Source organism: Nerophis ophidion, linkage group LG19, assembly GCF_033978795.1.
Source record: "Nerophis ophidion isolate RoL-2023_Sa linkage group LG19, RoL_Noph_v1.0, whole genome shotgun sequence".
Classification (NCBI taxonomy): domain Eukaryota; kingdom Metazoa; phylum Chordata; class Actinopteri; order Syngnathiformes; family Syngnathidae; genus Nerophis; species Nerophis ophidion.
Window position 1 is genome coordinate 19,105,613 of NC_084629.1, and position 72,089 is coordinate 19,177,701.

Below are 72,089 nucleotides of genomic sequence, written 5' to 3' on the forward strand. Positions count from 1 at the left end.
AGGCCCGCCATCTGTGCCCTGGACCTCTGGCCGGGGGTTGCCGTACTTTGAAGATGGTGCCTAGTGTCCGAATCCGTGTGTTTTAGGTATAACTGGACAAACTGAGCGACAGAGTTAGCCTAAAATGTTAGCATGCACACATTAAAATGCTAACACATAGCATGTGTGCTCACATTTCAAGTAACACGTCTGTAAGGTGAATGGCTGTGGAAATAGATGAAAAAGTTATTATGCTTAGGTTAGCTTGCTAGCATGGTATCGTTTGCATGACTCGAGTAAAAGGTTGCAAAACTAGCTCAAAAAGTTAGCAAGCAAATGTTAGCATGCTATCAGTTAGCATCTGTCACATACCAAGTTATATGACTGTAAGGTGTATGGCTGTCTAATTAGAGAGAAAAAAATTAAAGTTAGTAAAAACGTTAGCATGTTAATAATAAAAGTTAGCATGCTTACGTTAGCTTGCTGGCATGCTATCGTTTGCATGCTAACAATTAACAAGTGTCACATACCAAATTATATGAGTCTGGATTAAAAGGTAGCAAAACTAGCTCAAAAAGTTAGCATGCTAACGTTAGCATGCTATCAGTTAGCATATGTCACATACCAAGTTATATGACTGTAAGGTGTATGGCTGTCTAATTAGACAGAAAAACCAGAGTTAGAAAAAAATTTAGCATGTTAATAATAAAAGTTAGCTTGATATCATGCTATCGTTTGCATGCTAACAGTTAACAAGTGTCACGTACCAAGTTATACGACTCTGGAATAAACTGTAGCAAAACTAGCTCAAAAAGTTAGCGTGCTATCAGTCAGCATGTGTCACATACCAAGTTATGACTGTATGGTGTATGGCTGTCTAATTAAACAGAAAAAAAACTAAAGTTAGCATGTTAATAATAAAAGTTAGCATGCTTGATTTAGGTTGCTAACGTTTGCATGCTAACAGTTAACAAGTGTCACGTACCAAGTTATATGACTCTAGGGTAAACTGTAGCAAAACGAACTGAAATGGAAATACATAAAAATTGTATCATGCTTAAGTTAGCTACCAAGTTATATGACTGTAAGGTGTATGGCTGTCTAATTAGAGAGAAAAAAACTAAAGTTCGCATTTTAATAATAAAAGTTATCACGCTTTAAGGCCTACTGAAATGAGATTTTATTTAAACGGGGATAGCAGGTCCATTCTATGTCATACTTGATCATTTCGCGATATTGCCATATTTTTGCTGAAAGGATTTAGTAGAGAACATCCACGATAAAGTTCGCAACTTTTGGCCGCTAACAGAAAAGCCCTGTCTTTAACGGAAGTCGCAGACGATGACGTCACATGTTGATGGCTCCTCACATATTCACATTGTTTTTAATGGGAGCCTCCAACAAAAACAGCTATTTGGACCGAGAAAACGACAATTTCCCCATTAATTTGAGCGAGGATGAAAGATTCGTGTTTGAGGATATTGATAACGACGAACTAGAAAAAAAAAAGTTTAAAAAAAAAAACGCGATTGCATTGGGACGGATTCCGATGTTTTTAAACACATTTACTAGGATAATTCTGGGAAATCCCTTATCTTTCTATTGTGTTGCTAGTGTTTTAGTGAGTTTAACAGTACCTGATAGTCGGAGGTGTGTGTCTCCACGGGTGACTTGACGCGCAGTGTCTCAGGGGAGTCGACGGCAGCTTTATGGATGGCACAAGCTCAGCTGATCTCCGGTAAGTGGCGACTTTTTACCACAATTTTCTCACCGAAACTTGCTGGTTGACATTCGGACAGGATTCATGTTCGCTTGACCACTCTGATCCATAGTAAAGTTTCACCTCCAGGAATTTTAAACAAGGAATCACCGTGTGTTTGTGTGGCTAAAGGCTAAAGCTTCCCAACTCCATCTCTCTACTGTGACTTCTCCATTATTAATTGAACAAATTGCAAAAGATTCAGCAACACAGATGTCCAAAATACTGTGTAATTATGCGGTTAAAGCAGACGACTTTTAGCTGTGTGTGTGTGCAGCGCTCATATTTCCTAAAAACCCGTGACGTCTTGCGTACACGTCATCATTACGCGATGTTTTCAAGACGAAACTCCCGGGAAATTTAAAATTGTAATTTAGTAAACTAAAAAGTCCGTATTGGCATGTGTTGCAATGTTAATATTTCATCATTGATATATAAACTATAAGACTGCATGGTCGGTAGTAGTGGGTTTCAGTAGGCCTTTAAGTTAGCTTGCTGGGCAGCACGGTGAAAGAGGGGTTAGTGTGTCTGCCTCACAATACGAAGGGCCCGACTTGTCCTGGGTTCAATCCCGGGCTCAGAATCTTTCTGTGTGGAGTTTGCAAGTCCTCCCCGTGAATGTGTGGGTTCCCTCCGGGTATGAGGTAACGACTTGTCCAGGGTGTACCCTGCCTTCCGCCCGATTGTAGCTGAGATAGGCAACAGCGCCGCCTGCGATCCCAAAAGGGAATAAGCGGTAGAAAATAGATGGAAGTTAGCTTGCTAGCACTGCTATTGTTTGCATGCTAACAGTTAACAAGTGTCACATACCAAGTTATATGACTGTAAGGTGTAAGGCTGTCTAATCTAGCATGCTAACATTAGCATGTTAGCAGTTAACACAGCAAGTTATTATTTTTAATGGGGTATTTCAATAATATTAATTATTATTAAGGTGCTACAATAACATTATCATTATTATTATTATGGAAGTATAGAACTTTTACCAACAAGGTGGTGGTATTAATAAGAATATTTAATGAAAAAAAAGGATGTTTTGGTGTGGATGCTGACTTGGACACATTTCATGGTGACCCTTGTGTCGCCTTAACGCTCCTTTAGCAACGCAGTAGTGTACACAACAACACACTTGGTATTGTACACACTGTAACACACTTAGTAGTGTACATAACAACACACTTGGTACTGTACATACTGTAACACACTTAGTAGTGTACATAACAACACACTTGGTAATGTACATACTGTAACACACTTAGTAGTGTACATAACAACACACTTAGTACTGTACATACTGTAACACACTTAGAACTGTACATAACACACTTGGTCCTGTACACACTGTAACACACTTAGTAGTGTACATAACAACACACTTGGTACTGTACACACTGTAACACACTTAGTAGTGTACAAAACAACACTTGGTACTGTACACACTGTAACACACTTAGTAGTGTACATAACAACACACGTGGTACTGTACATACTGTAACACACTTAGTAGTGTACATAACAACACACTTGGTACTGTACATACTGTAACACACTTAGTAGTGTACATAACAACACACTTGGTACTGTACATACTGTAACACACTTAGTAGTGTACATAACAACACACTTGGTACTGGTACTGTACACACTGTAACACACATAGTAGTGTACATAACAACACACTCAGTACTTCACACACTGTAACACACTTAGTAGTGTACATAACAACACACTCGGTACTGTACACACTGTAACACACATAGTAGTGTACATAACAACACACTCGGTACTGTACACACTGTAACACACTTAGTCGTGTACATAACAACACACTCGGTACTGTACACACTGTAACACACATAGTAGTGTACATAACAACACACTTGGTATTGTACACACTGTAACACACTTAGTAGTGTACATAACGACACACTTGGTATTGTACACACTGTAACACACTTAGTAGTGTACATAACAACACACTTGGTACTGTACATACTGTAACACACTTAGTAGTGTACATAACAACACACTTGGTAATGTACATACTGTAACACACTTAGTAGTGTACATAACAACACACTTAGTACTGTACATACTGTAACACACTTAGTACTGTACATAACAACACACTTGGTCCTGTACACACTGTAACACACTTAGTAGTGTACATAACAACACACTTGGTACTGTACACACTGTAACACACTTAGTAGTGTACAAAACAACACTTGGTACTGTACACACTGTAACACACTTAGTAGTGTACATAACAACACACGTGGTACTGTACATACTGTAACACACTTAGTAGTGTACATAACAACACACTTGGTACTGTACATACTGTAACACACTTAGTAGTGTACATAACAACACACTTGGTACTGTACACACTGTAACACACTTAGTAGTGTACATAACAACACACTTGGTACTGTACATGCTGTAACACACTTAGTAGTGTACATAACAACACACTTGGAACTGTACATACTGTAACACACTTAGTAGTGTACATAACAACACACTTGGTAATGGTACTGTACACACTGTAACACACATAGTAGTGTACATAACAACACACTCAGTACTTCACACACTGTAACACACTTAGTAGTGTACATAACAACACACTCGGTACTGTACACACTGTAACACACATAGTAGTGTACATAACAACACACTCGGTACTGTACACACTGTAACACACTTAGTCGTGTACATAACAACACACTCGGTACTGTACACACTGTAACACACATAGTAGTGTACATAACAACACACTTGGTATTGTACACACTGTAACACACTTAGTAGTGTACATAACAACACACTCAGTACTGTACACACTGTAACACACTTAGTAGTGTACATAACAACACACTCGGTACTGTACACACTGTAACACACATAGTAGTGTACATAACAACACACTTGGTAGTGTACATACTGTAACACACTTAGTAGTGTACATAATAACACAATTGGTACTGTACACACTGTAACACACTTATTAGTGTACATAACAACACACTTGGTACTGTACACACTGTAACACACTTAGTAGTGTACATAACAACACACTCAGTACTGTACACACTGTAACACACATAGTAGTGTACATAACAACACACTTGGTAGTGTACATACTGTAACACACTTAGTAGTGTACATAATAACACAATTGGTACTGTACACACTGTAACACACTTATTAGTGTACATAACAACACACTTGGTACTGTACACACTGTAACACACTTAGTAGTGTACATAACAACACACTCAGTACTGTACACACTGTAACACACATAGTAGTGTACATAACAACACACTTGGTATTGTACATACTGTAACACACTTAGTAGTGTACATAACAACACCCTTGGTACTGTACACACTGTAACACACTTAGTAGTGTACATAACAACACACTCAGTACTGTACACACTGTAACACACTTAGTAGTGTACATAACAACACACTCGGTACTGTACACACTGTAACACACATAGTAGTGTACATAACAACACACTTGGTATTGTACACACTGTAACACACTTAGTAGTGTACATAACAACACACTCAGTACTGTACACACTGTAACACACTTAGTCGTGTACATAACAACACACTCGGTACTGTACACACTGTAACACACATAGTAGTGTACATAACAACACACTTGGTATTGTACACACTGTAACACACTTAGTAGTGTACATAACGACACACTTGGTATTGTACACACTGTAACACACTTAGTAGTGTACATAACAACACACTTGGTACTGTACATACTGTAACACACTTAGTAGTGTACATAACAACACACTTGGTAATGTACATACTGTAACACACTTAGTAGTGTACATAACAACACACTTAGTACTGTACATACTGTAACACACTTAGTACTGTACATAACAACACACTTGGTCCTGTACACACTGTAACACACTTAGTAGTGTACATAACAACACACTTGGTACTGTACACACTGTAACACACTTAGTAGTGTACATAACAACACACTTGGTAGTGTACATACTGTAACACACTTAGTAGTGTACATAATAACACAATTGGTACTGTACACACTGTAACACACTTATTAGTGTACATAACAACACACTTGGTACTGTACACACTGTAACACACTTAGTAGTGTACATAACAACACACTCAGTACTGTACACACTGTAACACACATAGTAGTGTACATAACAACACACTTGGTATTGTACATACTGTAACACACTTAGTAGTGTACATAACAACACCCTTGGTACTGTACACACTGTAACACACTTAGTAGTGTACATAACAACACACTCAGTACTGTACACACTGTAACACACATAGTAGTGTACATAACAACACACTTGGTATTGTACATACTGTAACACACTTAGTAGTGTACATAACAACACCCTTGGTACTGTACACACTGTAACACACTTAGTAGTGTACATAACAACACACTCAGTACTGTACACACTGTAACACACTTAGTCGTGTACATAACAACACACTCGGTACTGTACACACTGTAACACACATAGTAGTGTACATAACAACACACTTGGTATTGTACACACTGTAACACACTTAGTAGTGTACATAACGACACACTTGGTATTGTACACACTGTAACACACTTAGTAGTGTACATAACAACACACTTGGTACTGTACATACTGTAACACACTTAGTAGTGTACATAACAACACACTTGGTAATGTACATACTGTAACACACTTAGTAGTGTACATAACAACACACTTAGTACTGTACATACTGTAACACACTTAGTACTGTACATAACAACACACTTGGTCCTGTACACACTGTAACACACTTAGTAGTGTACATAACAACACACTTGGTACTGTACACACTGTAACACACTTAGTAGTGTACAAAACAACACTTGGTACTGTACACACTGTAACACACTTAGTAGTGTACATAACAACACACGTGGTACTGTACATACTGTAACACACTTAGTAGTGTACATAACAACACACTTGGTACTGTACATACTGTAACACACTTAGTAGTGTACATAACAACACACTTGGTACTGTACACACTGTAACACACTTAGTAGTGTACATAACAACACACTTGGTACTGTACATGCTGTAACACACTTAGTAGTGTACATAACAACACACTTGGAACTGTACATACTGTAACACACTTAGTAGTGTACATAACAACACACTTGGTACTGGTACTGTACACACTGTAACACACATAGTAGTGTACATAACAACACACTCAGTACTTCACACACTGTAACACACTTAGTAGTGTACATAACAACACAACACACTCGGTACTGTACACACTGTAACACACATAGTAGTGTACATAACAACACACTCGGTACTGTACACACTGTAACACACTTAGTCGTGTACATAACAACACACTCGGTACTGTACACACTGTAACACACATAGTAGTGTACATAACAACACACTTGGTATTGTACACACTGTAACACACTTAGTAGTGTACATAACAACACACTCAGTACTGTACACACTGTAACACACTTAGTAGTGTACATAACAACACACTCGGTACTGTACACACTGTAACACACATAGTAGTGTACATAACAACACACTTGGTAGTGTACATACTGTAACACACTTAGTAGTGTACATAATAACACAATTGGTACTGTACACACTGTAACACACTTATTAGTGTACATAACAACACACTTGGTACTGTACACACTGTAACACACTTAGTAGTGTACATAACAACACACTCAGTACTGTACACACTGTAACACACATAGTAGTGTACATAACAACACACTTGGTAGTGTACATACTGTAACACACTTAGTAATGTACATAATAACACAATTGGTACTGTACACACTGTAACACACTTATTAGTGTACATAACAACACACTTGGTACTGTACACACTGTAACACACTTAGTAGTGTACATAACAACACACTCAGTACTGTACACACTGTAACACACATAGTAGTGTACATAACAACACACTTGGTATTGTACATACTGTAACACACTTAGTAGTGTACATAACAACACCCTTGGTACTGTACACACTGTAACACACTTAGTAGTGTACATAACAACACACTCAGTACTGTACACACTGTAACACACTTAGTAGTGTACATAACAACACACTCGGTACTGTACACACTGTAACACACATAGTAGTGTACATAACAACACACTTTGTAGTGTACATACTGTAACACACTTAGTAGTGTACATAATAACACAATTGGTACTGTACACACTGTAACACACTTAGTAGTGTACATAACAACACACTTGGTACTGTACACACTGTAACACACTTAGTAGTGTACATAACAACACACTCAGTATTGTACACACTGTAACACACTTAGTAGTGTACATAACAACACACTCGGTACTGTACACACTGTAACACACATAGTAGTGTACATAACAACACACTTGGTAGTGTACATACTGTAACACACTTAGTAGTGTACATACTGTAACACACATAGTAGTGTACATAACAACACACTTGGTAGTGTACATACTGTAACACACTTAGTACTGTACACACTGTAACACACTTAGTAGTGTACATAACAACACACTCAGTACTGTACACACTGTAACACACTTAGTAGTGTACATAACAACACACTCGGTACTGTACACACTGTAACACACATAGTAGTGTACATAACAACACACTTGGTAGTGTACATACTGTAACACACTTAGTAGTGTACATAATAACACAATTGGTACTGTACACACTGTAACACACATAGTAGTGTACATAACAACACACTTGGTATTGTACATACTGTAACACACTTAGTAGTGTACATAACATCACACTTGGTACTGTACACACTGTAACACACTTAGTAGTGTACATAACAACACACTCAGTACTGTACACACTGTAACACACTTAGTAGTGTACATAACAACACACTCGGTACTGTACACACTGTAACACACTTAGTAGTGTACATAACAACACTTTTGGTACTGTACACACTGTAACACACTTAGTAGTGTACATAACAACACACTCAGTATTGTACACACTGTAACACACTTAGTAGTGTACATAACAACACACTCGGTACTGTACACACTGTAACACACATAGTAGTGTACATAACAACACACTTGGTAGTGTACATACTGTAACACACTTAGTAGTGTACATAATAACACAATTGTTACTGTACATACCGAATTTCCTTGAATTGCTGCCGGGGCGCTAATTAATTTAAAACCTCTTCTCACTCATTATTTTAAAACCTCTTCTCACTGCGGAACTTACCAAAGGTATGCAGTAAAAAATTGAGTTTGATGTAAACTTGGACCTTAAATCCTACTGAATAGCTTTTAATCTTCTTCCCTTTATGCGATTTCAAATTACCGGAATTAGAATCAGCCTCCTCCATTTTGAAAATGATGACAGGGGAAGTGTCACTCGTGACGTCACGAGTTTGACCAGGCGGTAATACTAAGCATGTGCTAATTATTTTGGGAAGCGAGTTTGACCCGGCAGTAATTCAAGGCAGGCGTATACTATATGCCCTGCGGCAATTCAAGGAAACACGGTAACACACTTGGGACTGTACACAACAACACACTTGGTACTGTACGCAACAACACACTTGGTAGTGTAGACATTACTAATCCAACAAGAATGTTATAATTAGCACAAAGGTAGACTTGAATGTAACACGCATGCTTGCTCAGCAACAGAAGATTCAAACAGTGTCTTTATTTATTAAACATAAACAAAAACAAATACTGTTTTATTGTGAGTTACAAAAACTGTTTTCTACTTTTACACTGACACTTATGTTAGGCCCATTTAAAAGAAGTGTCAGTGGTACACGACATTGTTGTACTGTGTACATCACGCTAGGTTAGCAACGCGCGCATAGCTATGCGAGCTACATGCTAACATTGCATTTTATTATTAAGCTAAGTTAGCAACATGAGCATAGCTATGTGAGCTACATGCTAACATTGCATTTTATTATCAAGCTAGGTTAACAACACGAGCGTAGCTATGTGACCTATATGCTAACATTGCATTTTATTATTAAGCTAGGTTAACAGCACGAGCGTAGCTATGTGAGCTATATGCTAACATTGCAATATGATATCAAGCTAGGTTAGCAACACATGTGAGCTACAAGCTAACTTTGCATTTTAATACCAAGGTAGGTTAGCAACACTAGCATAGCTATGTAACCTGCATGCTAAAATAGCTTTTTAATATCAAGCTAGGTTAGCAACTCAAGCATACTTAAGTGAGCTACATGCTAAAATTGCATTTTATTATCAAGCTAGATTAGCAACACGGGCATAGCTATGTGAGATACATGCTAACATTGCAATATAATATCAAGCTAGTTTAGCAACACATGTGAGCTACATGCTAAAATTGCATTTTAATGTCAAGCTAGGTTAGCAACACTAGCATAGCTAAGTGAGCTAAATGCTAATATTGCATTTTATTATCAAGCTATGTAAGCAACACAAGCATAGCTATGTGAGATACATGCTAACATTGCAATTTAATATCAAGCTAAGTTAACAACACTAGCATATATAGTAGCTATGTGAGCTACATGCTAACATTTCAGTCAACATCATGCTAGGTTAGCAACACTAGCATAGCTATGTGCGATACATGCTAACATTGCATTTTGACATCAAGCTAGGTTAGCAACACTAGCATATGCAGTAGCTATATGAGCTATGAGCTAACATCACATTCTAGTATCGTGCTAGGTTAACAACACTAGCATAGCTATGTGAGCTACATGCTAACATTAAAGCTTTTCTAAGATAGTTTTTTTTACAAATGCATGAAAGTTTTGAGTATTGGGGAGAATCATGTGTTAGCTTTAGCGCTAACATAGGTTGTCATTTAGAGAGATGCTGGACAAAACATGTTGGCTTTTCAAAGAACACAATTGGAAAAATAAACGACCTTTCTGTTTACCCCTCAGGGTCGCTTGGTCAGGATATCAAGGTCGAGCCCTCCCTCCCCCCCCCCCCCCCCCCCCCCATCCCCCACTGGAATCAATCCCACAGCTTCATGCTATCATGCACACACACACACACATATCACTACTACTTCCACTTCTATTATTTCCTCTGCCACTACTTCCACGACGACTACTACACTTCTTCTGCTTCCACTCCTACTACTTCCACTTTCACTAATTCCACTACTAACTACTACTTCCACTTTCACTAATTCCACTCCTAACTACTACTTCCACTTTCACCAATTCCACTACTAAGTACTACTTCCACTTCTTCTGCTTCCACTCTTTCTACTTCTACTTCCACTTGTACTACTTCCACTTTCACTAATTCCACTACTACTACTTCCACTTCTTCTACTAGTTCCGCTACTATTACTTCCATGACTACTACTTTCACTCCTACAACTTCCACTTCTTCTGCTTCCACTCTTTCTACTTCTACTTCCATTTGTACTACTTCCACTCCTTCTACTTCTACTAATTCCACTACTCCTACTTACACTTCTTTCACTTATACTACTTCCACGACTACTACTTCCACTCCTTCAACTTCTACTTCCACTACTTCGACTTCTACTACTTCCGCTCCTTCGGCTTACACTTGTACTTCGTTCACTTCCACACCTTCTGCTTCCATGTGTACTACGTCCACTTCCACTAATCCCACTCCTACTACTTACACTACTTCTCCTACTTACACTCTTTCTGCTTCCACTTGTACTGTGTTCACTTCCACTACTACCATTTATACTACTTCCACACCTTCTGCCTCTGTGTACTACGTTCACTTCCACTAATCCCACTTCTACTACTTACACTACTACTATTTACTGTTCTTCTACTACTTACACTTCCACTAATTCCTCTTCACCTACTTCCACTTCCACTAATTCCACTACTACTACTTCCACTTTTTCTACTTTCACGACTGCTACTACCACTCATTGTGCTTCCACTTGAGCTACTTCCACTTCCACTAATTCCACTACTACCACTTCCACTTCTTCTACTACTTTCACTTTTCTACTACTTAGACTTCTCCGACTTCCACTAATTCTACTTCTACTATACACTTACACTAATTCCACTTCTTCTACTACTTAAACTTCTTCTGCTTCCACTTGTTCTGTGTTCACTTCCACTAATTCCCCTTCTTAACCTTTACTACTTCCACTAATTCCACTTCTACCACTTCCACTTCAACTACTTCCACTTTTTCTACTACTTCCATTTCTTCTGCTTCCACTTATACTAAATCCACTTCCATTCATTTCACTTCTACTACTTACACTTCTACTACTTACACTTCCACTAATTCCACTACTACTACTTCCACTTATTCTACTCTCACGACTACAACTACCACTCCTTCTGCTTCCACTAATTCCACTACTACTACTTCCACTTCTTCTACTACTTTCATTTCTTCTACAATTTCCACTTCTCCTAATTCCACTTCCACTAATTCCACTTCTACTACTACTTAAACTCCTTATGCTTCCTCTTGTACTGTGTTCACTTCCACTAATTCCACTTGTTAGACTTCTAATACTTCCACTAATTCCCCTTCTACCACTGACACTTCAACTAATTCCACTTTTTCTACTACTTCCACTTCTTCTGCTCCCACTTATACTACATCCACTTCCATTTATTCCACTTCTACTACTTCCACTTCCACTAATTACACTTCTACTACTTACACTAATCCCACTTCTACTACTTACACTACTACTATTTACACTTCTTCTACTACTTCCACTTCTACTACTTCCACTTCCACTAATTCCACTTCACCTACTTCCACTTCCACTAACTCCACTACTACTACTTCCTCTTCTACTTTCACGACTACTACTACCACTCCTTCTGCTTCCACTTGAACTCCTTCCACTTCCACAAATTCCACTACTACTACTTCCACTTCTTCTACTACTTTCACTTCTTCTACTACTTAGACTTCTCTGACTTCCACTAATTCCACTCCTACTATACACTTCCACTAATTCCACTTCTTCTACTACTTAAACTCCTTCTGCTTCCACTTGTACTGTGTTCACTTCCACTAATTCCCCTTCTTAAACTTCTACTACTTCCACTAATTCCACTTCTACCACTTACCCTTCAACTACTTCCACTTTTTCTACTACTTCCACTTCTTCTGCTTCCACTTATACTACATCCACTTCCATTAATTTCACTTCTACTACTTCCACCTCTACTACTTCCATTTCCACTAATTCCACTACTACTACTTCCACTTATTCTACTCTCACGACTACTACTACTACCACTCCTTCAGCTTCCACTGATTCCACTACTACTACTTCCACTTATTCTACTACTTTCATTTCTTCTACTATTTCCACTCCTCCTAATTCCACTTCCACTAATTCCACTTCTACTACTACTACTTAAACTCCTTCTGCTACCTCTTGTACTGTTTTCATTTCCACTAATTCCACTTGTTGGACTTCTACTACTTCCACTAATTCCCCTTCTACCACTGACACTTCAACTAATTCCACTTTTTCTACTACTTCCACTTCTTCTGCTCCCACTTATACTACATCCACTTCCATTTATTCCACTTCTACTACTTACACCGCTTCTTCTACTACTTAGACTTCTACTACTTCCACTTCCATTAATTACACTTCTACTACTTACACTAATCCCACTTCTACTACTTACACTACAACTATTTACACTTCTTCTACTACTTCCACTTCTACTACTTCCACTTCCACTAATTTCACTTCACCTACTTCCACTTCCACTAATTCCACTACTACTACTTCCACTTCTTCTACTTTCACAACTACTACTACCACTCCTTCTGCTTCCACTTGAACTCCTTCCACTTGCACAAATTCCACTACTACTACTTCCACTTCTTCTACTACTTAGACTTCTCTGACTTCCACTAATTCCACTTCTACTATACACTTACACTAATTCCACTTCTTCTACTACTTAAACTCCTTCTGCTTCCACTTGTAGTGTGTTCACTTCCACTAATTCCTTCTTAAACTTCTACTACTTCCACTAATTCCACTTTTACCACTTACACTTCAACTACTTCCACTTTTTCTACTACTTCCACGTCTTCTGTTTCCACTTATACTACATCCACTTCCATTAATTTCACTTCTACTACTTACACTTCTACTACGTCCACTTACACTAATTCCACTACTACTACTTCCACTTATTATATTCTCATGACTACTACTACCACTTCTTCTGCCTCCACTAATTCCACTACTACTACTTCCACTTCTTCTACTACTTTCATTTCTTCTACCATTTCCACTTCTCCTAATTCCACTTCCACTAATTTCACTTCTACTACTACTTAAACTCCTTATGCTTCCTCTTGTACTGTGTTCACTTCCACTAATTCCACTTGTTAGACTTCTACTACTTCCACTAATTCCACTTCTACTATTTCCACTTCTTCTTCTCCCACTTGTACTACATCCACTTCCATTTATTCCACTTCTACTACTTACACTACTTATTCTACTACTTAGACTTCTACTACTTCCACTTCCACTAATTCCACTTCTACTACTTACACTAATCCCACTTCTACTACTTACACAACTACTATTTACACTTCTTCTACTACTTCCACTTCTACTACTTCCACTTCCACTAATTCCACTTCACCTACTTCCACTTCCACTAATTCCACTACTACTACTTCCACTTCTTCTACTTTCACAACAGCTACTACCACTCCTTCTGCTTTCACTTGAACTACTTCCACTTCCACTAATTCCAATACTACTACTTCCACTTCTTCTACTACTTTCACTTCTTCTACTACTTGGACTTCTCCGACTTCCACAAATTCCACTCCTACTATACACTTACACTAATTCCACTTCTTCTACTACTTAAACTCCTTCTGCATCCACTTGTACTGTGTTCACTTCCACTAATTCCACTTCTTAGACTTCTACTACTTCCACTTCTACCACTTACACTTTCACTAATTCCACTTTTTCTGCTACTTCCACCTCTTCTGCTTCCACTTATACTACATCCACTTCCATTAATTCCACTTCTGCTACTTACACTACTTCTTCTACTACTTAGACTCCTACTACTGTACTTTCACTTCCACTAATTCCACTTCTACTACTTACACTAATTCCACTTCTTCTACTACTTCCACTCCTTCTGCTTCCACTTGTACTGTGTTCACTTCCACCACTACCATTTATACTACTTCCAATCCTTCTGCTTCCACTTGTACTTCTTCCATTTTCACTAATTCCACTTATTCTACTACTTCCACTCTTAGTGGGACAAAACAAAAAGATTACATCAACATTAGCATGTATGATGTATTTACTGTACAGGTTGAAGATAGTATTTACCTTTTTACAAAACCTGACCCTCTATAAACTTTTCATCTGAGAAACGTAAACAACTTTCCATGAAAAAGCCCTGCTTAGTGTTGCAGCTGCTCACTGCCATCATGATGTCACCTTCTATGGACGCATGAAGAGCAGCGAGGGGATGTGAGTGAAGGCGAGGATTAGCCTAGATTGTGGCGCTGCTCGCTCCTCACACTGAGCCACACGTTGGCGCACTCAGCAGCACCAGGACGCCTCATTGGTCGTCCCCACTTGTCAGCCAGAGAGCAAAATGCACACTTGGCATATTTGTTGTGTTTATTTTTAGAGCAACACAATGCACTCACATTCAGCACATTTAAGGGAGCTCTCCTACACTATTTGACGCTGGACAATTAAAAGTGAAAGCTGCTGCTCTCAGACCGTCTTCATCTCGCTGGAAGACCACCCTTTGACCTTTGACCCCCCAGGGCCTGAGCGAGTGCCTCTGACTACTTGTGTAGACTTACTATGATTGTATGCATCATCTGCAAAGATGTGTCCTTTCGTGGCAGCTGCTCTGAAAGTTTGCTTTGTGACCTCTGACCTCCTGTACACCTGCAAAAAGAGCAGCAAAAAGGTAAGCATACTAACAGTTAGCATTTGTGAAGTGACAAAATATATGACTCTTGGGTGTAATCCTGCAATATAAACAAACCAGCAAGCATATTAAAATGCAACATTAGAGGCCGACTGAAACCCACTACTACCCACCACGCAGTCTGATAGTTTATATATCAACGATGAAATATTAACATTGCAACACATGCCAATACGGCCTTTTTAGTTTACTAAATTGCAAATTTAAATTCCCCACGAAGTGTCATGTTGAAAACGTCGCGGTATGATGACGCGTATGATGACGCGTGCGTTTGACGTCACCGGTTGTAGCGGACATTATTTTCCAGCCCGATCCAAGCTATAAGTAGTCTGCTTTAATGGCATAATTACACAGTATTCTGGACATCTGTGTTGCTGAATCTTTTGCAATTTGTTCAATTATAATGGAGAAGTCAAAGTAGAGAAGTTGGAGGTGGGAAGCTTTTAGCCTTTAGCCACAAAAACACAACCGGTGTTTCCTTGTTTAAAATTCCCGAAGATGAAGCTTTACTACTGATCAGAGCGGTCAAGTGAACATGGATACCGACTACATATCAAGCGGCAGGTTTCGGTGAGAAAATAGTGGTAATAAGTCGCCTCTTACCGGAGACATCAGCGGAGTTTCCGTCCTGCTGCAGCTGCCGTGACTTCCCTCAGAGACTCTGGCGTCAACACACCCGTGGCCACACCCCTCTGACTTTCAGGTACTATTCAATCTCACTAAAACACTAGTAACACAATAGGCAGATAAGGGATTTTCCAGAATTATCCTAGTAAATGTGTCTAATAACATCTGATTCGCTCCCACTGCAATCACCTTTTTTTCCTTTTCCTAGTCCTTCACTCTTAATTTCCTCATCCAAGAATCTTTCACCCTCGCTCAAATTAATGGGAAAATTGTCGCTTTCTCTGTCCGAATAGCTCTAGCTGCTGCTGGCTATGATTGTAAATAATGTGAGGATGTGAGGAGCCCTACAACCCGTGACGTCACTCCGGTAAAGGCAAGGCTTTTTTATTAGCGACCAAAAGTTGCGACCTTTATCGTCGATGTTCTCTACTAAATCCTTTCAGCAAAAATACGGCAATATCGCGAAATGATCAAGTATGACCCATAGGATGGACCTGCTATCCCTGTTTAAATAAGAAAATCTAATTTCAGTAGGCCTTTAGAATGCTAACAGTGAGCATTTGTTAAGTGACAAAATGTAGGACTCTCGGGTGTAGTTCTGCAAAATGAGGAAAAATGCTAGCATATTGACATGCTAAAAGTTAACATTTTTTAAGTGACAATATATAGGACTCTTGGATGTAATCCTGCAAAATGAGGAAAAATATAAGCATAGCAACATGCTAACAGTTAGCATTTGTGAGGTGACAAAATATATGACTCTTAGGTGTAATCCTGCAAAATGAGGAAACAAGTGAGCATATTAACATGCTAATATTAGCATGCTAACAGTTAGCATTTGGTAAGTGACAAAATATATGACTCTTAGATGTATTCCTGCTAAATTAGCAAAAACGCTATCATGTAACATACTAACTCCTAGGTTTATACTTACGGAATGAGCAAAAAGGTTTGCATACTAACATGCTATCAGTTTAATATTTGACTCATGGGTGTATACCTCCAAAATTTGCACACATGAAAACATTGCATATTAATACTTCAACGTTAGCATTTAACACCATGCGTTACGCGTCAATAATTTTAACCTTTGGGTGCATACCTGTAAAACTAGTGAAAGGAGGAAGCATTATAACATGCTAACTTTAGCATGCTAATAGTAAAGATGCATCAAGTAACAAGCTATATGACTTTGCATACCTGCAAAATTAACAAAAAAAAGCCTTGCATACTAGCATGTCAACGCTCGTCTGCTAATAGTTAGCCTGCGTAAAAATGCCAAATATATAACACTTGGGTGTGTACCTGTAAAATGAGTGAAAAAAGAGGGCCTCCAAGTTCGAACTGCTCCCACAGTGGAGTGTTTTAAGTCTCGTCTTAAGACCCACTTTGATTCTCTGGCTTTTAACACTGCGTGAGTTCTGTGGTCCTCTGTGTTTTTTAATTTTTATTTTTATTCTTTGTTTTGATTGGTTTTACCTTTTAACATTGTTTTTAATCTTTTTTTTTCTTCTTTTTTTTTATTCAGTCATTGGTGGCGCTAGGGATAGTATTTAAATATTTTTTTGAATATTTTTGTGTAGCACTTTGGAAACATTCTTGTTGTTATAAATGTTCTATATACAGAAAGTGGATTGAATTGGCATACTAACAGAGGTGGGTAGTAACGTGCGACATTTACTCCGTTACATTTACTTGAGTAACTTTTGGGATAAATTGTACTTCTACAAGTAGTTTTTATGCAACATACTTTTACTTTTACTTGAATATATTTATAGAGAAGAAACGCTACTTTTACTCCATTCCATTTATCTACATTCAGCCCGCTACTCGCTACTTTTTTTTATCGATCTATTATATTAATGTTTGTTTTGGTTTATGACAGAGCTTCAAAGTAGAATCTACGCATACCTGCGTTTCACCAATCACATGCAGTCACTGGTGACGTTGGACCAATCAAACAGAGCCAGGCGGTCACATGACCCGACCTAAACAAGTTGAAAAACGTATTGGGGTGTTACCATTTAGTGGTCAATTGTACGGAATATGTACTGTACTGTGCAATCTACTAATAAAAGTTTCAATCAATCAAAAGTGTAAAGGAAAAAAGACACTTTTTATTTCAACCGTACTTCCCGTCAAAACCCTAAAGACGGATCGCACAGTTCCTGTCTTCACAATAAAAGTGCCGCTCCATCGCGCCTACGCTAACAAAATAAGAGTCTCCGAAAGCCAGCGCAAACAAGCTAGCAAACTACGGAGTTTTCCCCTGTTGAGACGCATTTTTAGTGCCGTCTCACCCGGGCCGGGAGCAGGAAAACAATTCGAGGAGGCAGGATTTGAGTCAAGTAGAAGTATTTTATTTAACGCAGTCTGCAGAGAGCGGAGATCGTATAGTACACTTGAACAGTAGTACCAGGAAAACCCAAAGCGATCTGTCTGAGAGTTTGTTTTTCAGCAGCTTATATACACTGTGCTAGTAGTTATCTGATTGGTCAGTCTACTGACTGACGTCAGTTGCTATGTGTCTCGTGTCTAGGAAGTACTCTTGGTTTCCTGTTAAGTTGGTTGTTGCTCAAGCATCTGTTTCCTGTATGTGCAGTGTTTGCATGGTTTCCTGTTATGTTCGTTATCGTTCAAACATCTGTTTCCTGTAGATGCAGTGTTTGGCACACTGAGCCAAATTGAGGTCAGGACGTTTGCTTTGTACACTCATTAATCCCCCTTTTGATCTCTATTAAAGAGATCACAAATCAAAACATCGTATAATATGTGAAAATTCGACTAAGTACTAATACTTAGTGGCACCTTAAACTTGAGTTGTACCCGTGATGGACAGATGTATTAGGGCTCAAAGAAAGACCATGAGTACCCCAAACCAACAGAGAATAAGGAGGTCGATGGTTGTCACGATCTTCTTGGTCCCTCGACGAATCTGGTTGGTGGTTTGGCACACCACGTGTAGGAGAGGAGCGCTATTTCACCTCCTCCCACAGGGATTTTGGGTAGACTACCTCACCCTGATGCCACCAGGGGATTATTCTGCCCCTTGTTGATTGGTGGTCTTCTCCCGTTGTTGTTGTTCACGTAACTCGGTATGTGTCTCTCCCAACGTGCGTGCAGGGGCATCCGCCGCTGCACACTGGCTCCAGTGGAACCACGTGTCTCCCTTGCCGTTCAGCCGAACAGCATGCGAGGTGCGTTCAGTCACTCGATATGGACCCGTCCACCTGGGTTCGGTCCACTTTCGCTTGAGCACCTTCAGTAGGACCCACTCTGTGCTTGGTGGGGTCGCTGCGTCTTCCTTGTTTCTCTCCCCCACCTGCTTGGCATACTCTGCAACAAGGGCTTGTAAAGCATGGAAATACTGCGTGTGGGTTAATGACTGATCATCACCTTTGATTCCAATAAGCTTGGACTGGGGCCCTGGAAACCTCCTGCCTGTGGTCAGCTCAAAGGGAGTAAAGGCCGTGCTTTGGTTTATTGAGCTTCGAACAGACATGAGGGCAAGGGGTAGCGCATCTAGCCAATTCATTTTGGTCTGTGCACAGATTTTTGCCAATTTAGATTTGAGTGTTTGGTTCATTCTTTCAACCTTTCCTTGGGATTGTGGGTGGTAGACCGAACCAAACTTGTGTTTCAACCCCAGCATTTCTTCAACCTTTTGCAGATCATGGTTTTTGAAATGTGTACCATTATCTGATCGGATTTTCTCAGGAAAACCATGTCTGGGGATATACTGGTTTACCAAAAACTTCACCACTGTCTTACTGTCTTCCCTTTTTGTAGGGAGTACCTCTGGCCAACCTGAATACGCATCCACACATACCAACATATACCTGTACCCTTTTACTGAGTTCACCATATCTGTGTAATCTATGAGGATTTCTTTCCCTGTTTTCGTCTTGAGAGGGAAACGTCCAGGATGCGGTCTGACTGTTGGTCGTGCATTATACATGCTGCATTCAGGGCAAGTATGTACATGATATTTACACATATCTTTCAAAAATGGGTGCCACCAATTTTCGAGGTTTCTCTGCATCTGTGCAGCCCCGACATGTCCCACTCCGTGCGCCTCAGTTAGTGCTATGTTTTTTATTCCAGGTGGTAGCACAATCCGTCAAAACATCCTTTAATACCTGATTAAATAGGCCAGGGGATAGAGCAAATCCCTGAGGAAGACGAGAATAGGTCAGTTGGACCCCTCGGTAGGTGAAGGCAAAAATGTTTCTACATTCTTCGGCTAGTGGTAGGCAGAAAAATGCATTAGCGAGGTCGATACAGGTGAACCATTGGTGGCTAGGATCAAGATTAGTCAACGCAACGTAAGGGTTGGGAACTGGGATGGTTTGCGTGCATAACGCAGAGTTAATGGCCCTAAGATCATGAACCATGCGATATTTACCAGTGCCCTTCTTTTCAATGGGCCATATGGGAGTGTTCCATTCCGAGGATGTTTCTACCAACACCCCCTTTTCAAATAGACCTTCAATGGTATCTGCAATGCCGATTTCGGCGTCTTTTTTACTTGGGTATTGGGGAACCCATACTGGGTTGTTATTTTTCAGCTTGAAAGTAACTGGGGGGCAGTCGACTAGGCCAACATCCGTGGGCCCAGTGGACCATAGTGAGTCAGGCAGTGAATCTAACAACAATGCTGCTCCGGGGTGATCTGTTTTCTCTCGGCCATGGTGGCAGGAGATTTGACCGTGTTCAAGGAGAGCGTGGTCAGTGCAAGAAACCTGTATTTTGTAGATTTGAGTTGCGGGTGAATACCACAACGAAGAGCCAACCCTCTGCCAATCAGTTTGCAGTTGTGCTGTTTTAACTATAGAACCCAGCTCTTTGGCTTGGTGCTCTGGATGTAAGGCTAAAGACACATGGGGGGAAGCCTCGTCACTCATCATGTACCACTGTAGTTGCTCTGGGGTGAGAGAAACTTCTGCCGCTACACCTATGGGAGCCACATAAATGTTATTAGTGGAAAGAGCCCAATTAGTTCCCTCTATGTCCCTGCTAAACTGTTCCTCATACCACTGTGTATCCTCTCTATCATAAAACAATGTCATATGAGGAAGGTCAGGAGGGGCCACATAGGGGTGTATTTGGGAGATCCAGGGTTTCCAAGTAAGGTAAGCCGACAGGATTCCACCTTTATCACTAGTTTCACTGCGTAGGAGACCCCAGTAGATGTCAGCCGATCTGTCTGCAACTGGCTGAATCATGTATTGGCTTGAATGTGAAGACTCAATACTGGCGCAGGGTAGAGATATTCCATCAGGGAATGAGACTGTTAGTCCGTCAGGCGAGCAGAGAATAGTAGCCCCAATCGAGTCAGGAGGTCTCTCCCCAACAGGTTGGAAGGTACCTCAGGGGAGTAGATGAAAGGATGTAACACAGTCTGATTGCCAAGCCTTGTTGTGAGAGGCTTGGTGTAAGGCAGCGTAGTAGGAACCCCAGAGAAACCCATGACTGTTATGACGTCTGATGTAAGCAGCTTCTTTTCCACAGTCTTGATAGTGGAGACGGTAGCACCGATATCCACTAAGAAAGGCAGCAAGTCCTGATTTACTGTCACTGACAGCACCGGTTCTGCCGTAAGGTGCTGTCCAGGGCTTCTCTGTGGGGCGTGTCACTCAGTGTCTTGCCACAAGGGGAACTGTGGTGCGGGTCCTCTCCCTTGAGACTGAGGAGGGTGTGTTCCTCCCCGGTTCTGAACTCCTCCTCTCTGTCGAAACCCTCTTTGTGACTGAGCAGGGTTATATGGGCACTCCCTCACCCAATGGGAGGAGTCCCCACACAGGAAACAGCCTTGGTTTCCTCCTTGAGGCCTTCCCCCAGAAAACCCTCTCCTTCCTCCAACCCATGGGCCTCCCCTTCCCCTATTTTGTCCTCCCCCTCTTCTGAAATGTGGCGTCCCAGACTCCTGAACGTTATCGCCGTCCCACTGCTGTACAGTTTGAGACATAACCTTGACCTGATCTTTCTTGCCCTTCTTTTTGTCGTTTAAGTCATCTTTAGCTTTGGCTAGTTGTAACTTCAGTAATTGTGCCTGCAAATCTGCTTTGTCTTTCTCATCTTGTTGTGTTTTGTCTCGAGCCGTGTTAAGGTGATGAACGAGATGCTTCTCCCATGTACAAAGTTGACATCCTAACATGTCAGGGTTACTTTTCATGGCTGTTTGCACTGACTCAGGCACTCCACTCAGAACTGCTTGTCGGAACCACTCGGCCTGTGACCCAGTGTTACCGGGGTACTGGCCGGTTTGATTGGTCCAGGCCTCTTTGGCTTCACATAAAAACTGCCTGGGGTTTTGTTTGGGGTCCCATCTAATTTTAGGCATAACGACTGAATTAGGCAGTGGGAAATGACTACGCATTGCAGCACCAAGAGCAGTGCATAGTTGGGTGAATCTGACCTCATCGGACAGTGTTAGAGTTTTTGCGTCCGTCTCTACATCTCTAAGATTAGTCTGGGTCATGCACCGAGCAGCAACAGCGAGGAAATCTCCTAATGCCAGAATGTCCCTCTTTCAATGTAAAATGTGGGATACATGCCGTGGGTTGGAGGCGCATAGGGTGGAGGACATGTGGGGACATGAGGTGCAGTTACCGATTTGGAGTGAAGCTCCTTTTGGTGCAGATGTTTGGTGCTTTGCCAGCAGATCAATAGTTCAGCCCACTCCCGTCGCTCCTTCTCCCAGTCGCGCTCCTTTTTCCTCCAACTGGAATTCTGCAACAAACCTGCAATCTTTCCCTGCTCTTCCGCTTCATCTCTCTTTACAGCAGCTGTGTTCATCTTATCAAGTATCAATTGTCCTAAGGGCCCTATATGTTCCAATGTTTTCCCCATGTCCTGAATAAGTTGTTCTAATTTTTGTTTTGCTTTTGTTACTTTCTTCTCTTTATCTGTTGGCTTTGATGTGGCAGCTAGGGCATTAGCTGTGGATCCAATTTGGGTCAATAGGGTGACATATGGGCTGACCGGGCCCCATCCATCATCATCTATTTCTCTATCAAACTCTCCTTCCATTTTTTAACTAGACTCTGAGCTCCACAGTTTTATTGCGACAAGAATCTTCCCGGAGATAGCTGCATTAGCCCACTGCGGTTCTCTGAGAGACAAGCTTCTATGCCGGCCCTAAAGGTCGGTCCGGTCTCCCACTGGGTGTCCTATCACAAGAACCACAGCGTTTACTCCAAAGATAAGATGTCTCGCTTATCAACTGGGTGATTTAGCCCTCGCTGCGTGTCTGTTGGTCAGATATGGACGGTTTTCACCGCCCACCCCGCCCTAAACTGTAGCGAATGAACGACGTTCGTTGGCACCGTTAGGTATCCCGTCAGTTCATCAGCCGCAGACACAGCACACAACGAGTATTCACACAACGATTTACTCAGAGTCTTATTCTCCCCACTTCCCTTCTTACCTCAACACACAAGTTGTGTTATCGAAAGACTACTCACTCTCTGTTTTCAACTGCAGTTTCCTTCGACTGTATTTTTCTTCTCCCCTCATTTTTCCCACGTAAAACAACCTATTTTGTTGTTTTGAGGAGTTTTATCCAGCGATATTTCAATCTCTCCAAGGTTTATAAACCTATTTTCCCAAACGTTTTTGGAGTTTTCATATCGGAACAACAACTAGAATTTAGGGACCTCAACCCCCGGGACTCTAACCCAGCCGCGGTACTAACCGCTCCTGGACCCCGTCGGATCTCAGGTGGAGTTACGCCACTCTCTAGGTTACTGTGTATTCCTCCTGTATCGAAGTTATTTACACTTCTACTGACTCTTTTAGTTTTTATGTTTTATTACAAGTACATAGGACAGGATACTATTTTAGTAGTTTCCAATATGCAGAATTTGTTTTAACAGGTTTCTGCTTACCTAATTTGTAAGTGCCGGCTAGTGTATTTGTCCTTTGTCCATGAAGAAAATTTTTAGGTCCGAATGGTCCTCTCGATGTTCTCCTCACAACTCCCTCAATCCCCGACAAGCCCCCAAATTGTTGAGACGCATTTTTAGTGCCGTCTCACCCGGGCCGGGAGCAGGAAAACAATTCGAGGAGGCAGGATTTGAGTCAAGTAGAAGTATTTTATTTAACGCAGTCTGCAGAGAGCGGAGATCGTATAGTACACTTTAACAGTAGTACCAGGAAAACCCAAAGCGATCTGTCTGAGAGTTTGTTGTACAGCAGCCTATATACACTGTGCTAGTAGTTATCTGATTGGTCAGTCTACTGACTGACGTCAGTTGCTATGTGTCTCGTGTCTAGGAAGTACTCTTGGTTTCCTGTTAAGTTGGTTGTTGCTCAAGCATCTGTTTCCTGTATGTGCAGTCTTTGCATGGTTTCCTGTTATGTTCGTTATTGTTCAAACATCTGTTTCCTGTAGGTGCAGTGTTTGGCACACCGAGCCAAATTGAGGTCAGGACGTTTGCTTTGTACACTCGTTACCGCCAATGTATTTCTTGTAAAGTGTATAAAAACGAATATGGAAGCTGGACAGATAAGATGCCAAAAACCAACGACTTTCATGTGGTATTAGACAGAAAAGAGGAACTTTTTTTCTCCTCCATTTGAAAACGTGGACGTCTGATTCCAATCAATGCAAGTCATCAGAATCAGGTAATACACCAACTTATATTCTTGTCTTCATGAAAGATAGGAATCTATATGTTAAACATGCATGTATATTCATTAAAACACCTTCAATATGTGAATAAAAACGGCAAAATAAATACATATAAATGATATACTGTATATATAAATGTATGTATATATATATATATATATATATATATATATATATGATTTGTGTGTGTATGTATGATATGTGTGTGTGTATAAATGATATGTGTGTGTATGTATATATGAGGTAGATCACCTCGACTTGGCCATTTACTAAGTAATTGATAAACGTTGAAAAACTTGTTGGGGTGTTACCATTTAGTGGTCAATTGTACGGAATATGTACTGTACTTTACAATCTACTAATACAAGTTTTAATCAATCAATCAATCAATCAATCAAATCAATGAATGCCTACTGAGGCTATGGTGCTGTTAAGTTATTGTGGCCCAATGTGCCATTTTTTTTATTTTATTTTAATGTACTATTATTTAATATATATAATTGTTTTAGTTGCTTAAGAGATATTCCTGGCTCTGAATTTGCTCATTGCTATTTTTATGTTTTTGTGCATTATTTGTTGCCGTAATCAGGTTACTCATCAGTTACTCAGTACTTGAGTAGTTTTTTCACAACATACTTTTTACTTTTACTCAAGTAAATATTTGGGTGACTACTCCTTACTTTTACTTGAGTAATAAATCTGTAAAGTAACAGTACTCTTTCTTGAGTACACTTTCTGGCTACTCTACCCACCTCTGCACACTAACAAGCTAACTGTTAACATAGTAACAGTTAACATGCACCAAGTAACAAGATATAGGACTCTTCAGTAAATAACTGCAAAATGAACAAAAAAAAACTTGCATACTAATATGTTGACAATTAGCATGTGTCACATGACAAAATATATGACTCTGGTATATACCTGCAAAATGAGCATAAATTTTAGCATGCCAAAAGTTAGCATCTGCAGAGTAACAAAATATTTGACTGTTGAGTGTATTCCTGCAAAATGACCAAAAAAAGATGGCATACTCACATGCTACTGCTAGCATGCTAACAGCATGCATGAAGTAACCAAGTATTGGACGCTGGGGTGTATATCTGCAAAATAAATAATGTGTCATTCAGAAGGGGGGAAACCTGGAATGTATCATATATACAAATAGATAGCCTGAATGTCTACAATAAATTGAATATTTTAACTTTAGGATGGTTGAAATCAATTGAAAAAAATGTGTTACAAAAAGATGACACAGCATTCGCACACAATTAAAGGCCTACTGAAATTAGATTTTCTTATTTAAACGGGGATAGCAGGTCCATTTGTATGTGTCATACTTGATCATTTTGCAATATTGCCATATGTTTGCGGAAAGGATTTAGTAGAGAACATCCATGATAAAGTTCACAACTTTTGCTTGCTAACAGAAAAGCCCTGCCTCTACCGGAAGTCGCAGACGATGACGTCACATGTTTGATGTCTCCTCACATCTTTACATTGTTTCTAATGGGAGCCTCCAAAAAAAAGTGCTATTCGGACCGAGAAAACGACAATTTCCCCATTAATTTGAGCGAGGATGAAAGATTTGTGTTTGAGGATATTGATAGCGACGGACTAGAAAAAAAAAAAAAAAAAAAAAACGCGATTGCATTGGGACGTAAATGTAAATGTAGTAAATGTAATGTAGTAAATGTTTTTAGACACATTTACTAGGATAATTCTGGGAAATCCCTTATCTTTCTATTGTGTTGCTAGTGTTTTAGTAAGTTTAACAGTACCTGATAGTCGGAGGTGTGTGTCCAAGGGTGTGTTGACGCGCAGTGTCTCAGGGAAGTCGACGGCAGCTTTATGGGCGTCAAAAACTCAGCTGATCTCCGGTGAGAAGCGACTTTTTACCACAATTTTCTCACCGAAACCTGCTGGATGACATTCGGTCGGAATCCATGTTCGCTGTAATCCATAGTAAAGATTCACCCCCGTGAATTTTAAACAAGGAGTCTCTGTGTGTTTGTGTGGCTGAAGGCTAAAGCTTCCCAACTCCATCTTTCTACTTTGACTCCTCCAATATTAATTGAACAAATTGCAAAGGATTCAGCAACACAGATCTCCAAAATACTGTGTAATTATGCGGTTAAAGCAGACGACTTTTAGCTGTGTGTGTGCGCGCAGCGCTCATATTTCCTAACAGCCCGTGACGTCAAGCGTCCACGTCATCATGACCCGACGTTTTCAAGAAAAAAGTCCCGGGAAATTTAAAATTACAATTTGGTAAACTAAAAAGGCCGTATTGGCATGTGTTGCAATGTTAATATTTCATCATTGATATATAAACTATCAGACTGCGTGGTGGGTAGTAGTGGGTTTCAGTAGGCCATAAAGAAATAAAGCACTGTCCCTTTAAATCTGGGGTGGAAAAAAAACCTGTGAATGAAATCAATCCATTCATAAAAATAGGTCAGTGCCGCGCTCTGATTGGCCGAACAGGGACCTCATCAATTATTCATGAAGCCCCACCTCGATTGGCTGCTTCATTGAGTGACAGGCGCAGGGGGCCAATCAGCGCTCGGGATTGTGCCTGGCGCTCTCATCTTGCTGGAAAAAGCAAGAGGAGCGTGAAGAAGACATCAGTCAACTTTTGTTCGAGGACGAGCCAACGTCGGACTGGTAGCTTACCCTTCTGCTTGGACATTAATTCCTACTCGTTCAACCTTATTTCGCCACACAGGAGACACCTAAGGACACCGGCCCAGGTAAGAAACGTTGTTATATTTAAAGCAAGTGAGCGCCATTTTAGAGCAAACATGGTATTGTTACTTTTTGCATGCATCGCGTGCAGTTACTGCGCCATGTTTCGTCCTTACAATTCATTGTGTACTGTTTTGCTGTATCAGCACAGATAAGAATGTTTGTGGGGTTGTTGTTTTTTTATGAATGAGTGGCCCCCCTTCCACGTATAGAGTTTCACTTCATTGACAAAAACAAGGGGCAGGGGAGGGGCGGGAGGCGTAAAAAGGGGGGGTTGGTAACGCCCCCAACATCAACACCCGCCCCCCTTCCCAAACATCAACACCCCCCACCCCCACTCCCCAACATCAACACCCCCGTGGGCCAAAAAGTTACCAAAGTTTGTTTTGCTGAGTGATGACGTGAACGTTACACAATGCGTGCTTTGTGGCGGCTCGCCGATGCGTTCAGGGACCACCGGTTGTTTGGGATGGCTCCATTTAGCAGCCTTGTGGTACCAACGTTTCTTGCAATAACCGAAATTTCCCCAGCCACCCGTAAATCAATCAATCAATCAATGTTTATTTATATAGCCCTAAATCACAAGTGCCTCAAAGGGCTGCACAAACCACAACGACATCCTCGGTAGGGCCCACATAAGGGCAAGGAAAAACTCACCCCAGTGGGACATCGACCATGATGACTATGAGAAACCTTGGAGAGGACCACATATGTGGGCAACCCCCCCCCAACCCCCCCTAGGGGACCGAAAGCAATGGATGTCGAGCGGATCTAACATGATATTGTGAAAGTGCAATCCATAGTGGACCAAACGTAACCGTGAGAATCAAGTCCAAAGTGGATCCCGTGAATTGCACGGTCTGAATATCAAGGTTGGAGGCTTTTAAAGTGTCAAATGTTAGCTGGGTAAGTGAACGCACCGCGTGAGTGCGTGAGTGCGTGAGTGCGTGAGTGCGTGAGTGCGTGAGTGCGTGAGTGCGTGAGTGTGTGTGTGTGTGTGTGTGTGTGTGTGTGTGTGTGTGTGTGTGTGTGTGTGTGTGTGTGTGTGTGTGTGTGTGTGTGTGTGTGTGAGTGCTATCTGCTCGGCGTCTGCAGTAATTGCCTCCAGCGACGCTTTATTCGTCATCCATTAGCGAGAGAGAGCACAAGTGAGTCATATCTGGGAGATGCGAGAGTGTTGTTGTCGGACGGAGACAACTTTGTGTGTGTGTCTTGTACGGTGTGTAGCCGCCTCACTCCGCTAACGTACATTTGTGTTACGACCCCCAGCACAACAATGGATGACTTCTACGACCAGCAGGTTCCGTTTGTCATGGTCCCGCCCAGCGTAAGTGACGCGTCTCACGCCCCCCCCCCCCCGCCCCCCCCCCCCCCCCCCAGTCCATTGGCACGGTCAGCATTCACTTCTGACTTCTTCTCCCCCCCCTCCCTTGCAGGAACCCGGCAGGGTTTTGAACGAGCGGAAGAGGAAGTTTGTGGACACTGAGCTGGCCCAGGACACGGAAGGTACGCAACGGACTTGACCACTAAGGCGAGGATTTCGACGCAGTGCCCTGATATTTTTCTGGGTCTTTCTGATTCGCAGAACTCTTCCAAGATCTCAGTCAGCTGCAGGATTTCTGGATCGCAGAAGGTGAGGAACGAGGGTTTCTACGGGTCTTCAAATGGATTTGTTGAAAATGAAAGCGGTTAAAAAAGCATTGAATGCGATGTCCACATTTTTTGGCGCCACCACATCTGGCAGCATCTGCTACCACTGCAGAAAATGGTAAATGGGTTATACTTGTATAGCGCTTTTCTACCATCAAGGTACTCAAAGCTCTTTAACACTATTTCCACATTCACCCATTCACACACTGATGGTGGGAACTGCCATGCAAGGCCCTAACTACAACACATCAGGAGCAATGGTGAAGTGTCTTGCTCAAGGACACAACGGACTTGATTAGGTTGGTAAAATGTGGGGATTGAACCAGGAACCCTCAGGTTGCTGGCACGGCCCCTCTCCCAACCGCGCCACGCCGTCCCCCCCAAAATAGATCTGCCCAGTCCTTTTATACCTGGAAATAATAGTGGATAAAGTAATTTATATTTTTTCACTAAATGTGTACTTTGTTTCCATCGAAAAAATTACAACTTTATCATCTTATATTGCAACAAATATTATATTGGCATACGTTCCAAACATTTTTTTTCTTAAAAAACACCAAAAAACTTATGATATACTTATGAATTCAAAGCAAGTTATTCATGAAATTGTACACTGTAAAAAGAAAAATTAAAAAAACTTGTCTGCTCAGTTGCCAGAACTTTACCGTAAAAATACCAACATTAGATTTTGTGGTAAAATGAAACCCAGTCATCAGAATTTTACCCTAAACTTTTGTACCGTTTTTCTGTTTGCAGTAACAGCCGTTGATTTTACAGTTAAGAAAATGTGGTACTGTTTTCCTATATACCCTAAAATGCTTTAAAACCTACGTATTTTTTACAGTGCCATGCTTTTATTTATTTTTTACAGCATATTACTGTAAAATGTTAAAAAAACAGTACCACTTTTTGGCACGCTAAAAAACTGTCAGCTCAGCTGCCAGAATTTTGACATGAATAGTATGGGGTTGTTGTTGTTTTTTTGAATTTACAGTAATATACTGTAAAACAAAACCAGTAATATTTATTGTAAAATTCTGGCAGCAGAGCTGACAGTTTGTTACTGTAAAAAAAAAGTGGATTTTCCTCTTTTTTTTTCATTTTACAGTAATATGCCGTAAAAGCACCATAATAATTATGGTAAAATTCTGCAGATGAGCTGACAGTTTTTTTTACCATAAAAAAGTGGTACTGGTTTACAGTAGTATGCTGTAAAAAAAACCACTAACTTATGGTAAAATTCTGGGAGCTGAGCCGGCAGGTTTGTTTTTTTTTACTGAAAAAAAGGTGGTGTTGTTATTTACGGTAATATGCAGTAAAACACAAATATTTATGGTAAAATTCTGGCATAAATTACTTTACAAAAAAGTGGTACTGGCATAAATTACTTTACAAAAAAGTGGTACTGATTTGTTTGTGTTTTGTTACTTTAATATGCTGTGAAAAAAACAGTAATATTTATGGTAAAATTCTGGTAGCTGAACGGACAGTGTTTTGTTGTATAAAAAAGTGGTACTGCTTTTTTTTTTTTTTTTTTTACAGTAGTATGCTGTAAATCAAACACTAATATTTGTGGTAAAATTATGGCAGCTAAGCTTGCAGTTTTTTACTGTGCAAAAAAGTGGTACGGTTTGTTATTAATTTACGGTAATATGCTGTGAAAAAACACAAATATTATGGTAAAACTCTGGCAGGTAAGCGGGCAGTTTTTTACCGTACAAAGGTGTGGTTCTGGGGTTTTTGTCAATTTACAGTAATGTGCAGTAAAATAGTAACATTTATGGTAAAATTCTGCCAGCTGAGCCGACAGTTTTTTACCTTGAAATCTAGATTTTTTTTTCAGTGTACGTGCAAAAATAATCAAATGCATCGGCAATTGTGGAATAATTGCATGAGGCGACTCCTTGTATTTTAATATTTGTGTATTATTGACTGTTACAAGCGGCCCTCTAAGGGCAGTCATAACCAAGATGTGAAAATAAGTTTGACACCCTCGCACTAGAGTAACAGTTCATGTAAACTTTTCAAAATATTGACTTACAGTGTACATACAGATGTAGTTTTGACTACATATTATAACTACCTGCAGTCAGTTCTAAGTAGCATTAAAAATGCATTCATTTAGATTTGTTAAAGCTGCTGATGCCCTATAAAATGCTGACTGGGAGCTCTGAGGTTGAACATTAACATGGTTGTGAAGTGTTTCTAACTTTTTGTGTTTTGTGTGGAGCAAAGTCCTGAATGTAGTGAAAATCTGCTGAGCGACAAATTTTTTGTTGTTGTTTTGTGCGTTAACCTAGTTCCTCCATCTGTGTCATCCACAGCCCAGGTGCCGGACGACGAGCAGTTTGTTCCAGACTTCCAGTCGGATAGCTGTAAGTAGTCTTCCTTCATACCGGGGACGTGCGTCTGCTGTGTTGGAAAAAAAATAGATGATAACACCACATAAATATGAATATTTGTTCATTGAGCTGTTATAAACGCAGGTTCTCTACGGTTGCCGTCCTATGAAGTAAAAATGGCTGATTTTGCACATTTACCAATCAGTTGGTAACTAGGGATTGCCGATAGGGCCCCAAATCTATATTGCGACATATATTGGAGCCTCTTGTAAAAACAATACATATATTATATGGCATATAAATGATAATGGAACCATTTCATAACGGTTTACAAAGGCTGCATATGTACGCACTAACATATTACATTTTTTTTCAAAACATCAATCTACTTCATCAATTATTGTTAATATCTGATTACTTGCTGTTTGAATGTGGCTGTTAAAATGTAATAAAAACGTATTCTTCTGTTCTAACAATACTTGACTTTAGCTTAGAGCAATACTACACATTTGCGTATCAGTGCAATACCAAATAGTTACAGGGGCCGCATTGGTCATATCCATCCATCCATCCATCCATTTTCTACCTCTTGTCCCGTTCGGGGTCGCGTGGGGTCCTGGAGCCTATGTCAGCTTTATCAATGTTCATAATTAGTCCGGTTTTCCCCTTAATATATGTGAATGCAGCGCGCCGCCAGAGCATTTTTATTACAGCCACACCTTGAAAATAGGTGGGTTTTGTTACTTGAAAAAAAATTTAAGTATCGTAATATAATAAATTGTAGCCTCCAGAAGAAATCACACAAAGTCCAGCGCTATTTTTAACTTTTATTACCAATCTTATGATAACAAACGGCACAATTCTAACAGGTTTTAACTCCCGTGCAAGCACTTCCCCGGACACACAGAACACTTCCTTATTCTCCACCAGCCACTTTTCAGGCACAGACTGTTTACAAACATGGGATAAACTGACATCAAACCACACGAACATAAAACATTAAAATTAGCTAGTTGTTACGGTAGGAATTGATATATATATATAGCCTATTACTTGCGCTCTATTGACAAGTGATGTACCAAAAACTTTACCACCAAAAAAAGACTGATCACCGAAAACCGCACTACCGAAACTGGATGTAAACAAAACGCAGGCCATTGTCTGGAACGTTGTCTGCATATCTGTGATGTGAACATAATTTGGATATATAATGCAGACATACCTGCATTATACACTGCACATCTACAAAATGTGAAAATATTAAAAGGACAGTGGCGGCTTTTAAGAAGAGAAAGTGAAACTAGAGTGACTGCGCCAAGCAAGTGTGACGTCATGCTCGCTGCAGCCTCTTAAGTCAGGGACATGGAGGGACAGAAGTAGGGTTTCTAAACCCGACTACATTCGATAATGACACCAGAAGAAGATGCTACATTTGTTGCTAAGTGTTTTAATAAAGAAAAGTCATTAAAAGTCTGTAAACACTTGAAAAAATCTCAAAAAAGTACCTTGTACAAAAAGCAGCAACAATTGAAAATATGGCAAAACAATAACAAATGTTAAAAATAATTAATGAAAACAGAGTATTAAATGTAGGTAAATATATTTTTTGCTTTTTTAAATAAAAAAAATAAAAAAATCACATCGGAAATTACTTGATGTTATTGAGACCAAGGCCCCACCACAACAGGTATGTTGGCAGTTTAGGGAAAACCCTCTAAAGTGGTTAATTAAATAATTACAATTGTGATAACTGCAATCCGACAATATCACTTATCATTAAAATTTCCCTTTATTCTGTTTCATTTCATTAAAAAAAAATGTATACTAAAGTCAATAGTGCAAAAAAATAAAACAAAAGCAAAAACACTATGGTCTCTTATATCCCGAGTTTGTAAACAATAAAAAAACGACCAAAAACTATTTTGTGTAGTATCAACCTTATATTGATAGTATGCTTGGTATTGTTGCTGTCAATATTTATATCGATCCGCCCACTCAGGTTTACTTTCAAGAGCTTAGCGGTTAGCTATGCCTTTCTGTATCCGTCTATGGTGTATAGGGTAGCATGTTTAGCTACTCCTTGTCCTCCAATGATAATGGTACGTACAGGACTGTCTCAGAAAATTTAAATATTGTGATAGTCCTTTATTTAATGTAATGCAACTAAAAACATGAAAATGTCATACATTCTGGATTCATTACACATTAACTGAAATATTGCAAGCCTTTTATTATTTTAATATTGCTGATTATGGTATACAGCTTAAGAAAACTCAAAAATCCTATCTCAAAAAATTAGAATATTTCCTCAGACCAAGTAAAAAAAAAAGATTTATAACAGCAAAACAAAATCAAACATTTGAAAATGTAAATTAATGCACTAAGTACTTGGTTGGGAATCCTTTTGCACGGATTACAGCATCAATACGGCGTGGCATGGAGGCAATCGGCCTGTGGCATTGCTGAGGGGTTATGGATGCCCAGGATGCTTCAATAGCGGCCTTTAGGTCATTTGCATTATTGGGCCTGGTGTCTTTCAGCTTCTTCTTCACAATAACCCACAAATTCTCTATGAGGTTCAGGTCAGGGGAGTTGGCAGGCCAATGGAGGACAGTAATGCCATGGTCAGTACACCAGTTACTGGTGGTTTTGGCACTGTGGACAGGTGCCAGTTCATGCTGGAAAATGAAATCATCATCTCCATAGAGCTTTTCAACAGATACAGCTTCAATAGCCGTATTCCCATGGTCAAGCCACTCCTGAACTCTAGACAACGGAAGTTCCGTCAGTCAGCAATGGTTTGGGGAGCCATGTCAGCTGCTGGTTTTGGTCCACTGTGTTTCATCAAGTCCAGAGTCAATGCAGCTGTGTACATGCTTCCATCTGTTGTAAAGTACTGAGTGCATAAATTGACATTTTAAAATGTTTGGTTTTGTTGTCATAAATCTTTTTTTACTTGGTCTGAGAAAATATTCAATTTTTTTGAGATAGGATTTTTGAGTTTTCTTAAGCTGTATGCCATAATCACCAATATTAAAATAATAAAAGGCTTGCAATATTTCAGTTGATGTGTAATGAATCCAGAAGGTATGACATTTTCATGTTTTTAGTTGCATTACAGAAAATAAAGGACTTTATCACAATATTCAAATTTTCTGAGACAGTCCTATATAAGAAACTGTTTATTGATGATTAGGGATTCAGAAGCTACAATGTAAAGGGACCTTAGCCGCTAACATGTATTATATTATAATAATTTAGTATTACTGTATGTATTACAACTGCTTCGAGCACATTTCAAGTTTGTAAAAAGTCTTTGCCTCGCTGTACGTCACTGCCGCTTCCTAAATGGGAGGTTTTTAACGTTCCTATTCTGCAAGTGAAGCTAACTCAAGTCGAGGTCACTCCTCCTTTGTTCGAATGTCTTAATCCCGACGAGGACACACACCATCCTTTGTGCTCGGAAGTCCGCTTTGAGGCTCATGTGCGCCCACTCTCTCCCTCTCCACCATTTTGAGTTTAATCAGCCGATTGGCATGGGGCGTCACATGAGCCAAACCTCCTAATCTAATTTCACACTTTCCCGCACCCGGTCTAGATTACAGCAGAAAGGGCTGTCTCTCGCCCCGATCACCACAAATAGTAATTATGTGTACATACAGTATGTATATGTCTGGAGGATGCTAGCGTGTGGTTGTCTTCATCAGGGACGTGTGCCTGTCATTCACCAAGGCTGCACTGAGTCTGTGGTGCAGCCGTCATGGCCGCCGCATTAGTAAAGGGAGTTTGATTATCTGAGAGTGCGATGAAGGACTTGCTGACAGTGGTGGCCGTTGCCAGGCTGCAAGCTTCCTCGCTCTCGCTTTCACGCGTATACAAAGCCAGATTTGAAGATGAGACACTGGCTTGATGTACAAAACAGAAAAGTACTGACACACAACCCTAGTTCTTCATCTTGACTCAAATTATTCATTTTAGCAAAACTTCTTCCATCTTAGTACGCAGTCACTTATCTCCACGTACCTCCGACCAGCTGAATGACATCAACACAGGAATTTTGTTGTCGATTGACGTTTGATGTAGGTGTTTGATGTAGGTGTTTGACATAGGTGAAGTTGTTTGATATCGGTGTTTGACGTCAATGTAGGTGTTTGACGTCAACGTAGGTGTTTGACGTCAACGTAGGTGTTTGACGTCAACGTAGGTGTTTGACGTCAACGTAGGTGTTTGACGTCAACGTAGGTGTTTGCCGTCTACGTCGGCGTTTGACGTAGGTGCTTGACGTTGGTGTAGGTGCTTGACGTTGGTGTAGGTGCTTGACATCGCCGTAGGTGCTTGACGTCGGCGTAGGTGCTTGACGTCTAGTAAGTTCAAATTTGCAATTCAGAACACTTTTCGAACAGAACCATTTTTTTATAGAAATAACTTCCTAAATTCAGTGTCAACTAAAGGGGCACTTGTTTCAAGAGGAACTGCACTTTTATTTTTCGCCCATCGTTCACTATCATGAGAGTGAAGAAGACATAAGGTGTTTTGGGGTTTTTTTGCATTCTAATTTGTAACAATTGGCTCATTATTGGTGGCTAGCAATGCAGCTAACGGGAGCAATCCATTCTGCCTCTAAATCAGTTTAAAAATGCATTAAAAAAACGCCAACAATACTTCATTTACGTTCCTTAACCAGTATAATAACCAAGATGTAGCGACCTTGTTATTGTATGAGCGAATTCTGAGGAATTTTTTTTCTAGCGTAGTAACACGTCAAAATGCTACGGCTTTAGCCATGAGCTAGCTACTCGTCAACAGCTAAATGGCTTTTGAATGTGTAATGCACAACAAGATCCGATAAGACAAACCAATCTGAACTGAATGAAAAAGATGAACACATATATTAAAGTATCTGTAAAGTATTAGCCCTTATTTCATGTTTTGTTCATACACAAGTTTGACAGTGTATATACTGTAGTAGTAATAACAAACATGACGTGTTGCCTGTATGATTAATATTATAGTGACCCACTTGATGGACAGTTGTCTGTTTGGTCGAGCCGGCCAAGGAAATTTTTTCCAGTTGATTTTGGAAAAAAACGCCATTAATATCGGCAAAGCTTGGCTCCAAGCTCCATGTTTTCAGCGTCAAGTCACGCTGACCTCAGTCTCGGCTTCCTTCTGTTCCAATGTTTCACTCTCTGTTTGTGCTCGCTTTATATAACCAGCAGTTCATCCTCAGTATATTCAGCTTCAGAAAGATAAGGTTGTGAATCCTCATTTGTTCAAAAACAATTGTCTTTGTTGTCTATTACCAAGTTTGCCAAGATTAGAACACACATGCATTGATTTTATAAGTAGAAACACACATTTGTTGCAGGAAGTCGGAAGTGTGTTGCTATGGGAACGGAAATAAATCCGTTGAGGAAATAAGTTCCAGCATTGCTTAAAATTACCAAAATATGGTAAATGTTGTACATATTACATATTATGAATGTCTGTTACTACATTTATAAATACTATGTACTTGCAGTGTGTATATAAAACCTTGATGGAGGGTTTTGAAGTTGTTTTAGAAGGCATTGAAAGCTACAATGGTGACTCCTATTAGCCACAGCTTGCAAGTATTTTTTTATCATCTTTAGAATTCTTAAAAAGAGACATTAGGAAAAATTCTAAAAAAAAAAGTGCAGTTCCCCTTTAATAAGAGAAATAACATGGTGGATTCGATGGGTCGTTTGACATGGACAGTGTGTCGACAATCTCCTGGTTGTAGATTCAACTGCACTTAAACTGTGGGAGTTTTGTGACTATCAGGTTTACTTCCTGGTGGGAGAAAAGGTGACATGTTCAGGTACTTTTGTGCGTGTAGTTGGAGCACGGGGCTGCATGTCTGAATAGCATACGAATGCTTTGCATCATTTAGGTTGCAAGAAAGCTCTTTTCCCCAACATTAAACATGAAGAGTGTACACTCAGCCTTTGTTTGATCATCTGTGCTCCACCGACCCCTTTCATCGTCTACTCGCCTCCCTTGCTGCTCACTATCTAGTTTCTTCCCTGCTATTATGCAGGGCATTGGAACCCGCAGTCAGCCACGGGTTTATGTCTGTCCTAATAGGATCCAGACGTGAGGTTTGATGGATTTTGTGTGTCTGGTGCAGTTTGTGTCACGGCGACAATAGCAGCCGTGGTTGAGGCGGTATGATACATGACTGGTAAGTGGTCAGATGAGGGAATGCATACATTGTCCAAGCATCATTTTACTCCCCCGAAAGTGATTAAGACAACGGTTGCACTTCTACGGCTTCAATTACAAAGTGTCGGAAGTATCTGAACTTCATCTTATATTTTTCTTTCCCCTTTGCCCAGTGATGTTCCATGGCCCACCACCGACCAAGATCAAGCGTGAGCTGACAGCCTCCAAAGAGCTTTCCCCCTGCCACCAGAACAGGAGTCCCATGCCGTACGAAGAGAAGTGCCTTTACATCAACAGGTACAAGATGGTTGCTGCTATTTTAGGAATTGTTGGATTCCTAACTGCGTGTTCCTCAAACTCAGTGCCTGCGACGGGAAGTCCACCCCCACGTTCAAGCCGTTAACCCCTCCCTCCACGCCGGTGTCTCCATGTGGCCCAGCAGGAGCGCATCGCCTCAGTGAGCAGAGTCCTCCTCGCCCAAATGTAGCCAGCTTGCCCGCTGGACCGCGTCCGGTTCATGTTCAGCGACAACAGCATCCCCACCCACAGAGCACAGGCCCACGCAACCAGCCGGCACATCCGGTCCACAGCCCGTCATTCGCCGTGCCGTGTGCGCCGATCGGCCAAGATGCCAACAACTTCACGCCAGAGCACAGGTGAGCATTTCTTTTTAGGTAAACCAAGAGTAGCGGATGCTGGCTAGTAATGCACTGCTCGAATAATTCACAGAGAAAGTGTTGAAGTTGGTTCAAGTCAGCGTTATGTGAGACTATGTCGACACGTCTGTGACAATGTTGTGATCTGGGATCTGTTACTTTCTCCCACTATCCTCAGGTTCCAGCGGCAGATGTCTGAGCCATCTCTACATTTCCCCCCATCAGACAGTCAGCTGCACACCCACTTCCTTCCCCAGGCACCCAGCAGCAACCGCAACAGTCGACCACACGAGGGCCGCCCGCTGTACCACCGGCAAATGTCCGAACCCTTGGTCGCTGCCTCCCCTCACGGTTTTAAACAGGAACTCATTGACCCAAGATACACTGAGCACGGCGTCCCCAACCCTCCAGCTCCCCCACGCCAGTCTGGGTGCCACCTGATGGACATCAAGCAGGAGCCCCGCGATTTCTGCTTCGATTCCGGTAAGTGACGTCTTACAATTGGTTCATTGAGCCAGGTACTGTGCAGCTGGCCCGAGGTAGGGAATGTGCACATCCTATTTGTTCAGGCGTCTGACATTTTAGTGCAAGTTTTAGCACTTAGCAGAGGCACGGCAGCACAGGTACTCCTTTCACTCTCGCACTGTCCGACTTTAATCTAAACGTTCCTCCCGAGTCACGCCAGTCAAGTAAAAGTGGGTCTTTCAGCTCAGCGTAAGCCTCCAAGGGCAAAAAGTAAATGGGTCACTCACTCAGGTGGCTAGAAGCTCCTCACTGAGCCTACCTGGAATAGATTGAGTCCAGAAATCCTCAGAGGACTTGGTGGCCTGTAAGGTAGTTGATCATAAAAGACAGGGAGTCAAACATTTTCCAGTCTACCTTTTTTTAGTGGAGGAAAAAAAACCTTCAAGCAATGATGAAAGAGAATGTGGTCACATGGTACAAATCAAACAAGCTACTGGCTGTTGTCCTTCTGACGCCCACACAGCCAGCTGTTCTCCCTGCTCCACAATATTATGTCCTCTTCTCCTGAAACGCTGTAACTTTGGCTGGGGGAAAAGCCAACAACGTCATGTACTCTCATTCCTTTTCTGCACTGGCTGGCCTGGTGGTGATGTAATGACAAATCCTCTTAGGTTCTTATGGCCTTTAAGTACCTACGTCACAGGGGGCTATCATCTGGAGCTGGGCAGAGGATGTCCACGTCAGGGATACTAGCTTGAACTGCAACCAAAAAGCAGAGATTTACAGCATCGTTTGTCTTTCCTTGCGTCCACGTTCGAGTCTCGCTCAAGGTTGATCTCTGTCAATCTTATCAGGTGACAGCCCACTGAATGAGGCACAGTGGAATTGCGGATGGCATGCAGAAAAAATGGAAACCAGGCCCTGAAGCCCCCAGAGGGGACAGTCGCTGTAACTTGATTATCATTGAGATTTAACACAGCAGCCATAGTGCTAATCCTGTTTAAAGGCTTGCAGAGCATGAGTGGGCAGTGCAGTGCTACTTGGATCTGGAACACTCGTGTGTGTGTGCGGTAGGGGTGGGGGCAGTTGCCGCTTAATATGACCCAGTAGTGAGACAGTAAAGCCGCCATCATTACCAAGGCACTGATCTTTATCAACATGAAGCCAATCCCGCAAATCAAAGATGCTATTTCAAGTATCTTTATGCGCACAAGTCCAAATATATCTATCAGCTGCGAGGTGGATTTTGATGTGAAGCACATTTGACATGACAGAAAAGGCTGGGCTGTCTCTGGTCTAAAATTATACTTCCACCGTCTTTGTTTTGCAGAGGTGCCCAACTGTCACTCATCATTCGGGAGAGCGGGGAGCTTCTACCAAAATAACCATGAAAGTACGTTTTTGTTTCTCTCTCTCATATCTGGCGGGTTACAGGTGTTTTCGTCGGCAAGGCATTTGTGGCCCTTGAGTCGAAATCAGGACAAGTGACTGGCATGTTAGAGAGGGGCGGTCAGCAGGATTTTTAACGAGCAGTCACTGCTAGTGATGTTGCTGCTATTAGCAACCGAACCTGAACTCAAAACACTGATACCTCAAACCAGCCATGCCCATTGAAATTAATTGAAATCCATTTAATTCGTGCATGGGCCTCCAAAAAAAGGCCCTTTTAATGTATAACATGCTTTTCAAAAAGAAAACTAACTTTTAGATAATAAATATTGTTTAAAAATCATACAATAGCATTTACTACAAACTACAGTAGTTTTGTGAAATAATGTAATATTTAGCATTTACCTTGGCGAGCAAACTTTTGTAGGTATCTCCCATAAGCTGTTTCGCTGTCCTGTAACAATAAAAATGAACTGTTGGTTAGAAATCGGATAGACTTTATCCCACAAGCGGGAAAATATGTGAAAAGCACCAAAAAGCAGCACAGAAGTCGCAAAAGTGCCACTCCTTTTGCGCAGTCCTGAAGGCAAAAATGGAAACACAAGAGCACAAAGCTCCTGCAACCAGCAGCCACTTCAGCAACGCCATCTTGGTGTGACGGACCATAGGTCAGAGTTGACAGCAAGCTGTGTTTGCGTACCACATTTAATGCTTGATTGTCAGTCATTGAGTCAGGACAAGACAGACCAAACTAAAACACTTCAAACACTGCAGAATCTCCACATTTCATGGATAAACTGTCTTTTTGGATATTTTTGGCTGCATGCCCCCGAGGCCGGCTGCGGTTTTTGTGATGCGGACTGACGGTGCTGTCGTCGGGCTGATTTTACCTGTCGGCTAACCAGTAGGACATGTTTTTAATGGATTGTTTGATTCGGTCATTCACTTCTTCTCCTTCGCAATAACTTTCTCAGTTGCCGTGGCAAGATTTTTTTTTATCTCTGGCTGTGGGCTGTACACAATTACTTTTTCTACAAACTATGAGGAGGATTGCAACTTAAAGCATAACAAAAAGCAGAACGACATCTGGTATCTCAAAATACTCATAAGTTGGGAGACACGTAAGTTGAGGTACCACTGTACTCACAATAAACCTATTTTCTTTCAGGCTTCTCCTTCGACAGAGATCCTCAACTCTACTTTGACGATACCTGCGTCGTACCTGAAAGATTAGAAGGTGAATTTGTTGGACTCGTCTATTATAGAATCCTCCAAGTCAAGTTGACACCAGATGGTCTCACCACACTGTGGCCGTGGCGCGGTGTCCACTGAGCACCCAAATTCATCCTTTTTCTTCTCAAACTGATTAGGTAAAGTGAAGCAGGAGCCGTCCATCTATCGAGACGGACCCCCCTACCAGCGCCGCGGCTCCCTACAGCTCTGGCAGTTCTTGGTCACTTTGCTAGACGACCCGGCCAACGGCCACTTTATCGCCTGGACTGGTCGGGGAATGGAGTTCAAGCTCATCGAGCCAGAGGAGGTTAGTCACTTGGCCGCTGCTCTTTTCATGTGAAAGACAAAAGTATAGATCCAGTTTGTAACGTTCATCTCTGAAGGTGGCTCGCCGCTGGGGGATCCAAAAGAACAGACCAGCTATGAACTACGACAAGCTTAGTCGCTCTCTTCGTTACTACTACGAGAAGGGCATCATGCAGAAGGTAAAGGCAGGTTAACCTTTTTTCCGTTTCTTTTGAAGTGTCCTCAATATCACATGTCTTGAGTGATATTTTAAGAGGCAAACCTTTTTGTGTTTCTCAGGTGGCTGGCGAGAGGTATGTGTACAAGTTTGTGTGCGACCCCGAGGCCCTTTTCTCCATGGCCTTCCCGGACAACCAGAGGCCCAACCTGAAGGCCGACCTAGACGGCCTGCCAGGCCTGGACGAGGACACCGTGCCCCTCACCCACTACGAGGAGAACACTCCCTATCTGCTGGACAGCGGGGAGCATTGTCTAGCGAGCTTGCCTTTCGTGGACGGTTGTGGTTATTGAAGCACAGAGCAGCCTCCTGGCGCTCGGCACACACAAACATGCAAAGTCTCTAAATGGCAGACTCTTTCAATTCAGACATTGAACTGCTGGTTGGGTCGGAGGAACCTAACGTGGATCCTGGCTGGCTTACGGACCTAAAACCCATCCATGGCTAAGAATGGACGAGGGTACGATGAAACTCAACGACGAAAGCCCTCGAGACTTCTGAAAGTTTGTAGAAGAACATGATTCTTGAATCTGGGTCAAAAGTGCAGATTTTGTGATTATTATTTTTTTGTGACAATCTAAATTCTAAATGCAGCACTATTCCGTAGTTGCCTAACAATACTTCTTGCGTGTCTGTTTTAATGTTACTGCATCTGGACTGAAAGATGAATGACAGCTTTGACTTGCACACATGCTTTCAAGCATTCATGTACATATGATTATGGGTTTTTCTGTAACGAGACCAGAGGATTCTTGGAAATATTTGTCGGTCTACTGTTAAGTTGTTGTGCTCTTTAAATTATCCTCCCCGTGTAAGAGATTGTATCCCTGCCCCCACTTTGAAGACCTTTGGTACGATGCCCCAGCCGGTGTTTGATTGTTCCATTTTAAAACTATCTAAAATTCAAAAGAGATGCATATGCAAGTACATACTGTATTTCCCAGCCGAGAGACATTTTTATACATTTCCTTATTGATTTTCTGTCTCTCTTAATGCGCTGGTATGGCAAGAGCACCATGGCGTTGCATGCAGGGTAAATGTATAAAAGCTGGTTTTTCAGCTTTGACTCAGTGACTTTGCATGGCCTAATCACTCAGCTGACATATTGCTTTACCGCCTTGGGGTTAACATTTGCTTTAAACTTAGTCTTTACTCTGAACAAGGGCAACATTAAACTTCTATAAAGATTATATATTTTTGCTATAAGGCTGCAGTCCATGCTTGAGTTTAATGTATCAGCTTTACAGTTCTGCCTCTAATAGGGCTGTAACTGTTGTTTTTTTCCTAAGAAAAAACATCAAATATCATGACGCACTCGCTGCAGATTGATTCGCTTGCTTCTGCGAACAGATGGATGACAAGATGTTATCTCGCTTGCAAACGAGGCGTGTAAAAGGCCAGAGTTCCAGCAAAGGCCACATTATGGGATGGATGCCAGGCAGGGCGCAGAAACACTCTGCGCTTGTATAGGCTTCATCAGACTCCTCACATTGTGCTCCTTCTGATCATGTGTACTAGCTCCAATAAACACTCCTCTATGCTTAACTGCGTTCCTGCTACTTCTCAAACCTCTACCTCCGTTATTGCCGGGAGTTTGAACTTGCCTGCGAGTCACCTGCTTTTCTTTTTCATAGGTGAATGATTACACCACGTCCCTTTTTAGAAATATTCACGTGTGCTAAGAGCCACTAAATGATTCAATTAAACAAACCAAATAAAAAAAAACAATAAAGCAAACTTGGAGACACTCAACTTTGTTCACAATTCTACGTCAAAAAGATACAAACTACTTCCTCATGAAGCTGAGGTATGCTGGACAGTGAAACTCCCATCCTTTGTGGTTTCTACAGAACGGTGTGGTACAGCAGTTGCACGGTTTAAGACAGGAACTGCAGAGGGGAGAAGACCATGGGGAGCAGCTTTCTCACCACCACAGACATCTTCATCGGCAGATGCACCACCCTAAAATCTGAACCTTCCTCACTGTGGTAGTGTCTCTGCTGTCTTGAAGTTCGGTTCCTAGTAGGGCCACCTATGAATAGAATAGAATAGACTTTGTCATTATATTTGCATATAATGAGATTAAGGACTCCAATTTAAGGTGCGGTAGTGGAAACAACTATGGGCTAAAAATAAATTACACGGTTATAAATTATGGCGGACCGGTCTGGCACCTAGTGGTATTAGGACCACAACCCGGCTAACAGGGCTTTTGTAAAACTCAAGAAACGTCAACCCTCAGGAACCAGCGGCCTCTGCGTCTGTGGTATATCAGCGACAAGCAATGTCGCCGCCTTCGCAATGGAGTGAGGTTGCGTTGCTTTGTGCAACCGCCATTGTTCTGCGTGAGATGGGTGCAACCTTTCCTCCGACTTCAAATGCAACCGCAAAGCCTCGTGCAGTCGTGCAGGTTTTACAAATTGCGACAGTCTACAAGGAGGACTTCAAGCAGAGGTGCAAATCGCTCAACAATGACAAAAAATCAGCCGATGCAGAAAGAGGGTTCTCTGCATCGCCACCATGTACGTTCTATCTTGGATCCCTTCTCCTCAGGCAAGAGTGCAAAACATCCAGAGTAGGACCACCCGACTGAGGAAGAGCTTATTTTCAAAAACGCAGATTTTTCGAATGATCTCAAATGTGTCTTTCCAATATTGCTGACACACTTGTCTAAGTGTGTTAATCAACACTTGTGCTTTGTCAAGCTCCTCCATTCACTTTACAGATGTGTCGACATGCAAATGGGACAGCATGATCCCATTTATCAACAATTCCTGGTGCCCACTTGCACTCACTCTTGTGCAGTGAGTAATTGCCACTGTCCAAGTATCATGGGTGAAGTCAAGCAGACCCTGGCGATATGATTGCTGTGGAAGATCTACTTTGCAAAAGAGGCTATTGTATTGACACTAAAGCCAAGGTCCATGGTGTGGTGAAGGACAGCCAGTTGGCTGGGCCATGTCTCAGGAACTGTTCCGCCAAGGTTCAAGTCCTGGGCGGAACAGAAAAGGCAGGGATTCAACCAGGCGGGTTACTCGGGCAGGAACCAAAATAACCGTTGCTTGTTTGGCCCCCTAAGCCCCACACTACGGCCAACCTTGTGATGCGATAAAGGTTCTGATCCATTTAACATTGTTATTGTCGGGGTGATGGATGACTCCCAGCAACTCAAACAATGGATGGTAAAAACACCACTTTAACTGTAAATCCATACATACACGATTACAAAGCACTTGATTCATGGTGCTGGGTCTGCAAGAAAGTGGATATACATCACCAGCACACGACCGCTTGAATTATTGATCCTTGTACGAGAACGAGCAGCTGGAGCGTTATTGTGGTTTCTGCTTGAACTCTTCTCACATGCACACGCGTGCCACTGTCTGTTCTAATTTGGGTGCGCTTTACATCTGCAAGGAAAATGTTGAAATTCAGTTATTTGTGTGACATTTGACATTACATTGGTACTGATTCTGAATAGTAACATCTCTGCTTGCCTTTGTCACCAATAATGTACACACACCTTATTTTGTCTTTACAGACCGCTGCCGCCCTCTAGTGGATGTTTGAAGACAAACAGTAAAATGCATTTTTATCATAAAACTATGATTACTTGTGTTTATTTATGAGGGATTATTCTGTCCTCTCAACCCTGTTTTTCCTACATGCTTAAAAGCTTAGCATCATCTTTACATAACACTATTTTCTCACAATCTTAGAAGAGCAATGACAATTGTACAATTATGAACGTTAATAGTCACGACTGTGATTAGAGTGTCCGCACTGAGATCGGTAGGTCGAGATTTCAAACCCCAGCCGAGTCATACCAAGAACTATAAAAATGGGACCCATTACCTCCCTGCTTGGCACTCAGCATCAAGGTTTGGAATTGGGGGTAAATCACCAAAAATGATTCCCGGGCACGGCCACCGCTGCTGCTCACTGCTCCCCTCACCACCCAGGGGGTGAACAAGGGGATGGGTCAAATTCAGAGGTTCTTTTTACCACACCTCGTGTGTGACTATTATTGGTACTTTAACTTTTGAATTATTTTTTTAAGACTGGAGGTGTAAACCATTTATGAATGCTTTGTTTTTTTTGTTTTGTTACGAAGCTAAAGGCCTACTGAAACCCACTACTAACAACCACGCAGTCTGATAGTTTATATATCAATGATGAAATATGAACATTGCAACACATGCCAATACAGCCTTTTTAGTTTACTAAATTGCAATTTTAAATTTCCCGTTAAGTGTCGTGTTGAAAACATCGCGGTATGATGACGCGTGCGTTTGACGTCACCTGTTGTAGCGGACATTATTTTCCAACCTGATCCAAGCTATAAGTAGTCTGCTTTAATCGCATAATTACACAGTATTCTGGACATCTGTGTTGCTGAATCTTTTGCAATTTGTTCAATTAATAATGGAGAAGTCAAAGTAGAAAGATGGAGGTGGGGAGCGGTGTATTGCAGCTGCCTTTGGCAACACAAACACAGCCGGTGTTTCTTTGTTTTAAATTCCAGAAAGTGAAGCTTTACTATGGAACAGAGCGGTCAAGCGAACATGGATCCCGACCACATGTCAACTGGCAGGTTTCGGTGAGAAAATTGTGGTAATAAGTCGGCTCTAACCGTAGACATCAGCGGAGCTTGCGTCGTGCTGCAGCTGCGTGGCTTCCCTCAGAGACACTGGCGGTCACCACACCTGTGGACACACCCCTCCGACTTTCAGGTACTATATAATCTCACTAAAACACTAGTAACACAATAGGCAAATAAGGCATTTTCCAGAATTATCATAGTAAATGTGTCTAATAACATCTGAATTGCTCTCACTTTACTTCTATTTTCTTTTTCTAGCCCTTCACTCTCATTATCCTTATCCACAAATCTTTCATCCTCGCTCAAATTAATGGGAAAATTGTCGCTTTCTTGGTCCGAATCGGTCTAGCTGCTGGTGGCTATGATTGAAAACAATGTGAGGACGTCACGCCACATCGTTTGCTACTTCCGGTACAGGCAAGGCTTTATTAGCGACCAAAAGTTGCAAACTTTATCGTCAATGTTCTCTACTAAATCCTTTCAGCAAAAACATGGCAATATCGCAAAATGATCAAGTATGACACATAGAATGGACCTACTATCCCCGTTTAAATAACAAAATCTAATTTCAGTAGGCCTTTAAACTTCCTTTAATAATAGGGGTGGGCAATACTGAAAGTTTGGGACTTTATTCGATACCATCAGAAGGCTTGACAAGAACGATACCTCCACTGATACTTTTTACTGGAAATGTGTTTAAGACGTTATTAAGATCATGAATTTGAGACGATTATAATGAAACTGAAATACAATTCCAGGTAAGCTACATAAAAAAAGATCAAAATTAACTCGTAGTATCCCTTGCTGTATTCCAGTATCGATATAATACTTGGATCGCTTCTCCATTGCCGCTAATTAAGGACAGGTGGTCAGAAATGAAAGAATAAAGGTGTACGACTTACTTCCGACGCAAAGCTGTCCAGTGTGTCCACAAGTTAAGCAAAATTTGAAGTTTACCTTTACTTTCTACAAATATGTACTGTAAATATGACGATAAATGACAGTATTCACACTGACAAAGTTAACCAGCACTTAGCTATTGTCAATGGGTTGCTACGAAGAAGATGGCGACCATTTTGAAAGGCGTTGACATTTGGCGGTTTGTTGGCTGTAATAATTTACACGGGGTGCTTTCGCAAACTTGGCCAGTTGTCCGCACAATGTTAATACGGGGGTGTATTTCGACGAATTCGGACAATAAACCCGTGTTTTTGTGTTAGTCGGCTTCGTTGACAGAGCTAGCCGATAGCTAGCAATTAGCATTAGCCATTTTTTTTAAAAGGAGAGATGCTCATGTCATATGTTTTGTTGTTGTCGTTTGTACAGTTAAAATAATACCGTCAGCGAGACTCCACATTTATGGCTTTCTACGCACCGTGTTGGTCGAGTACTCCGCCCTGCTGGGTGACTCCCACAAGGCCTTTCATCGAGCACTTGGATCAGTCGAGCTTGCTGTCATTCCACCACACACAGCTCATGACCCCACGTAAGTATTTGTGTTCTTAATAAATAGGTAATTATACAAATTATAAAATGCTACCACACACAGCTCAAGACCCCACGTAAGTATTTGTGTTATTGATAACAAGTATTATTCAAATTGTAAAATGCTACCACACACAGTTTAGGACCCCACCTAAGTCTTTGTATTATTAATACATAGATAATTATAAAACGCTACCATACATAGCTCTGGACCCCATGTAAGTATTTGCATTATTAATAAATAAGTATTAATACAAATGCTACCACACACACACACAGCTCATGACCCCACATAAGTATTTGTGTTATTAATAAATAGGTAATTATACAAATTATAAAATGTTACCGCACAAAGCTCAGGTCCCCATACAAGTCGTTGTATATATAAATATGTATTAATACAAATTGGAAAATTCTACCACACACACAGCTCAGGACCAAAAAATAAATCATTATATCATTTATAAAATGCTACCACACACAGCACAGGACCCCATATAAGTATTTGTAGAAAAAATAAAAAGTTAATGATATAAATTGTAAAATGCTACCACACACAGCTCATGACCCCACGTGAGTCTTTGTATTATTTTAAAACACATAACTATACACATTATAAAATGCTACCTCACACAGCTCAGGACCCTACATAAATATTTATGATTGATAAGTATTATTCAAATTGTAAAATGCTACCACACACAGTTCAGGACCCCACCTAAGTCTTTGTATTATTAATACATAGATAATTATAAATCGCTACCATACACAGCTCTGGACCCCATGTAAGTCTTTGTATTATTAATAAATAAGTATTAATACAAATGCTAACACACACACACAGTATTTGTGTTATTAATAAATAGGTAATTATACAAATTATAAAATGCTACCGCAGAAAGCTCAGGTTCCCATACAAGTCGTTGTATAAATAAACATGTATTAATACAAATTGTAAAATTCTACCACACACACATCTCAGAACCAAAAAAATAAATCATTATGTCATTTATAAAATGCTACCACACACAGCTCAGGACCCCATACAAGTATTTGTAGAATTAATAAAAAGGTATTGATACAAATTGTAAAATGCTACCACACACAGCTCAGGACCCCATGTGAGTCTTTGTATTATTTCAAAACACAAAGTTATATAAATTGTAAAATGCTACCACACACAGTTCAGGACCACACCTAAGTCTTTGTATTATTAATACATATATAATTATAAAACGCTACCATACACAGCTCTGGACCCCACGTAAGTATTTGCATTATTAATAAATAAGTATTATACAAATGCTACCACACACACACAGCTCAAGACCCCATGTAAAGATTTACTTGTATCATTGTATTAAGACATTAATACAAATTGTAAAATCCTACCACACACACATCGAGACCCCATCTTAGTCTTTGTATTAATAATAAATCAATTTTAATAAAAATGATGCAATGCTACCACACACAGCTAAAGACCCCCGTGTAAGTATTCACATAAATCATTGTATTATTAATAAATATTATGGGTGTCCCGATACACATTTTTTGATTTGTATTAGAGGTGTAACGATCCGTTTAACGCAGGGGTCACCAACCTTTTTGAAACCAAGAGCTACTTCTTGGGTACTGATTAATGCGAAGGGCTACCAGTTTAATACACACTTAAATAAATTGCCAGAAATAGCCAATTTGCTCAATTTACCTTTAATTCTATGTTATTATTAATAATTAATTATTTATCTTTGTGGAAACACTGATCATCTTAATGATTTCTCACGATAAATATATATAGAAACAGATACATATCAATATGCAACACTTTATTTTTATAATTTCTCGAAGTGCACATTTTTCAAATTGAACATTTTCAAATGATCACTTCTAAGACAGTCTTGTTAAATCACAATATCCCATTTTAACTAGCTAGCCACTAACATTTTTTAACAAATCATGAATTACTTTGCACCATGTTTGTACAAATAATAACTCAAGTAAAATACAAAAGTCAACTCTCAAATATTTAAATAAATCATGTCTTACTTTGAACTGGACACCAAATCTGTTATCTGTTTTTTTGTCAGTTAGCGGGAAGCTTGGCATTGCTGTTAACTAGTGTGTTGTACTCTGGTGTGTAACTTGACACTGCAACTCTTAGTAAGTCTTGCAGATGTGCATCAGTGAGGTGTGTTCTGTGTTTGTTCTTGATGAAGTTCATGTCAGAAAAGGCTGATTCACAAAGATAAGTTGAACCAAACAGGCTTGCAACCTTCATAGCTGCTGCGCATACACCACTGTACTTTTCTGTGTCAACAAGGCACCAAAAGCTTAATGCAGCCTGGTGTGCTTTAAATTCTAAATTGTCAGGAAAGAAGAGGAAGGAATTTAAAAGGTAAAAGGGTATATGTGTTTAAAAATAATTTTTAAGGTTGTATTTTTTCTCTAAAATTGTCTTTCTGAACGTTATAAGAAGCAAAGTAAAAAAATGAATTAAATTATTTAGACAAGTGAAGACCAGGTCTTTAAAATATTTTTGGGGGATTTTGAAATTCTATTTGAGTTTTGTCTCTCTTAGAATTAAACATGTCGAGCAAAGCGAGACCAGCTTGCTAGTAAATAAATACAATTTAAAAAATAGAGGCTGCTCACTGGTAAGTGCTGCTATTTGAGCTATTTTTAGAACAGGCTAGCGGGCTACTCATCTGGTCCTTACGGGCTACTTGGTGCCCGCGGGCACCACGTTGGTGACCCCTGGTTTAACGATTCAATTCAGATTATATTTTGATGTTTCTAATGCGATTCAGGGACAATATTAGTTTATTTGGAACAATACAATCTTAAACAAACCAGCGAGTTAAAATCAATTTAGTAACTTTTTAGCAAAATAAATCAATGTGACTGTGGAATAAATACTGGATACTGCAGGAGAGGTTTCCTGTTATCCCTGTTATTTTTTGTATGGGAATTATGTATCAGTGAATTATGAATATAAACAAGCAAGTAAACAACAATTAATGGGCAATGCATTCACATCTCATTTAAATGTGAAACCAATACTTCAGGTTTAATTAACAGGAGGAAACATTTTTTTGCTCACATTTAAACAGTCAAGACATTTTAATAGAAAGTACAATAACTAACATTTTAACAGTAGATTTACTTGTTACTTCTGCTTTTGTGTTTCAGTATAACATTTGTACAATGATAATCATAGGTACTTTAAAATAAAAAAAATTAATTGCAACCAACAACTTTTCAGGTTGAATTAACAGTAGAGTTACCTGAGAAATGATGTAGAACCAAATCTTTTCAGTTTAAATGAGCAATGTTTTTTACCCGCTACTACTCTCTACAGTGTATTAGCAACAACATTTTGTAGGAGTATAAAGGCCTGTTACGTAAAGCATTAAAGGTGCCTACACAGATGTGTAAGTTACCCGTGCCTTGGGCACTAATGCACCCCCATACCATCACAGATGCAGGCTTTTGAACTTTGCGTCAATAACAGTCTGGATGGTTTGCTTGCCCTTTGGTCCGGATGACACAATGTCGAATATTTCCAAAAACAATTTGAAATGTGGACTCGTCAGACCACAGAACACTTTTCCACTTTGCATCTTCGATAATCTCGGGCCCAGAGAAGCCGGCGGCGTTTCTGGATGTTGTTGATAAATGGCTTTCGCTTTGCATAGTAGAGCTTTAACTTGCACTTACAGATGTAGCGACGAATTGTATTTAGTGACAGTGGTTTTCTGAAGTGTTCCTGAGCCCATGTGGTGATATCCTTTAGAGATTGATGTCGGTTGTTGATACAGTGCCATCTGAGGGATCGAAGTGTGGTGGATTGTCCGAAGCTTAAACAGCAAACAGTGGTTTTAGTACAAAAGTTTTATTTACCCAATATCAAAAAGTACAGAGTTGGATTGAATTGCCCATGCAGACAGACACCGTCCTCCGGAGAGACGTGGATGATCGAAATCATGCGAATCATATCAAGTATTGGTCTACTAGCTTTTTACATGTTTCCCTCATGTGTCAAGGTCCCGTTGTTTTGCAACTGCTTGCTCCGCAACAACCTTGGATACCTTAGTCATAACAAAACATTTTGTAGAATGGTTAGAGTGACCACAAATTCAACTTTTACCCACATATGCTCTTCCAGTAATTCAGAGGCTTTAAGACAAACTTTCTTTTTTGACTACAACAGACACAAAATATGGTATAAAAGGTCAGAAATTCCACTACAGAAGGTCACGGTCATTCAATGTTGGTTTCCGCTCATGCCGCTTACGTGGACTGATTTCGCCAGATTCTCTGAACCTTTTGATGATATTATGGACCGTAGATGTTGAAATCCCTAAATTTCTTGCAATTTCCCTTTTGAGAAACATTGTTCTTAAACTGTTTGACTTTTTGCTCACATAGTTGTGGACAAAGGGGTGTACCTCGCCCCATCCTTTCTTGTGAAAGACTGAGCATTTTTTGGGAAGCTGTTTTTATACCCAATCATGGCACCCACCTGTTCCCAACTAGCCTGTACACCTGTGGGATGTTCCAAATAAGTGTTTGAAGAGCATTCCTCAACTTTATCAGTATTCATTGCCACCTTTCCCAACTTCTTTGTCATGTGTTGCTGGCATCAAATTCTAAAGTTAATGATTATTTGCAAAAAAAAATGTTTATTAGTTTGAACATCAAATATGTTGTCTTTGTAGCATATTCAACTGAATATGGGTTGAAAATGATTTGCAAATCATTGTATTCCGTTTATATTTACATCTAACACAATTTCCCAACTCATATAGAATTGGGGTTTGTATTATACTACGTTTATTACACTTTTTTCAACATTCTGCTTCTGGAAGTTGGTTCATCTGCAAAACTTGATCAGCTGGTACTTCCGTTGTGTCTGTCGCGTCCTTTGTGGCTTAAAATTGTGTTACGTCTTTAAATTGTGTTGTTGCGTTTGCATTTGTGTTGTAGCTGAAAGTAGTAGGGTTGTGGCTTCATGATATTGCTATGACGTGTGTGACCTTTCTCAGCCACCGTAGCTATCCGCCATTCTTGTTTTACCCACTGATGGCGATGACGCCGCAGTCAAGCAGACAGACTAGAATAATGTTTAACGTCCTTATCATTAATAGTGCCACACAAATAATAAATGAACCCACGCATCGAAACGGTAATACGATAGACCTAGTGCTTGTCAGGGGTATCACCGTCTCCAAAGTTACGATACTCCCGTATACTAAAGTATTGTCCGATCATTACCTTATAAAATTCGAGGTTCAGACGCATGTTCGTCAAACTAATAATAATAATAATAACTGCTGTAGCAGCCGCAACATTAATACAGCCACAACGACAACTCTTGCTGACCTACTGCCCTCGGTAATGGCACCATTCCCAAAGTATGTGGGCTCTATTGATAACCTCACTAACAACTTTAACGACACCCTGCGCGAAACCATTGATAACATAGCACCGTTAAAGTTAAAAAAGGCTCCAAAAAAGCGCACCCCGTGGTTTACAGAAGAAACTAGAGCTCAGAAATTATTATGTAGAAAGCTGGAACGCAAATGGCGCACGACTAAACTTGAGGTGCACCAACAAGCATGGAGTGATGGTTTAATAACTTATAAACGCATGCTTACCTTAGCTAAAGCTAAATATTACTCAAATCTCATCCACCGTAATAAAAACGATCCTAAATTTTTGTTTAGTACGGTAGCATCGCTAACCCAACAAGGGACCCCCTCCAGTAGCTCAACCCACTCAGCTGATGACTTTATGCAATTCTTTAGTAAGAAAATTGAAGTCATTAGAAAGGAGATTAAAGACAATGCGTCCCAGCTACAACGGGGTTCTATTAACACTGATACGATGGTATATACGGCGGATACTGCCCTCCAAAATAGTTTCTCTCGTTTTGAGGAAATAACATTAGAGGAATTGTTACAACGTGTAAATGGAAAAAAACAGACAACATGCTTACTTGACCCTCTTCCTGGGAAACTGATCAAGGAGCTCTTTGTATTATTAGGTCCATCAGTGCTGAATATTATAAACTTATCACTTTCCTCGGGCACTGTTCCCCTAGCATTCAAAAAAGCGGTTATTCATCCTCTTCTTAAAAGACCTAACCTCGATCCTGACCTCATGGTAAACTACCGACCGGTGTCTCACCTTCCCTTTATTTAAAAAATCCTTGAAAAAATTGTTGCGGAGCAGTTGAATGAACACTTAGCGTCTAACAATCTATGTGAAACCTTTCAATCCGGTTTCAGGGCAAATCACTCCACGGAGACAGCCCTCGCAAAAATGACTAATGATCTATTGCTAACGATGGATTCTGATGCGTCATCTATGTTGCTGCTCCTCGATCTTAGCGCTGCTTTCGATACCATCGATCATAATATTTTATTAGAACGTATCAAAACACGAATTGGTATGTCAGACTTAGCCCTGTCTTGGTTTAACTCTTATCTTACTGATAGGATGCAGTGTGTCTCCCATAACAATGTGACCTCGGACTACGTTAAGGTAACGTGTGGAGTTCCCCAGGATTCGGTCCTTGGCCCTGCACTCTTCAGCATCTACAAGCTAGGTGACGTCATACGCAAATACGGTGTTAGCTTTCACTGTTATGCTGATGACACCCAACTCTACATGCCCCTAAAGCTGACCAACACGCCGGATTGTAGTCAGCTGGAGGCGTGTCTTAATGAAATTAAACAATGGATGTCCGCTAACTTTTTGCAACTCAACGCCAAAAAAACGGAAATGCTGATTATCGGTCCTGCTAGACACCAAACTCTATTTAATAATACAACTCTAACATTTGACAACCAAACAATTAAACAAGGCGACACGGTAAAGAATCTGGGTATTATCTTCAACCCAACTCTCTCCTTTGAGGCACACATTAAAAGCGTTACTAAAACGGCCTTCTTTCATCTCCGTAATATCGCTAAAATTCGCTCCATTCTGTCCACTAAAGACGCTGAGATCATTATCCATGCGTTTGTTACGTCTCGCCTCGACTACTGTAACGTATTATTTTCGGGTCTCCCCATGTCTTGCATTAAAAGATTACAGTTGGTACAAAATGCGGCTGCTAGACTTTTGACAAGAACAAGAAAGTTTGATCACATTTCGCCTGTACTGGCTCACCTGCGCTGGCTTCCTGTGCACTTAAGATGTGACTTTAAGGTTTTACTACTTACGTATAAAATACTACACGGTCTAGCTCCATCCTATCTTGCCGATTATATTGTACCATATGTCCCGGCAAGAAATCTGCGTTCAAAGGACTCCGGCTTGTTAGTGATTCCCAAAGCCCAAAAAAAGTCTGCGGGCTATAGAGCGTTTTCCGTTCGGGCTCCAGTACTCTGGAATGCCCTCCCGGTAACAGTTCGAGATGCCACCTCAGTAGAAGCATTTAAGTCTCACCTTAAAACTCATTTGTATACTCTAGCCTTTAAATAGACTCCCTTTTTAGACCAGTTGATCTGCCGTTTCTTTTCTTTTTCTTCTATGTCCCACTCTCCCTTGTGGAGGGGGTCCGGTCCGATCCAGTGGCCATGTACTGCTTGCCTGTGTATCGGCTGGGGACATCTCTGCGCTGCTGATCCGCCTCCGCTTGGGATGGTTTCCTGCTGGCTCCGCTGTGAACGGGACTCTCGCTGCTGTGTTGGATCCGCTTTGGACTGGACTCTCGCGACTGTGTTGGATCCATTGTGGATTGAACTTTCACAGTATCATGTTAGACCCGCTCGACATCCATTGCTTTCCTCCTCTCTAAGGTTCTCATAGTCATTATTGTCACCGACGTCCCACTGGGTCATTATTTTCACCGATGTCCCACTGGGTGTGAGTTTTCCTTGCCCTTATGTGGGCCTACCGAGGATGTCGTGGTGGTTTGTGCAGCCCTTTGAGACACTAGTGATTTAGCGCTATATAAGTAAACATTGATTGATTGATTGATAAAGTCTGCCGTTCTTAATCCAGTGTTTTCCTTTTTTAGTAGAAACACACATGATCTATTGCCTTTTACAACAATGTTGGACCGACACCTATCTTCCGGTAGGCAAACTTGCCGAGCACAGATCATTACACTCCTAATACAAATCCTAATGCTATCAGCTAAAGCCTCCTTATAAGACATTACACAAATCAATGTATTATTTATAAATATGTAATACAAATGTTAAGATGCTACCACACACAGCTCAAAACTCCATTTAAGTCTTTATGTACAGTAAGTCATGTAAATCATTGTATTGTAAATATGTCATACAAAAGTCTTGGTTTAGAATAAAATTTGTTTTTACAGAGTTGCCAGGAGAAAATGGGTTGACCGGGTGCCCCTCATTTTCAGAACAGACCTTAAAGTTCTTTTTGCAAAGGTACCACTTTATAAATATGAAAAACATTGCTGTCGGTCCTTTTTTTACAACTGTTTAAGGTGTCATCTTTCAGGTCCCTGTACGACTTTGTGGCAGCTCATCCCAATATTTCATTGATTGACGACAGGCTTGCTGACTGGTACTTGCGTTTGTCCTCCAACTGCAAACAAGCCATACAAGGTCTGCTCATATCTTTTATGTTCAACTTTTATTTTTGTAGCTTTTCAGCAAAGTTGTTTCACTTCAGAACCTCTACATCAGCTTCAGTCCCATGTTCAGTTCAAAACTCAGCAGAAATTTTGCAACAGATTCCTTAGACCAGGCCTGGCCAACCCGCAGTTTGCAATCCTCATGCGGCTCTTTGGCTGGTTTCATACAGCTCTTAACTCTGTTATGAGAGTAGCGCGCGTGTGTGTGTGTGTGTGTGTGTGTGTAGCCCTTTAAGATATGACAGCATGTGAGGTAAGTGAGTCAGCGAGTGGGTGGGCAAGAGAGGTGAGGGAACGGTAACAGTGAGTGTTTGCAGGTGCTAGTAGCTTGGTGGATGGCTGTGTGCAAGACACCAATAAAGTCACAAAGTTGCAACAAACCGCTGGCTTCGTCATTCACCCTCAGGTCTGGAGCTGTAAAGACCCACTGCCGGGTAAAGTGAAGGGTGTTACCCCCGAAGTACATTGGCCCTGGAGGAACGTCTCCCCTGCGCTCCTCGACTATGGTCTGGTAGCCGGAAACAGGAAAGGTGTAACAACTCTATTAGTGCCTTAGTGTTTACCATTAAGTCTTTCTTTTGACAGCCCCTTGCGGTAAACTTGTCTGAGTGCAAACAGAGGCAGTATTTGTCGTTGATAAAACATTCGAGGAATCAAAATTTATGACCAATAAAAATGCAATAAACGGTGACGGAAATTTGACCTGGCAAATATAAAAAAAAGAAAACACTGGCTGAAAGCGAAAATCGATACAATAAATAAAAAAATAAAAAGCAAAACGGGTGGTAGGTAAAAATGAAAAATCTGCGTCCAAGTCGACACGCGGGCTTCTGGAATTGCGCGTCATTTTTTATTTCAATGCGTAAAAAGACAGTGCAGTAGCGCCAACACTGTTTGACAGTATAACAAAATAAGTCACTTATATTCTGTAATATACCAAGTTTTAGAAAAAGTGCAGAGGTAGAAATATTCCAAATTATCTCTTGTATACAATGTAAACATAAATAATGCCTCAAAACAAGTTAATTTCAACAAAACACAGCAGACTGATCTCGCCCTGCACAGCTGTTTTGTATTGGCAAATGGGCTTGTAGATCTTTATTTGCCACAGCTATATACCTTACTGCTTTGCACACAGTGCATTCTGCTTCCCATGTGTCACGGCCAGGACCGAAACACTGATACCTTTTCCGCAAATCATCCGTGAAGTTGCATTTATGTCTCTCTTTTGTCCTGTCTGTCTATCCACAGCTCTCTCTTTTGTCCTGTCCGTCTCCACATCTCTTGTGTCCTGTCTGTCTCTCCACATGTCTCTCTTGTGTCCTGTCTGTCTCTCCACATCACTCTTCTGTCCTGTCTGTCTCTCCACATCTCTCTCTTGTGTCCGGTCTGTCTCTCCACATCTGTCTCTTTTGTCCGGTCTGTCCCTCCACATCTCTTTTGTCTGGTCTGTCTCTCTACATCTCTCTCTTGTGTCCTGTCTGTCTCTCGACGCTTTCGCTCTCTGTCTCTGCCCCTCCGTCATGAATGGTGCTGCGTGCGCTCGCCTCCACAATTTTTGTTTTTAACCCATTCTTAACCCTGGACGTTCATTGAAAATACAGGCAACCCTAACTCAAAATGCCGGACATATGAGGCATTTAAGAAACCCCGCCCGGACCGCCCCGCAAAACAGCACGTGTCCGGGGAAAAGAGGATGTATGGTCAGTCTACCATAAGAAGAAGAATCCGAAGCCGGTTTGAGTGACGTCAAACGTGCATGTGCGTAAGATCCCATAGTAAATAATTTGTGACAAGTTCGCTCTCAAAATGGCAGGGAAAAAAAGGACAACAAAACAAAAATATGAAGAAGAGCACAGGATATTTTTAATAGTGGGAGAGTTTATATTTTTTTGTTGAACGTAATGGCAAGCCATTCTGCCTTGTCAGGCGTCATTAGCGCATTTCAAAGCTTCAAATCTTCAGCGTCACAAGGAATGCCAGAAGTCCCACTTAGCAACATGCATAGTAACAGAAAAAATATTTTTTTTTGTGGACTTTGTTGAACTGAGTGTGTGTGAAACAGTGCACACAATATTAATTGTAGAAAATAACTGGTCTCTGGTCCTAGTACAGTAGGAGTCATGTTGGTGTGTGACATTTACAATAAATCTGGCTGTGCAGAGGTGTGTGTGCGTGTGGGTGTTTGCGCATGCGTGTGTGATGGGGTGATGTTCATGTGTGCCCATGTGTAGGATGTGGCTCTTTGCAGTAACACACTAAACAAAAAAAGTGGCTCTAAGTCTCTGACTGGTTGGCAACCCTTGCCTCAGACTACCCCTGCTCTAGAGCACTTTAGGGCAGTGTTTCTTAGCTAAATGGCCGTGAGCTCCCCTTAAATCAGGGGTCATCAACACGGTGCCCGCGGGCACCAAGTAGCCCGTAAGGACCAGATGAGTCGCCCGCTGGCCTGTTCTAAAAATAGCTCAAATAGCAGCACTTACCAGTGAGCTGCCTTTTATTTTTTACATTTTATTTATTTACTACAAGCTGGTCTCGCTTTGCTCGACATTTTTAATTCTAAGAGAGACAAAACTTAAATAGAATTTGAAAATCCCCCAAAAATATTTCAAAGACTTGGTCTTCACTTGTTTAATTAGATTCATTCATTTTTTTTATTTTGCTTCTTATAACGTTCAGAAAGACAATTTTAGAGAAAAAAAACAACCTAAAAAATGATTTTAGGATTTTTAAACACATATACCATTTTACCTTTTAAATTCCTTCCTCTTCTTTCCTGACAATTTAAATTTAAAGCACACCAGGCTGCACCAAGCTTTTGGTGCCTTGTTGACACAGAAAGTACAGTGGTGTATGCGCAGCAGCTATGAAGGTTGCAAGCCTGTTTGGTTCAACTTATCTTTCTGACATGAACTTCATCAAGAACAAACACAGAACACACCTCACTGATGCACATCTGCAAGACTCACTCTAAGAGTTGCAGTGTCAAGTTACACACCAGAGTACAACACACTAGTTAACAGCAACACCAGGCTTCCCGCTAACTGACAAAGAAACAGATAACAGATTTGGTGTCCAGTTCAAAGTGTGACATGATTTGTTTAAATATTTGAGAGTTCACTTTTGTATTTTACTTGAGTTAATATTTGTACAACCATGGTGCAAAGTAATTCATGATTTGTTAAAAAAAGTTGGCTAGCTAGTTAAAATGGGATACTGTGATTTCACAAGACTTTCTTAGAAGTGATCATTTGAAAATATTCAATTTGAAAAATGTGTACTTAGAGAAAAAATATAAAAATAAAGTGTTGCATATTAATATTTATCTGTTTCTATATATATTTCTTGTGAGAAATCATTAAGATGATCAGTGTTTCCACAAAGATAAATATAACTAATTATTAATAATAACATAGAGTTAAAGGTAAATTGAGCAAATTGGCTATTTCTGGCAATTTATTTAAGTGTGTATCAAACTGGCAGCCCTTCGCATTAATCAGTACCCAAGAAGTAGCTCTTGGTTTCAAAAAGTTTGATGACCCCTGCCCTAGATGGCCGCCAAAATATGTTTCTCAGCTGTGGTCTGCATGGGCTGCAGCAGTACCCAATTGTAATACACTTTTCCACCACTTCTGGCAGTAATGACAATATTAAACAAACAAAAGAAGTCTGGGAGCTAAAGTCATAAAGAAGTTTAAGTGCAAATATAATGACTTAAGTGGTGAAGCTGTATATTTCATTTCCCTGTTAGTTTTATTGACGTTTTTCAAATAAATATATAATATTGTTATTTATTGTTAATTTAGTTAAAAAAATGTATTTGAACACGAATTGTATGTAAATATATTTTTATCCATTTGTGACTGCGTGGGTTCCCTACGGGTACTCCGGCTTCTTCCCACCTCCAAAGACACGGACCTGGGGATAGGTTGATTCGCAACACTAAATTGGCCCTAGTGTGTGACTGTCAGTCTATCTGTTGGCCCTGCGATGAGGTGGCGACTTGTCCAGGGTATACCTTGCTTACCACCCGAATGCAGCTGAGATAGGCTCCAGCACCCCCCGCGACCCCGAAAAAGGTACAAGCGGTAGAAGATGATGGATGAATGAGTGCCTTCTATTGCAGTATATTTGATTTATATTAATTTTTGTAATCAGCCTGTCCTATGTTGATATTTGTAATTAACACATGCTGTCACATAATTTGAACTGTTAAACTGTTAGTATGTTAGTTATAATTAATGAACATGATTAAAATTAAGAGTAAATTTTCTAATTCAGTGTCAATATTTGAGTGGGATCCGTGCCCCTCTGTAGTGGAAATGTTGGGCCCCAAGATCAAAAAGGTTAAGAACCCCTGCTTTTAAGGATATGAACACCTAGCAACACAGCTACCAAAAATGCAGTGTTTATGTCCAGTAGGGTTGCAATGATTAAACCTATAAATTTGATTAGGAAAAAAAGCTTTGTTTTACATTCTGTTGCATCCATTAATCGTTAGTGTTACTCATACAAAATTTAAAATCAGGACCACATAAATTAAAACAAGTTTAAAAGAATGTAAATAAATGGCAATGGAAGTGAATTTAAGGTTACAGAAGTCTAAAAAAGGTAAATATGTAAAAAAATAAGTTAAATAGGGTGTAAATAAAAGTTAAGAATAATGAAGGTAAACTAAGTAAATGAAAGGTAAGATAAGTAAATGGGTAAAGAAGATAAATCAAAGGTAAATAGAAGGTAAAATGGGGAATATAGAAAGTAAAATTAAGTTAAACCAAAGGTAAATAAAAAGTAAAAGAACGCAACGAGGAGGCAATATAAATAAAAGGTAAAGTTTGGTAAATATTAATGCTAAAAGGCAAGTAGGTTAAAGTACAAAATATAATATAAATACAAGTTGAATAGAAGGTAAAAGAAGGAATATAGAAGGCATAAAAAGATAAAACAAGGTAACACAAGGTCAAAAGAGGTGAATAAAAGGTAAAATAAGTTAACTGGAAAGTAAATAAGGTAAATTAAGAGTAAAAAAAATGTATAAGAAGGAAAAACAATCTAAAAGACAGTTAAATAAAAGGTTAAAAAAGATAAAAGGTCAAATAAGGTAATGAAGGTTATGGCAAGTACAAAAATCTTAATTTGAGCTATTTTCCCTAAAATACGGGTTGAGGCTACAAAGTGTGTTTTATCTATTCACGCCATTCATCGAAGTAACTAATCAATACATTACTTGATTACCAAAATAACTATGTCTAGTGAGTGTAATAAATAACACGCACAGTCTAAAACAACCACTCAAGGGAAACAGCAAAAGTGGCCACTGCATGCAGGTTGCCATGACGATCTCAAGCTCAAAGCCGGATAGGGGGGCAAAAGTTGAATTACAATAGTAAACGTTTGAGTTGTTGTCTGATTCGTTGAGACGGCGAAAGTAGAGAACTACTGCTTGCCGATAGATTAAAAGTTTAAGAACAATTGAGGGAGCGTGCTCATTGGCGCAGGATAATATGCCATATCAACTTTATTTGAAAACAAACAGCTGAAAAACCAAGGGCTGTATGCCGCAAAAAATACAAAATATAAAAAAGCAGAAATAGCAAGTTTATCCTAAGAGGACTAACACTTAAATAATGCAACAAACTTGGCGAATTCTGTAAAAATTTGGCACAAATGGGGTTCAGCAGGACCGGAAGTACAACACACACACAAATCAGATTGATTTTCAAAATAAAGCGCTCAATAATAGCTTACTTACCCAAGTTCCATCCATCCATCCATTTTTTTACCGCTTGTCCCTTTTTTGGGGTAGCAGGGGGTGCTGGAGCCTATCTCAGCTGCATTCGGGCGGAAGGTGTTGTACACCCTGGACAAGTCGCCACCTCATCACAGGGCCAACAGATAGACAGACAACATTCACACTCACATTCACACACTTGGGCCAATTTAGTGTTGCGTATCAACCTATCCCCAGGTGCATGTTTTTGGCGGTGGGAGGAAGCTGGAGTACCCGGAGGGAGCCCACACGGGGGGAACATGCAAACTTCCGAGCCCGGGATTGAACCCAGGACTACCTAGGACCTTCGTATTGTGAGGCACATGCACAAACCCCTGTGTCATCGTTCTGCCCCTTACCCAAGTTAAAAGCACAAAACGGATTGTTTGCCTGTTGTGTAATTTCTTATTTAAATTATCTGTGGAGCTTTGTTTCCTTCGACTCGTTTTGTAGTCCAGTCTAGCCGGGTGGCACACACATGCTGCTTGGACAGTTCCAGCTGCTCTATGTGTTAAGTGCATTCAAAAACGACTAGTTCTCATTCATCTCTCTGAAGAGCAGTTCAAAAGACTTGGTTCGTTCGCAAACGTCACATCTCAGTTCCGGTTTTTGGGTTAGGTCATGAGGTAATAGTTATGTCAGGTTTTCAACATGTCGTTCCCCAATGTGAAAGTCATTCCAACATTCTTGTGTTGTCGCAGATGAAGGAGGCTTTCACCAGTTCCTGTGGAGACACCCTGCTTTAGAGGTTCTGCAGCATCATGTTTGTTTGAAGAGTGAGTAGTAACTTGCCATCATTTTGAAAAACTGAACTTTGATTTAAGCAACGTTGCAGATGACATAGGAGGAGGCAGACAGGCTGCCAAGCCAAACATCTCGCACAACCAGCTAACGTACGTGCTCCACTACTTTTACACATGTTATTTACTAATAGGGGTGTAACGCTATGCCAGCAGTGCCCATTACGTCGATCGGCAGCTACCGGTCGATAGTGGAGGGTGTGTCAGTGAATCGCCAGCCAGGCATTAAAAAAATAGTCCTAAAAATTAGCGATTATCAATCTTCACTATGACGGGACTTTTGATTTAATTAATAATTTCTGACGTGAAAGGCAAACACGCCACCACATTAAAAAAACAGCTACTGTAAATTAAATAAATGGACATTGGAGTTGCAGAATACACCAATAACAAGACAGAAATGTAACTCATCAGATCAAAACTGGATCAGATATAGTACACGTTTCTGTTCTAAATAATAAAGAATACACTTTAGGCTACCTCTGAATAATAGCATGAAATATTCCAGCACCTTCATAACGTTTACCGTTGTGATCAAAATTATTCAACACCCACATAATTTGGGTATTTTAGCAAGTTGGACATTTATTCCGTATTTTGTTTATAGTCATATCAAATAAAGATGCATTAAATAGACAAATGCAACTTGAATTACAACATTATATTTTGTAACATACCAAACAGTGTCATTTCTCTTAATATCTCATTGACAAAATTATTCAACCCCTTGAAGATCATAACTCCTAAGAACAGAATTTGAATGAGGTCTTTTCAATCAGGTGTTGAAAACACCTGTAGATGTGATTAGAACCATAACGAGCAACAATTAAACTGATTGAAAAAGACTGTGACGCTCAGCTTCTTGTAGATGATCAATGGTGTATTTGCAACATGGTGAAGTCCAGGGAGTGGTCAAAGAAGTCAAGAGAGGAGGTAATTTCTCCTCATAAGAAAGGATATGGATATAAGAAAATAGCAAAGACATTACACATTCCAAGAGACACAGTTGGGAGCATAATTTGCAAGGTTAAAGCAAAAGGCACAGTGGAAACACTACCTGGGCGTGGTAGAAAGCGTACAGTGGTGGAAAAACCCCCGGGTAACAGCTCAGGAACTACAACAGGACATTGCAGAGGGGGGAATGCAGGCTTCGTCCCAGACAATAAGGCGCGCACTACGAGATGAAGGCCTCCCTGCCAGAACTCCCAGGCGCACCCCACTTCTGACTACCAGGCACAAGAAAATAGACTCCAGAATGCCAAAAAACCTCTGGACAAACCCCAAAGGTTTTGGGAAACTGTTCTATGGAGTGATGAGACAAAACTGGAATTTTTTGGGCCTATGAATCAACGTTATGTCTGGAAGAGAAAAAATGAAGCTTACAAAGAGAAGAACACCTTCCCTACTGTTAAGCATGGTGGGGGGTCAATCATGCTCTGGGGCTGTTTCTCTGCTTCAGGTACCAGGAATCTCCAGTGAGTTCAAGGCATTATGAATTCTATTTCCTACCAGGATATATTAGCTGCAAATGTCATGAAGTCAGTGACGAAGCTGAGGCTTCGGAGACGTTGGACCTTCCAACAGGACAACGATCCCAAACATACCTCCAAATCAACATCAGAGTGGTTGCAGAAGAAGTGCTGGAAGACTCTGGAGTGGCCTTCACAGTCGCCAGACCTAAATCCTATAGAAAACCTGTGGTGGGACTTAAAGAAGGCAGTTGCAGCACGCAAGCCCAAGAATGAGAATGAACTGGAGGCCTTTGCCCAAGAGGAATGGGCTAAGATACCTGTAGATCGTTGCAAGAAGCTTGTGTCTGGTTATGTATCACGTTTGAAGGATGTAATTACTGCCAAAGGGTGTTCTATTAAGTACTAAAGATGCATGTAACTAGGGGGTTGAATAATTTTTTGTCAATGAGATATTAAGAAAAATGTCCTTTTTTGGTGTTTTGTAAAATACAGTTTTACAATTCAAGAGTGCTCAGAGACTATGGGTTATCGGAATGTCTTATTGTGGCAGTCCGCTCCCTGTACGATCAGTGTCAGAGCTTGGTCCGCATTGCTGGCAGTAAGTCGGACACGTTTCCAGTGAGGGTTGGACTCCGCCAAGGCTGTCCTTTGTCACCGATTCTGTTCATAACTTTTATGGACAGAATTTCTAGGCGCAGCCAAGGCGTTGAGGGGTTCCGGTTTGGTGGCCACGGGATTAGGTCTCTGCTTTTTGCAGATGATGTAGTCCTGATTGCTTCATCTGGCCGGGATCTTCAGCTCTCACTGGATCGGTTCGCAGCCGGAATGAGAATCAGCACCTCCAAGTCCGAGTCCATGGTTCTCGCCCGGAAAAGGATGGAGCACCAGCTCCGGGTTGGAGAGGAGACCCTGCCCCAAGTGGAGGAGTTCAAGTACCTAGGAGTCTTGTTCACGAGTGGGGGAAGAGTGGATCGTGAGATCGACAGGCGGATCAGTCCGGCGTCTTCAGTAATGCGGACGTTGTATCGATCCGTTGTGGTGAAGAAGGAGCTGAGCCGGAAGGCAAAGCTCTCAATTTACCGGTCGATCTACGTTCCCATCCTCACCTATGGTCATGAGCTTTGGATCATGACCGAAAGGATAAGATCACGGGTACAAGCGGCCGAAATGAGTTTCCTCCGCCGGGTGGCGGGGCTCTCCCTTAGAGATAGGGTGAGAAGCTCTGCCATCCGGGAGGAGCTCAACGTAAAGCCGCTGCTCCTCCACATCGAGAGGAGCCAGATGAAGTGGTTCGGGCATCTGGTCAGGATGCCACCCGAACGCCTCCCTAGGGATGTGTTTAGGGCACGTCCAGCTGGTAGGAGGCCACGGGGAAGACCCAGGACACGTTGGGAAGACTATGTCTCCCGGCTGGCCTGGGAACGCCTCGGGATCCCCCGGAAAGAGCTAGACGAAGTGGCTGGAGATAGGGAAGTCTGGGCTTCCCTGCTTAGGCTGTTGCCCCCGCGACCCGACCTCAGATAAGCGGAAGATGATGGATGGATGGATGGATGGACAATTCAAGTTGCATTTGTCTATTTGATATGACTATAAACAAAATACTGAATAAATGTCCAACTTGCTAAAACACCAAAATTGTGTGGGGGTTGAATAATTTTGATCACAACTGTCGTTATACTAAAGCGTCACTCAAGTCTAAATAGATTTATATAGCTTCATTGGGCTATATTGATCCATTACGAAACCAACCTGAGATATTTTTGTCAGTTACGTTTATACGTGCGTTTTCTCTCTGAAAACGGAGTCAAATGTGCCGGGGACACATTATCAGCCCCGCGTCGCAACAAAGACATAACGTTAAAGCAGGCATGTGATTTTTCCGTCTTAAGTCGGAATTCCGTCTTTTTTAATCTCGGGGGGGGGGGGAATTATCTTCCGTTCTTTTTTTCCGACCCTAAGTCAAGATTCGTTTATTTGGCGATTTTTCTTTTGGAATCGAGACGTAGCTTATATTAAGCCGTAGTTGATTGGTCGATATGTTCCTTGTGACCAATCAGGACATCTGTTATGAATGATGACGTTATTACCGCCATTTTCCAAATGTAAACGATGTCGGTTTTTGAAGAGAAAGGACGCTTCACGAGTAAAAGAAATTGATAAATATGTCAAAAATAAGTTTCGATGGGACTGGATGGAAAGGGAAATCACTGATACTGTTGGGAAGAAGGAAGTTACGACTTTGTTCGGCGATTTTATTCGGAAAATCGATCGTTCCGGAAAAGTTTTTTGCACACTAGTGATTTAGGGCTATATAAGTAAACATTGATTGATTGATTGATAATATTGACCTTGGATCACGAGGTTTCAAGGCTTTGGAAGTACAGTACATGCGAAACGCCAAAAACATTTGAAACAACTTGAAGCAAGGAAAACGAACTTTTCACTGGATGGTACTTTTGGATGTCAACCGAAAGTGAGCAAACCTTACGGACTTCATCCTTTGTTTACATCGACAACTGCCGTAGACATCGAGAGGAAAAATCCACCCAAACAACCCACTTCAGTTGCAGACAGGGTAGTTAATAATGAGGTAAGCTAAAAAATATTTGCTTGCGAAATACGCATGTTTGTTTTAAATATTAACCAATTATTGCTTTACGAAATATAAATGGGTTTTTCTAAAAATAAAAAGCCACGTGAAAATATATTATGAAATTACAGAAATTCAGAGTCGCATTATTGATTCCAGTTAATTTATTTGTAATAAATTTGCAAATAATACTATTTTGTAATCTAAGTTCTTATGTAGTCTCTTGAAACAATATTGTCAGTGGTGTAACAATCTTGAAGGTAAATATTTTCACACTTGTTTCATGCAATATGTCAGTGTCCTCACATGATTATTATTTACTATTTTCAAATGAGTAAACATTACTAAACATGTTTAATTATTTTATGGTGCTGTCTTTGTTCATTTTAGCATGTTAAATTGGTGAAAAACCAGAAGCTTCGAGGGGCGTTGCCCCCCTTTACCCCCCACCAGGGCACCGCCCTGGACCTGGCTGGGGGCCTTCGTCCCCCAGACCCCCGGAAATGTTTTCAGTCTTTTTCATTGTGGTCAAATCACATGCCTGTAAAGTTACTCAAAAAAACTGCCTGTTGCGACTCAAAACACAGAAAATGAAGTTACCGCACTATCCAAAAAGTTCCTAAAACTCTGAAAGTTAATACACAACCGTTGCTGCTGCGCTTCCAGAAAAAAATCTCCTCGTTAACAAAAGATTAAAAACACACAGACGGACACAACGGATCAATATACTCGGACTATGGACTTAAATAAGTTACGTACCGTGAGTTCTTCTCTTCATCCGTGGCTCCTCTTCAGGTACTGCCGAAGCAATGTTGTCCTTCCGTGGCACGCAACGTCCATGCTGCACGTCTTGCAGGAAATGTCTTCTATGAAGTCTTTAAAGTAAAGTGTTTCGACACTTTGGACGACTTATGTCGTACACTTTTCTCCATTGAAGCAATAACCTCGAGATGTTTCTCCGCTGAACTATCCGTACTGTTTCCCTCCGCCATTTTTCGAACGTTTCCACAAAGGAGACGGCGTGGTCACGTGAGTTGCACATGACACATCATTGGCTGGCTCACTGCCACCTCATGAGACTTAGCCTCAGTGCAGCCCTGGCACTGTTTTGTACTGTTTTTGTACTTATTTTAATTATTGTGTTTCAGCTGTTTGTTAATGTTGCAGTTTATAAATAAAGGTTTAGGGGGGGAAAAAAAAGCCTCTGCGCATTGCATACATCCAACGAATCGATGACTAAATTATTCACCAACTATTCTTATAATCGATTTTAATCAGTTTAATTGATTAGTTGTTGCAGCCCTAATATACATATATATATACATATATTTATATATATATATATATATATATATATATACACATACAAACCCCATTTCCATATGAGTTGGGAAATTGTGTTAGATGTAAATATAAACAGAATACAATGGTTTGCAAATAATTTTCAACTCATATTTAGTTGAATATGCTACAAAGACAACGTACCGTATTTCCTTGAATTGCCGCCGGGGCGCTAATTAATTTAAAACATCTTCTCACTCCTGCGCTTACCAAAGGCATGTGGTAAAAGTAAGCATGCGCTAACTATTTTAAAACCTCTTCTCACTCCAGCACTTACCAAAGGCATGCAGTAAAAATTTGAGTGTGATGTAAGCTTGGACCTTAAATCTTACTGAATAGCTCTTAATCTTCTTCCCTTTATGCGATTTGAAATTACTGGTATTGAAATCAGCCTCCTCCATTTTGAAAATGATGACAGGGGAATTGTCACTCGTGACGTCACGAGTTTGACCAGGCGGTAATACTAAGCATGCGCTAATTATTCTGTGAAGCGAGTTTGACCCGGCAGTATTTCAAGCCAGGCGCATACTATATGCCCTGCAGCAATTCAAAGAAATACAGTATTTGATGTTCAAACTGATAAACTTTTTTTTTTTTTGCAAGTCATTAACTTTAGAATTTGATGCCAGCACCACATGACAAAGAAGTTGGGAAAGGTGGCAATAAATACTGATAAAGTTGAGGAATGCTCGTCAAACACTTATTTGGAACATCCCACAGGTGTGCAGGCTAATTGAGAACAGGTGGGTGCCATGATTGGGTATAAAAACAGCTTCCCAAAAAATGCTCAGTCTTTCACAAGAAAGGATGAGGCGAGGTACACCCCTTTGTCCACAACTGCGTGAGCAAATAGTCAAACACTTTAAGAACGTTTCTCAAAGTGCAATTGCAAGAAATTTAGGGATTTCAACATCTACGGTCCATATTATCAAAAGGTTCAGAGAATCTGGAAAAATCGCTCCATGTAAGCGGCATGGCCGGAAACCAACATTGAATGACCGTGAGCTTCGATCCCTCAGACGGCACTGTATCAAAAACCGACATCAATCTCTAAAGGATATCACCAAATGTGCTCAGGAAATCTTCAGGAAACCACTGTCACTAAATACAGTTTGTCGCTACATCTGTAAGTGCAAGTTAAAGCTCTACTATGCAAAGCGAAAGCCATTTATCAACAACATCCAGAAACGCCGCCGGCTTCTCTGGGCCCTAGATCATCTAAGATGCACTGATGCAAAGTGGAAAAGTGTTCTGTGGTCTGATGAGTCCACATTTCAAATTGTTTTTGGAAACACTAGAAGTTAAAGCTGTCCTCAACAAGAAGAAAGCTGCCTTCAGGAGTGGAGACAGGGAGGCAATGAGAGCAGCACAGCGTGAGGTGAAACGACGCGTGAGGGAGGCTAAGGACAGCTACAGGAAGAAGCTGGAGCAGAAGCTGCAGCAGAACATCATGAGGGAGGTCTGGGAAGGTGTGAAAACCATCACAGGCCACAAGACAAAGACCAGAGCTGTTGTGGGGACAATAGAGAGGGCCAATGAGATTAATAACTTCTTTAACCGGTTTAACCAGCCCGTGTCCTCTCCGTCCCCCACTTCCCATCACAGCCAACTCCTCTTCTGCTCCCCTCAACGCACCTCCCCCCCAGCCATGGCAGCACCCTCCACCACCTCTACGCAGACATTAGTCATCTCCGCGGACCAGGTCAGAGGTCAACTGAGGAAGCTACAGCCAAGGAAAGCAGCAGGCCCAGACAAGCTGTGCCCCCGACTCCTGAAGACCTGTGCTGCAGAACTGGGTGAACCACTTCAAAGGATCTTCAACCTCAGTCTGCAGCTGGGAAGAGTGCCCACCCTCTGGAAGACGTCATGCATCTTTCCAGTTCCCAAAAAGAACTGCCCCAGTGAGCTGAACGACTACAGACCAGTGGCGCTCACCTCTCATCTAATGAAGACATTGGAGCGGCTATTTCTCAGCCTCCTCAGACCACTGGTGCAACATGCCCAGAACAGCCTGCAGTTTGCGTACCAGGAAGGCGTTGGTGTGGAGGATGTTATCCTTTACCTGCTACATCGAGCCCACTCACACCTGGATAAGGGAAATGGCACTGTGAGGATCCTGTTCCTGGACTTCTCGAGTGCCTTTAATACCATCCAGCCCCGCCTCCTTCAGGACAAGCTCTACAAAATGCAAGTGGACCCCTGCCTGGTTGCCTGGATTTCGAACTACCTCACCGACAGGCCACAGTACGTCAGACTGAAGGACATCACGTCTAACACTGTGATCAGCAGCACCGTAGCACCGCAGGGAACGGTGCTGGCCCCTCTTCTCTTCACCCTGTACACCGCTGACTTCTGCTACAACTCAGAGCTGTGTCACATCCAGAAGTACGCGGATGACACAGCCATCGTCGGGTGCATCAGGGACGGCAGAGAGGAGGAGTTTCGGAACCTGGTGAGGGACTTTGTTGTCTGGTGCCACACGAACGTCTTGCAGCTCAATCCGTCAAAGACCAAGGAGCTGGTCATTGACTTTGGGAGGTCGAGTCCACGGTCACAACCTATTATGATCGAGGGAGTTGAGGTACAGACCGTGGACTCATTCAAGTACCTCGGGGTTTGGGTGGACAATAAGCTGGACTGGACTGTTAACACGGACCACCAGTACAAGAAAGGACAGAGCAGGCTGTACTTCCTCAGGAGACTGCACTCCTTCAACATCTGTAGAAAACTCCTGTGGATGTACTACCAGTCTGTGGTTGCCAGTGTTGTGTTCTACATGGTAGTGTGCTGGGGGGGCAGTACATCTAAGAAGGACATCTCCAGACTTGAGAAACTGATCAGGCGGGCCGGTTCTACAATCGGAATGAAACTGGACTCACTGGTGACGGTGGCAGAGAAGAGGACTGTGGACAAACTAGTGAGCATCCTGGATGATGCCAGTCACCCTCTGTATAGCGTTATCAGTAGCCAGAGGAGCCTGTTCAGTGCTAGACTGCTTCATCCCAAGTGCAGGACTAATAGACTCAAGAACTCCTTTGTCCCACACGCCATTAGACTGTACAACTCCTCTCTGGGGCGGGGGGTGCAAAACATTAACAGTGCAATACGTTTTCATA

General features: G+C 41.0%; 5 protein-coding genes across 15 annotated transcripts in view; 3 read left to right on the forward strand and 2 right to left on the reverse strand.

The window, feature by feature from the left end:
• The window catches only part of LOC133538112 (diacylglycerol kinase beta-like), a 117,720-nt gene extending 116,580 nt beyond the window's left edge, over positions 1-1,140 (forward strand). For both annotated transcript variants that reach the window (XM_061879432.1, XM_061879434.1), the window contains one exon: positions 1-1,140. This exon is cut by the window's left edge and continues 1,692 nt beyond it. The gene's annotated coding sequence lies outside the window, so the exon portion shown is untranslated.
• Positions 1,141-18,829: 17,689 nt separating this feature from the next.
• LOC133538114 (uncharacterized protein K02A2.6-like) lies at positions 18,830-20,504 on the reverse strand. Its single transcript, XM_061879436.1, has one exon. It carries the CDS (start codon positions 20,502-20,504, stop codon positions 19,500-19,502), a length of 1,005 nt encoding a protein of 334 aa, XP_061735420.1. The 3' UTR covers positions 18,830-19,499.
• A 34-nt stretch (positions 20,505-20,538) lies between these two features.
• LOC133538113 (uncharacterized) lies at positions 20,539-21,687 on the reverse strand. The gene has a single exon (XM_061879435.1). The coding sequence runs from the start codon at positions 21,685-21,687 to the stop codon at positions 20,539-20,541; it is 1,149 nt and encodes a 382-aa protein (XP_061735419.1).
• A 6,004-nt stretch (positions 21,688-27,691) lies between these two features.
• On the forward strand, positions 27,692-43,834 carry LOC133538115 (ETS translocation variant 5-like). 4 transcript variants are annotated; one of them, XM_061879437.1, is made up of 13 exons: positions 27,692-27,850; positions 29,115-29,172; positions 29,282-29,351; positions 29,431-29,478; positions 31,820-31,870; positions 38,197-38,320; positions 38,386-38,679; positions 38,858-39,162; positions 40,475-40,537; positions 41,702-41,770; positions 41,904-42,073; positions 42,150-42,257; positions 42,352-43,834. In XM_061879437.1, the coding sequence occupies exons 2-13, from the start codon at positions 29,122-29,124 to the stop codon at positions 42,580-42,582; spliced, it is 1,584 nt and encodes a 527-aa protein (XP_061735421.1). In that variant the 5' UTR covers positions 27,692-27,850; positions 29,115-29,121; the 3' UTR covers positions 42,583-43,834. The 4 variants fall into 4 exon arrangements, with proteins under 4 accessions (XP_061735421.1, XP_061735422.1, XP_061735423.1 ...); XM_061879438.1 differs by having other exon boundaries at positions 42,150-42,251; XM_061879439.1 differs by lacking the exon at positions 40,475-40,537.
• A 3,908-nt stretch (positions 43,835-47,742) lies between these two features.
• Positions 47,743-72,089, forward strand: part of LOC133538117 (RNA-binding protein 44-like) — a 37,926-nt gene continuing 13,579 nt past the window's right edge. For 3 of the 7 annotated variants that reach the window (XM_061879443.1, XM_061879446.1, XM_061879445.1), the window contains exons 1-6: positions 47,834-47,991; positions 48,219-48,378; positions 56,719-56,791; positions 56,865-56,971; positions 63,472-63,546; positions 63,606-63,663. In XM_061879443.1, the coding sequence (XP_061735427.1) occupies positions 48,252-48,378; positions 56,719-56,791; positions 56,865-56,971; positions 63,472-63,546; positions 63,606-63,663 (440 nt within the window). In that variant the 5' untranslated portion in view covers positions 47,834-47,991; positions 48,219-48,251. The other 4 variants (XM_061879444.1, XM_061879447.1, XM_061879448.1 and 1 more) reach the window with 4 other exon arrangements.

Excerpts from the sequence above, each read along its gene's own strand:
- LOC133538114 (XM_061879436.1), bottom strand. The coding sequence starts at position 20,504 with ATGCAGAGAAACCTCGAAAATTGGTGGCACCCATTTTTGAAAGATATG.
- LOC133538113 (XM_061879435.1), bottom strand. The coding sequence starts at position 21,687 with ATGATTCAGCCAGTTGCAGACAGATCGGCTGACATCTACTGGGGTCTC.
- LOC133538115 (XM_061879437.1), top strand. The coding sequence starts at position 29,122 with ATGGATGACTTCTACGACCAGCAGGTTCCGTTTGTCATGGTCCCGCCC. Across the intron at positions 38,321-38,385 it reads AAGTGCCTTTACATCAACAG|TGCCTGCGACGGGAAGTCCA; the intron begins GTACAAGATGGT and ends CCTCAAACTCAG. Across the intron at positions 39,163-40,474 it reads CGATTTCTGCTTCGATTCCG|AGGTGCCCAACTGTCACTCA; the intron begins GTAAGTGACGTC and ends TTTGTTTTGCAG.